The sequence below is a fragment of the Mytilus galloprovincialis genome, chromosome 11 (genome assembly GCF_965363235.1).
Source record: "Mytilus galloprovincialis chromosome 11, xbMytGall1.hap1.1, whole genome shotgun sequence".
In the NCBI taxonomy this organism is placed as follows: Eukaryota; Metazoa; Mollusca; class Bivalvia; order Mytilida; family Mytilidae; genus Mytilus; species Mytilus galloprovincialis.
The window spans coordinates 69,482,305-69,543,508 of NC_134848.1; the positions used below are offsets into that span (position 1 = coordinate 69,482,305).

A 61,204-nucleotide genomic window follows, 5' to 3' on the forward strand; every position below is an offset into this window, starting at 1 on the left:
ATGGGACACAGAATAATCCAGATGATGCCCCACATGAATATAATTTTTTAAAGTGGCATATTTGGAGAACAGTAAAAGTGATGCCACTTAAATTTGATCTAGATTTTAATTTTCTGGTAATTAGCATTGTATATAAGATTCATAACCTTTGGTAGAGGCAAACTAAACTACTACAGTACCAAATTTAATTTGGACCCTCTGGACCATAATCATTTGTTAATGACCACCAATCTGAAAATGGGAATCAAGATAAGGAATCTAAATTAACTGTGACAACAACTATGATGACACCATATTACATGTATAATTATAAGCCATTTTTTACTGATGTATAATAAAATTATTAAAAGAAAACCTGGTTAAAAAGTAGGTAAATTTGTTTTGGCTTCACATGGATGTGGTTGTATGCAGATCTAAGAGGATTCAGAACATCTGACTAAGTCAGGAATCTAACGTTCAGTAGTTGTCGTTTGTTGATGTGGTTCATGCGTGTTTCTCGTTTCTTGTTTTTTTTAAATAGATTAGACAGTTGGATTTCAGTTTGACTGGTTTTACACTAGTTATTTTTTGGGCTCATTATAGCTTGCTGTTCAGTGTGAGCCAAGGCCTAATATTGAAGACCATACTTTTATAAATTGTGAATTGGATGGAGAGTTGTCTCATTGGCACTCATACCACATCTTCTTATATCTTTGAGCACTCATCCTTAACAGATTGATGAGATTTAAGCATGATACCTCAGTCTTGCTTTTTGACTCCCTCTAGATGATAATTTTAACCATTTGCTTTAATTCCTAACTATTTTACACACCTATTCAAAATTTTATTAGGTCAAAAGGTCAATGATTAAAAGTCAATTAAAAAAGACAAAGTTACACCAAGTCAAAAGATTGATTTTTTCCTAAAGGTTTCACACACCTGTTCAAAATTTTATGGAGTCAAAAGGTCAATAATTAAAAATCCAGTCTAGAAAACCTAATCGATATAATGATTTACATTCATAAACATGTGACACAAACTTTGAAATATATAAACAATGTTTATAAAACAATGTAATCATGGTAATGCATTGTATAATTATCATTTTGTATTTGTTTGCTGAACATTTATTCATCTGGAAACTCACCAGGATATCCAGCATGTCCAGACTAACACTGTATTCTAATGCAATTTTTATGTAACAATTTTTTTCATTGGATAAAAGTTACTGTCAAAGCCATCTTGATAGTTGACCAGGCGTAACTAAGGAGGGACCCACCACTTTGAATTGATGTATCAACAATATTCGATTATTACAATATTATCGAAAAATAAATAACACCTACCTCGAATTCATGGTTTTTATGTAATTTAATCCAAAATTTGAATCGTAGAGGTAACGTATTAAACTCAAGTTTGTAAGTTTTCAATTGTATGACGTCATGTTTAGCCATAATGTATTTGTGTGCATAAATCATTTATGTAGTTTCATGGAATTTGTTTGTATGTCAATTTTATACATTTTTTCATTTCCTTTTGTAATGCATTAGAATCGGAATAATAGTAATGTAGTTGAAGAGTTGCCACCGTCAATTTTGATTTGACGGTCTCAAATATCTGTTTTACTGTCTCCCCTATATGTTGCCAGTAAAACTGCATTTGTGAACGTCAAATCAACAATTGACAGTGGCAACTCTTTAACTGCAGTACTGTCATTCCTTAAATATGGTTGAAATGTAAAACAGCAGTTGTGCAATAATGTTTTGTTTAATATTTTTTTCCTTTCTAAATTGATAATTATTGTATTGTTTTATTAGACAAGGGACTTTTAATAATCAATGAAAATCATTCCTAAAACAAATACAATCATACAGACTGAAAGACTGGTCAAAAACATTATACCCTACTGCACTTTGTTATGAAGGTATACACTGGTATAAGAATTCAAAATATACTAACCAATATCTCCATAACTTACAATTCAATAAGTATAGATTACAACATGCCCTTTTCCATATTGGCCCTGGTATCATCCTGAGACTCCCATATCGGTCACCAGGCTTTAGCCGAGGGCCGATATGGGTCGAGGGATGATACCAGTGCCAATATGGAAAAGACATGTTATAATCTTTTTATCCCATATTTAATTTCTGCAGAAAAGAGAAAAAAAGGTCAATTATAACAATTTAATGACAGATAAAAGGTAAAATCTTAAACATTTTATCACAAATGTGTCGTTAAGGACGCAGTGACGTCACATCATTTAGAATCAGGGCACAATATCAATATACTCTTTTTTGCCCCGGGCAATTTTGAGGTTATTGCATATATGCAAAATGATAATGAGAATTTTAGTAGTTTCATTTGATATTTTCCCCTAATCATTTCTAATACAAAAGTTTCAGTTAAACTCTTAGTAGATATAGGAAGATGTGGTGTGAGTGCCAAAAAGACAACTCTCCATCCAAATAACAATTTATAAAAGTAAACCATTAGGTCTATGTTTTTTTTTAAACAAACCTTTTTTAAATGCTGACTATCTTTTTCTTCTCCATTGAGACTTTTAAACATTGCACCAACCATTAATTACAACCTGCAAAAGATGATTAAACTGATCATGTAGATGTTTCAATAATTCTGTTTTCGCTGTAATATATACATATTTCAAATAACCTTCCATGGATATTAGATGTTTCAATAATTCTGTTTTCGCTGTAATATATACATATTACAAACAACCTTCGAAGGATATTAGATGTTTCGATATATATTCTATTTGCTGTACAGTATACATGGTATAAATTAAATAATAATAATACATACAACCTTCGAAGGATATTAGATGTATAAATTATTCTAAGTTCATTGCACAGAATAAATAACCTCAATGACTGCTAATACTGTTTCAGGGTGATTGTCACAGATGTCTACAACCTTGAACTTTCTATATATAATATTTGAACTCGGCTGACAATCTCTCAAGGTTGTAACAGATGGCTACAACCTTGAAGTTTCTATAAATAATATCATATTGGTTGTAATCTTATTTTGTTGCAAATGTCATGTACATCTCTATGTTAGGGACGACATCAAAATATCAATGTAAGATAAAAAACTTAATTCAAATAGTTTGGGGGTGGGGTTGAACTGATGCAAGATGTGGTTATCCGATTGATTTTTACATATATCTATATGGGTCAATCAATTTTTCCCAAATTAAGTAAAAAGGGGGGTGGGGGTCAGTGAAAAAACTATGTGAATTAAGTTTTTCATCCTTCATTGAACTTTTGATGTTGTTTCTTAAATTATGTAGAATTCATTTAAATGAAAATAAGAAAGTTTTTTTTTATTTTTAACTTCAATTAAATCAATGATCTCTAAAACTAATTTTCCTCATCTTAACTTGCTTTAAGATAAAACAGCCTATTGCCATGATTGCAGGGGCGGCGATTTTTTAAAGGGGTTTCCCAATCGAGGAAAAAGTTTGGGTTTCAACTACTGTAGATTCATTTAGATATTTAGTTTCATGGTTTTGCCGAAATCTATATACAATATCCTATAGGAAATTTGTCATTCGTTGAACATTTAATTTCATGGTTCTTCTATACACAGGAAAGCCAAGAAAATTGGTTTCCAATGAATAATAATGAATCCACAGGATATGTCCCAATTCAAATGCATTGATTGTAAAATAAACAGCTGAGCCATGAGCGCATATGATACGCCCGATGTCTTATGTGGAAGTTTTATGCAATAATCATAAATAGTTTCTGAGAAAGTTTTAAGCAATAACCATATATTGTTTTTGAGACACAGCGGGACATGTGAAACCCCTAACCCTGTTTTTTTTTTCTCGAAAAAACTTAACATCACTAAAATAAAATTTTGAATCAAAACCAAAAAGTATACAGATCTTTAGATTAATATAACAAAGAAATGTGTAAAGTTTTAAGCAATAATCATAAATTATTTTTGAGATATGGCGCGACATGTAAAACAAACCTCCCCTGTTTAACAAAATACTCAATAACTCCAAAATAAAGTTTTGAATCATCAACAAAAAGTATACAGATCTTTAGATTAATATAACAAAGAAGTGTGTAAAGTTTTAAGCAATAATCATAAATTGTTTTTGAGATACGGCACAACATGTAAAAAAAAACCTCCCCCTTTTTTACAAAATACTCAATAACTCAAAAATGAAATTTTGAATCATCACCAAAAAGTATACAGATCTTTAGATTTATTAAAGAAAGACATGTGTAAAGTTTTAAGCAATAATCATAAATCGTTTATGAGATATGGTGTGACATGTAAAAAACCCCTCCCCCTTTTTTACAAAATACTCAATAACTCAAAAATAAAATTTTGAATCATCACCAAAAAGTATACAGATATTAAGATTAATATAACTAAGAAGTGTTTAAAGTTTTAAGCCATAATCAAGAATCGTTTTTGAGATACGGTGCGACATGTGAAAAAAACACACCCCTGTTTTAGTTACAAAGTGCCGTAACTCAAATAGTTTTAATCTTATTTCCACCAAAAAGTATACAGATCATTTGACCATCATAAGAAACAACTATGTTAAGTTTCATGAAATTTGGATAAGTCGTTCTCAAGTTACGGTGCGACATGTTTACGCCAGACAGACAGACGGACAGACGGACAGACAGACAGACGGACACCGGACATTTGTATACCATAATACGTCCCGTCAAAATTTTGACTGGCGTATAAAAAAAGGGGGATAGGGTTCCAACAACCTGGGTCCACCACTGTCTTGCTTTATAACTTTATAACAACATGAAAGAGCTATTGATTAAAATAAAGCCGTGCACTATCCAGATTCTATTGATCAGCTAAGTCAAGAATTAATATTTTATTACAAAAAGGAATCAAGCTAATAACCTTATATTTTATTTCTTACCATAAAACTATTTAGGGTTCCATTAACATGATTAAAGTGTAGTAAATCATGCTGAGAGTGCCCTTTGAGAAATAATAACTCTTACCTTTTCAAAAGCTGCAGGAACACTTGTACATCTATCGTAGCATGTCTCCAAGTTTTTCTTTTAAAAAGCATGTTAAGATATTTTATATACACCCAACTGCCTAAGTTCATTAAATAGCTCATAAAAAAATTAATTAAAGGAAAGAAAACCTCCACGGTTGTATAAAAACACTGTAACACTATATTGTATGATGAACTTTTAAAAGGTGTTAAAATATATACATAAAGAACTTTACCTCAAATATTGTTCTTTTAAATCCTTTCTTTGTTGATTTTCTCTCACATTAATCATCCTGTCAATGAACTCAACCTGTGTTGGTAAATCTTCACATCTCCTGATCATCTGAAATTTAATTTTATCACATTATACACATGATACACTATACAATGTACAAAAAACTTTTCATTCATAATATTTTAATTGAATTCCGATAATCAGACAATTAGAGATGAAATACACCTATTATATTTTTTTAAAAACTACTATCATGTCTATATATCATTGTATATCATGTGTGCTACAAAAAAATCAATGGATTATTGTCATGATTGTCACAACATTAAAAAAAAGAAAGTTTAACTGTTATAAAAGAGCAAATATTTGCTCCTTCAGACAGTTAATAAGGCTTGCCGTTTTAGGTTCGGAGAATGAGCCGTGTGTTCCTGTTATATCTAAAATACCCATATATATATGATCTCAATACTCATATGGTTTGGCCATTTAAATTACCAAATGAGTATAACACTTACATGGTCCATATGAGCATATGAATATGGTCATGACATACTTGTATGGTCATGACATACTTGTATGGTCAAAATACTCACCTGGTCCGGAATATACTTTCATGTAAATGATGTATAAAGGTGGTACATATATAACACTACAGGGAGATAACTCTGTTAAAATCAGTTGCATCTTTTATTCATGTTCTATTGTCAAGGAAATATTAAGGTTCTCAATGATCTAAATAAGTCTTTGTCAAACTGCTATATATGCAACAAAATTTTTCCAATAAAGTGTGTGGTACAGTAAGGCCAATTAAATTTAATTGGTAGATTTTCATCCCCACCCGCCCCTCTGAAATCGTCCCGCCCCAATTTTTGTTATTTTGAAAATTTTTCGATTTCCGGATTTGTTCATCTCCGTTTCCGGTAACCGTCAAAAATTGTGTTTCCTTCCAAACTTCCTATTTCAAATTTTGAAATAAAAATTAAAAAATAAAATCCTCCTTTTTTACAAAAATTTGGATGAAAATCTACTAATTAATTTTAGTTGACCTTATTAGAATTTTTTATATTTTTCTCAAAGGGTCAAAGGGTCGAAGTAAATATTTTGTCAATTTTATCAAAATTAAACAAGCACAATAAAAAAAAATTCTTTGTTTGGTAACACCTTAATGTTTTAAATTATCATGATTATGTTACAAAATAATACAGTATTTATCAGAAAAACTTTAGTAGTCATATGCCAGAAAGCTTATTGTTATAGAGATATAAATTAATTCATTTTATACTATTACCATGATTACTCTGTTGACAATGGTTGAAACAAGAATGTGTCCTCAGTACACGAATGCCCCACTCGCACTATCATTTTCCATTTTCAGTGGACCGTGAAGTTGGGGTAAAAACTCTAATTTGGCATTAAAATTAGAAAGATCATATCATAGGGAACATGTGTACAAAGTGTGAAGTCGATTGGACTTCAACTTCATCAAAAACTACCTTGACCAAAAACTTTAACCTGGAGCGGGACAGACGGACGGACGAACGGACGGACGAACGGACGGATGAACGGACGCACAGACCAGAAAACATAATGCCCCTCTACTATTGTAGGTGGGGCATAAAATTGCTAACAGCATAAAAACATGCCTAATTAAAACATTGGAAAAGATGCTGTACACATGGTATATGACTGCTTAAGAAGTTATCATGTAGGTCACTGTTTGTCCTTTGACTGTGAACTTAACCCATACCAAACATTGTCCAGCAAGTTATACATGTAATAAACATGACAAAAGGCCCAACATGACAAGTGTCAAATAATTTTTTTTAAACAAGAAACTCAATAACTTTCTTAATGAAATTTTAGTCCTGAGCTGGTTGGTTGATTTTAAGACCATGAAGTGTGAATACTGCATATTGTAATACAAGATGAGACATTTAAACCATGTCACTGACTGACTGTGAGTCATCTTAAAGTCATACATTTTATTAAAAAAGTATGTCAAACAAATTTTAAATTTTTGAAAAAATTCTTCAATACTATGATGTTTAAAATTCATAAAATTGTTAAATAGCAGTGAAATTGGTAAATTATTTAAATCTTTAAAACATCTTTTGTACTAATATTGTATATTTAATGTATGAAACAGTACATTAAGCATGATTTCAAAAATGTTTCAATAACATTGACAATTATAATGCTACGTATAATGATCAGATGATACACCATGATAAACTACATTTAATTGCTTTAAAGAGAAATATTAAAGATTTAATTATTTGGTATGCACATTTAATAACTATATATATATAGCTACATGTATTATAATGCACATGATGCATTAAAATAAAGGAAGACAAATGTCAAAGTACAAATTTATGAATATAAAGCTAAAAAATTACCCCTGAGACTGCCCCTAATTGCAACATGTGCAGAGTCCATGATTTGGTACATGTACATGCATGTGGTACATTTATATGATTTAGTCAAACAACTTTACATTACAAATTGACTGGTTGCTTTATTTTTCCTACTCTTTCTTGTAAACCATTGAAGTAAATTGTTTGTATTCTTAAGTCTGCCTATTTATTGTACATGTATGTTACAGTGTAATTGCATGAATTGTTATTGTCCGGAAACCAAATGTGTCTACAGACAAGGAAGCAGACGACAACAACTTCAGAGCATTATACAACCCCCCTCCCCCCCCCCAAATAAAAAAAGGTTGTTGTATAAAAATACACAAGTAAATAATTAAGACTTTTTTGTATGTTTTGAAAGCATGAAAACAAAACTCTTAATTACTGAAAGTCATCAATAACACTATGCTTGTGATGATAGGTTCCAAGAATACTGCATTTTTTTTGTCAAAAATTACTTTTTTTTTAAATGTCACGATTTCAACTTTTATAGACCTCTTGCATGATTTTGTCTTGCAAATCTTTTGCAATTTTCATACTTCTCAAAATTACAATTATATATCCCCATCAGATACATTGATTGTCCAAAAAAGGGGGTTCCAACCCCCCCCCCCCCCCCCAATGAATATTGAATTCATGTATTTGGCAGCAAACGTGCTATTTTAACAATTTTTTTAAAAGGGGAATGGGGGTGATGGAATGGCACATCATGCATTTTTCAACAAAACAAAGATCACCGCCTGTTTATCATGTTTATTTTGAATCAATTTAGTCGTTACTCGTACAAGTCAGACATGTCAGATACAAAACAAAAGTCAAAAGAAAAAAAAAAACAGGCTGGAAACAACCTGCCGTATAGTTTTTCTGCACTTGTAGTCAGGTCAAGGTCCTGACTACTCGTGCAGAAAAACTATCAGGCAACGGTTGGTACTGGTCTGTTTCTTTGTTTCCTTTGTATTGTATCTAATACATGTTCTTATTGGATTATCAGTTGAATTCTACTCACTTTTGCTTACCAGTTAAATCATATGTACCCTTTTATTTCACTCCAAGATTTTTTTTCACACAGTGAACACTTAAAACTTAGAAAGGAAATAGTGAATGTGTCAAAGCGACAACAACCCGACCATAGAGCAGACAACTTACATGACTTAGTTCTTATAATATATTATTTTTCTAAATTAGTTGAAGCGTCAATCAACAATTCTTTGATAGTTTTGAGAACATTTTTCTTGAACTGTTGTGTATGAATCCATTTCATTAGCCTAATAAATTTTCTTATTGCATTGGTTGTTTCATGTTTTTGAAAGTAAATTGTTCTGAAACCTTATCATGCTTATATTTATGTCTTTAAAATAAGTACATGTCTTGTTGTTTAAGTAGTTACTAGTCCAATATCCAAGAACTTGAGTAGACAACAGAAAGACATCAAAATCAGGAGATTAAAACACTGTTACAAATTCACAATATACCGAAATTCAGAAATGTTCATGTAATGTATTAGTTCATGTTTCATTCCTGATCCTATGTCATTATATAATAAACATGATAAAACCAGATGGGTAGTCTGGGAAGGCCAATTTGGCTACTGTCCCCACATGCAGGGTTGTGCATAAACTGGTCCACAGTTCCATCTATAGCTTTTCATCAAAGGAACGGGTTGGAGCCATTGTTACATGACATTAATTGGATGAGTCTTAAAAATTTAACAATTTGCTAATAAAATAGACCAACTATAGTGATAGGTAATTGACCTCAACTGGTAATACTACGATGAAGAAAAATAAACAAGTAACAGTTTATTAACCCCATGTTGGTAGTGCAGATAAATGACCAACGAGCATGTTATCATGTTCTTGACAAAATGAGACGGCATCTTTCATTCCCTTAAGAACTCAGTAGGGTTATAAATGTGCTAATTTCTCGTTTGATTTCCTATCATTATAATCATGATAATACTATACATGCTATATTGATTAGTATGGCGTTCATTATCACTGGACTAGTATATATTTGTTTGGGGGCCAGCTGAGGGACGCCTCCGGGTGCGGGAATTTCTCGCTACATTGAAGACCTGTTGGTGACCCTCTGCTGTTGTTTTTTATTTGGTCGGGTTGTTGTCTCTTTGACACATTCCCCATTTCCATTCTCAATTTTATACAATACAACCTGATGACACAATATTTTTATTTTTCAAATCAACAGGGGTTTCATTATTTTTATACTGGAGGTACATGTACCTTTGAGATTATAGGGGGAACCAAACCCAAACAGTGAGGGGTCTGGGGGCCGTCTAAGGCTCCATTGGGTCCAGGGCTAGCCCTGGACGAAGGTCCATGGGTGTAAAGCCCCCCCGGAAGCTTCTGGTTTTTAGGGATTTCAGCCTTAATTTTTTACTTTAACAAATAGGGAAAAAAAGTCTGTAATATTTGCTTCAATTTTGGGTAAGTTAACATTGAATTGATTTTTTTTCTAGAGTAATTATCTGAAAATACATTGCTTATAATTATTATGGTATATGCTATTTAGCTAAGTGTTGTGATGATTGTTCTTGTCAGATAAAGAAATGTATTCAACTTTCACTTAACTTTAATAATTATATAAAGGGTTGATTGTGAAAAGAGGGGGGGGGGGCAATTAATCATAGGATTTTTAACTACATTAAGTAACTGTAAAACTGTTTTTTTTTTCTTCACTTCTTCGTGCTATTTTTAATTAATTAAAAATATATAATTGGCGACTAGAGATAAAAGAAATAGACTTTATACTGTTCGAATTATTTCAGTTCTTTACATACAGCTGATGATACAACTTGTTATGAATTTTATAACATAACAATGTATTCTGATTGGTTCCTTTATATACTTGTAATTTAAAGAATTTTAAGTTTTTCATTCTGCCGTCGATAGCCGAAAACTAACTGTCAGCTATTCATCATATTATATTTTGTAAACGTAATAAATTATACAGTCCGAGATATAACTCTATAACAATAGAGGGGGGATAGGAGGGGTCCTGATCCCGAAATCCCGGGCTTAAAAACACGAAATCCCGAGGTCCCGAATTTAAATAAAGTAAATCCTGACGTCCCGAAATCAGAAAAAAAGAATTCCCGGATCCCGAAAGGGTCAATCCCGAAATCCTGAGTCCCGATAAAGGTCCTATCCCCCCTCACAATAGGCCATTGAGAGCGTAACATTAATTACAACATGACATAAACATTACAGAGTGATTAAAGAAACATAAAATAATAGGTCTAATGTATGAGGAAAGGTCAGTAGTCAAGGGGAGATAATTTTGCTATCTATTAGAGTATTTAACTAATTTTCTGATTTTCTAAGTGATATCCTTGTTTTACTCATGGCATACACTATCATGACTATTTGGAAGGCTCTTTATACTCTTAGATGACTTCGGAATGTTGCCCAAGATGGATAAGCATTTGCACTTGAAGGTGGCACGATAAAGTACCATTGTCATGCCTAGTATCTTTGCCTAATATCTCTACACCGCGTCGGTCTCGAGAATTGAACCATGACATATATATACATGTATGATAGTTTTTACTTATTTTTAACCTTCTTACTTGACATGACAAGCATTTATAAATAAAAATAAGCATTGTTTGAAATAGTAACTGTAATTAAAACTTACATTTAAGGGCATTCTCCATGCTAGTCAAGTCAAATCGGTCAAATGCACCGTTTCTTCTCGATTTTTCGCGTGTAAATAAACAGATAAGGGAAATAACTCAAATTAAAAAAATAAATTAAAAAACAGTCCGGTGTATATTAGACTTTCCGGATACTAACATGTTTGAAATGTTTAATATAAAAAGCTAGAAAATAGAATATGCAAACTCTGCATAAATGTGGAAATACAAGATTAGATGAATGTTATTTTAACAAATAAAGCTGTGGTCATTCTAGAAATCCCTTTCTGAGTACATCTAAGGGAACTTTAATAATTAGAATTCCCCAGAAAATCTAGCCAAGGTGACAAAATTAAAGCACGCTTCCTGGTCTTATGTACTGCACAAGAATCTGAAAGTAAATCTTCTGAACTTAAAACGCGAGGAGTGTCTAAGATTGTTGGAACTTAGATTCGGACTTTTAAAACCCAGACATCATGTGGTACATTTGTATAATAACTTAAGGATGTACACCTCTGAGGAGCCAAAAATTTCTAGAATTAAACTTTTTTTCTTAACCTGATTTTTAGGTTTATAAGACTGTAACAAAACAATTGGTGAAGAAAAAATCATATGGTGGTGTGCTTCTTTTTTTGCTACGGCCCTTTGAAAATGTCCAATTTTGATGATTTTCTCACTTTTCATCGATTTTTACCTATTTTTGGGCTATTATCGTGAAAAAAATCACAGTTCCACAATTAAACTTTTTTTCATACTTTCCATAAAGATGAAGTGGACCAATCTGAATAAATTTAACTTACAAAAACTATAGGTAGGTGTTAATATAAGAAAGTTTTATCATATTTTGATGCTTTTTTGTGTAAAATTTACCATACTGCCAATTTTGTATTTTTATGATTTTTCTCATTTTAAAGAACAAAATGCATATTAATTCAACTTTTTTGTTATAGATGATTGAAAAAATACATATCTAAGAAATTTGAAAAGACCAAAATGAGATGGGATGTATATTATTGTTGTAAAATCATTTTTTGTATCCCTCACCCATTTTCTCAAAATTTTGACTAAAAATACTGACTTGAATGGTCGTAAAATTTGAAAACTGGATTATTCAAAAACTGTTCATGGTAAATACACAATTTTTTCACAGAGTTATGTTTGATTATAATATTTTTAAAATTCATTGATATTTTCCACTTCTATCATATGTTTTGGAAATAATTTAAGAACGAGATTTCAACGAGACTGAACGAGACTGAAAAGTCAGAAGAATACATCCTTAAACTAACAACCATGTGAATTAAACTGTACTTGCACTTAAACAAGAAACATGCATATATATATATCTATAAATGTCTATAATTTGCAATATGCCATCCCTAAATTGCTGGTAAACAAAAATACCAATGTTACAGCAGATTTCAGTCAGTATGTAGCTAATGGTAATATCTTTGGTTAGCTTGCTTGTTATAGCTGAATCGTGAAGTCATTGTTAGGTAAGGTAAACTTCTCTCCTTTGATAGTAGACTAGCCCAACAGATAAAAAACTACTTGTTTGATTTATAGTTTTAAGTATTTTGATTCGAGTATCAATAACGAGTCTTGTTAAAGACGAAATGTGCGTCTGGCATACGTAATTATAACACTTGTGCAATTATCGGCAATGTGTATTGTTTAGTTATTTATAACTGTCTATAGTATCGCCTTAAAGTAATGGTTTGGTAAATAATTGTATTAAAAAAAAATCAGCGATTAACATTAACGGACCTGTTAAGTATAAAAATCATAAAATTGGCAATTACATTTCTATTCATTGACTTAATAAGTATATAGATAAATCCAACATAGTATAAACAGTGATGTAATTTGTACGGAAATTTCTAAATGTGACAAAGCAAAAAGCTTTTGATTTAGTCTTAAATACGTATAGGCGCTAGTTTCGTTTAAATTATTTATCAATTTATTTTTCTTATTTCAAAAATACAATTCATATTGTCACCTTCTGATTATGAATGTCAGTGATAGTGATATTTCAGTTGAAAATAGTCAAATATGATAAATACTAAACGCCAAGGAAAATGCAAAACTGCAAGACGTCGCGTACGGTGTTGATGTTAGTTTTGGTAACGTTATTTTGACGTTATTTTTCATGCATTGTATAAATAACGTCGTACTTTTATTTTTATTTCGTGCAGCTCAATTATACAGCATAATTTATATGAGCGGTTTGCTTGACTTGCTACGTATAGAACCGAAATGCAAAAGCGGCACATATTTATTTTTAAGTACAGTTAAATTAAAACGGAAAAATTATATTCATTTACATTAGTATCCCCTTGGAGCAAAGATATTTTCTCTTTCTTTTGATTGAAACAGGATATTTAAAAACAAAGTTTAAACCACTGTCTTTTCTGCTGCTTTTTCTTTTAGTTTAAACATATTTATTTATAGTGGATTGGGAAACAAGTTATTACAACTTAGTAAAAATTGGTAGAGAAATTCACAATATTTGTTATATCAAATTGACAATTTGTTATTTCTAATTGATAATTTGTTATATCAAATTGATAATCTGTTATCTCAAATTGATAATTTGTTATATCAAATTGATAATAAGTTATATCAAATTTATAATTTGTTATATCAAATTCATAATTTGTTATATCAAATTCATAATCTGTTATATCAAATTCATAATTCGTTATATCAAATTGGAAAAAGTTAATTAGCATGGCACGTAAAGGCTTCCGCAATTTTCGACGTTAGGCACTACATGTCAAGTTTTACAGAACGTAACGTCAAAACAAGTAAAAAAGCATGGTGTGACATTATGACTAGACAAAAGTAGTCGCTGACTGTGTCGTTAATACTTCCGACATGTGATCGAAAATGGGTTCAAAAAAATCCCTGAACAGTAGATTTTAATGTTATATAGTATTTTTTGTGCTATTATAATTTCAAATTCCCCCCCTCCAAAACTGTATAATATGACTTATCATACTTGTAACAAAAATGTAAATAACGGCGTTTTGTGACATTTTGACTAGACAAAAACAAAAAGATCACGTTTATTTTTTTTTCAATATTTTCTCTTAAAACTTCGACACAATTTTTTTTTCATACACTTAAAAAAAAAGTTTTCACGTTTGAATAAAATTTCATATTGTAGAAAAGACTGCAACTGCCTATTACTTTTCATAATACACTTTACAAATACGCCAAAACGTCAGAAAACGGCGAGTGTGACATTTCAACGGATTTAATAAAATGAACAATTTAGGACATAATTTAAACAATACTTACTAATCGAAGACATAGAAAGTTGTATATTTATTGTATAATTTTGACACAGGAAGGGTGGATATGTAAATTGTGGTTTGGATCGGCAGCATTCGTTCGAATTTTGAAGAGCTCCAAAAATATGCGAGATTTGGGTTTTGTGACAGAAATACAAATTTCAAAAAATCATTAATTCTGCCACGATCTTTTGAAATGTTGTAACACAACTTTTTATTTATTTCCCTTATTATATACGGAATAAAAAGATATATCATTTTCGGAATAATCTATTTGAATTACCTTTAAAAATCACTCTTAACTTCACCCCTATCCATATTTTTTTTTCAATTTTCGGCTTGACCACAAAACAAAGTGAACTTTTCGTCCTGGTCAGACGAGTCCAGTTAACGATGACGTCATAAATAAAACATACACCATTAACACCAAAGACTACTCTTGCTAGGAGTACAACTTTTTTTAATAAGTTTAAAAATTGACAAGAATAACTTCAAAGCAAGTTGAACGCTGATCATATGTCGCGGTGTTACCTGTCTACACGCTCAAAATCAGTGTTATTAAATCATTTGAGTAACAAAATGAATACAAGTATTAATTTAAAGGCATATTCCATTTCTACTTTTCATTACGCACATTTTGATATATACATTTATATAGTTATCCATTCCGAAACTTCTAACAAATGCAATAAAGGCGAACTGGAAAGCAAAACCCGTATTATCACCAACACCGTACGCGACGTCCAAGTCTTTTTGAAATTGACACATTTAAAAAATCAAGCACATTAAACGAATGGAAATCATCTGTCATATCCCTGATTAGGTACAGGCATTTTCTGATGTAGAAAACCTAAATGTTTGGAACTGGTCTGAAACCTTAATAAATGTTTTGAAATGGTCTGAAACCTAAATGTTTAAAAATGGGGCTGAACCGAAATGTCTCAAACGGGCTGAAACCTAAATGTATAAACGGGACTGAACCTAAATGTATCAAACCGTGACTGAAACCTATCAAAAACGAATGTATGGAAACTATTCCAACTGTTGTAAATTTTTATTAAACTTGATTAAATAAACATGTCTATAACATGATAACTGTCTGAACAACAGGGCAACACTAAGGCATGGTATGTCAGCAAACACTCACTGCAATAATGAAAGATGTGAGACGCAAAACCTTAGCACCAGCCCTGTTTGGACAATCTGTACCGAGCCAACAGTCTCAGCCTTTCTATATTCTGTCCGCAGGTTCCAAGCACTACACTTCACTTAAACTTAACCGACTGCCTGCTATAAACTACTTCCTTTCCAACCTTTCTGATGTTCACTGTCTGCCGTCTTCTGTACAAATGACAACTTACACTGAATAGCTACCCATTATTTATACTTAGAACGCGGACCTCGAAGAGAGCACCCTAGCAACAACTGTACAGGTAAAGCATCTGATAGCAACCACGGATAAAGGGATGATTTTAGATACAGTTTTCAACGATAATAAGATTAAATGGGAAACTCATAGAGATATCGGAAAATATATAACTGTAGAAATATTATAATATTATTAAACTGTAAATTCGTAACAGGATGTATAGATATGAGACAAACTTTAAAACCGACGTGACGGTCATCTAGTTTAGTTTAGTTTGTCTGATTAAAACGATCTACACACAACAATCATCTTCACGAGGTAGTCATTCAGAACTAGAACATACCCAGACCGTGTCTTTGTTCAAATAAAGAGAAAGACAGTCTGAACATGGAAACATTAGAAGATAATTCATACAGTGATATCAGAATGAAACTACAGAGAATATAAAAGTTCATTTCTTCAATAGATTGCCCAGCCGTTTTTGTCTTTGAAATTAAATTATCATCAAACTCTGCGTGCATGTGTTACATGCAATGTAACAGTTGCTACTAATTTTGCACACTCCATGTCCAAACAATAGCATAAAAAATATTCAAAACGTTACTATTTTTAACATTATAAAATATCAAAATTCGTAAAATACACATTTTATCTAACATCAAGCTTTGATCTGCAATAATACTTCCAGATTTGTGGATAAAAACTTTAACACTGAAGTCTATGGACTATTTCAAAGACTGAAAGATGTGCTGAAAATAAACATAATACTTAAAGTTTATCCTAGACAGGAAAAATCACACCTGCATTTTTCACCTATAAAATTGTTACATACTTCCCAGTAAGATTAAATGACAACTGAAAAGTATCAAATAATGTCAGATATTCGGTTATCAGTTGTTTGTTTACATAATACAGAAATCGATACCAGCTGATCATATTGAAAAAAATAACACAAATCGCATTTTAAGATGTATTCATTAGTGTTGTTTGGTGTGACATTCTTTGGAATTGTACTAAATAGCGTGGACGTCTATTCACCAACAAGTTCGTATATATAAACTTAGCTATTGTTGAAATGGTTTACTTTTTGTGTTAAATCAAATGCTCACACAATATCATTTTCATTTGGACGTTTTCAGGACTTTATATAACTATAATGAGGAGATATAATGGCTAATAAGACAACTACATACATTCACCAAATTACAAATGAAGTGAATGTAAAACATAAAACAATTCAAAAGAGAAAACTTATAATCTGATTAAATGTGCAAAAGAATAATTACAATATAGGTATGTATGTGTTATCAAAATGCTTAATTTTGACTGGCTGACATCAAGCAAGTGACAATTCGATATCAATTTTTGTTTCCGTATAAAACATAAGGGCTCTATAACTGTAGGTGCTATCAGTCACAATAATTAAACGATGCATAGATAAAACATGCGAAGAACTTGATATTAATTTAATGACAGTTCATTCAATCATTTCAGAATGAACCGTCGCTTCATACAAAATGTGCTTCGGTAAACGCTTTTATTACCCCATTGTTATATAAACGAAAACAATATGGTATACAGCAACACATGACCACCATGAGCATACGGTCTCCATACTTGGGACATACACATGTACATGTTTGTATATGTGTCGGGGTTTAACGTGTTTGTTAGTGACAAACCTATATGGTAATTTTTCCATTTAAATTTATAAATGCTACTCACACAATGTAAAACTACTGAATGATTCTGAATCGACCCCTTTTTTACGTGCTGGTATTGAAGCTCGCGGAGAGCAGCATTATATATATATACATGATCGAATATCCAATATTGGGAGGATGAAAGTCTGTGTTAGAGATTGAGACGACATAGTGCATTTTTACAGATTTATTTTTTTGTTTTTTGATGCGTTTGGTTATTTAGACGGTAAAGTCGATTGGGATTATTAAGTGCTTTGCATTTGTTTATTTTTTGTTGATTACAATAGTGTATATTTGTATGTAACTGTAGGTGACATATTGATACTGATATGTGTCTTCCGAATATACAGTAATTATATCTCATATATCCTGCACAAATAACAAAAATCGTTTATGTAAAATTGAGAATGGAAATGGGAAATGTGCCAAAGAGACAACAACGCGACTATAGAGCAGACAACAGCAGAAGGTCACCAACAGGTGTTCAATGCAACGAGAAAATCTCGCACCCGGAGGCGTCCTTTAGCTGGCCCCTAAACAAATATATATACTAGTGACAATCAACCCCATACTAAACTCCAAATTGTACACAAGAAGCTAAAAGTTAAAATAATACAAGACTAACAAAGGCCAGAGGCTCCTGACTTGGGACAGGCGCAAAAATGCGGCGGGGTTAAACATGTTTGTGAGATCTCAACCCTCCCCGTATACCTCTAGCCAATGCAGAAAAGTAAACGCATAACAATACGCACATTAACATTCAGTTCAAGAGAAGTCCGAGTCTGATGTCAGAAGATGTAACCAAAGAAAATAAACAAAATGACAATAATACATAAATAACATCAGACTACTAGCAGTTAACTGACATGCCAGCTCCGGATTTCAATTAAAATGATTGAAAAATTATGTCTTCATCATATGAATATCAGGCACAATCCTTCCCTTTAGGGCTTTAGTATCATACCATCAAAACAAATATGAGACGAACATAACCCGTGTCATGCCAACAACTGGTTTATTGATAATAAATGTGTTTAGTTCCGATGCAAAAACCCTATAAGTGAATCAATATTAACGCCAAAATATGCAATCTTTAATGACCTGACAACAGTATCGTAACTACATTGTATATCCCTTCTTAATAAGTCTATTTAAAGGTTTTGTTAGCTTCTGAGGTGAATACTGACATTTTTGTGCTTTATAAAGAATGTTTCCATAAAATACTGGATATGAAATACCTGATCGTATAAGAAGTCTGCATGTTGAGCTATATTTACGAATGATGTCCTTATACCGATGATAAAATTTAGTAAATGTTTTGACTAGTTTGTGATATCGAAAACCCTGGTGTAATAATTTTTCTGTAATACATAAATTTCTCTCGTTAAAATCTAAAACATTGTTACATACACGAGCGAATCGTATAAGTTGAGATATATAAACACCGTAAGATGGTGACAAGGGAACGTCACCATCTAAAAATGGATAATTAACAATAGGAAATGAGAAATCATCTCTTTTATCATAAATTTTGGTATTAAGCTTTTCATTAATGATATATATATATATCAAGATCGAGGAAAGGGCAGTGGTCATTGTTAGTATTAGCTTTATTTAAAGTAAGTTCAACAGGATAAATTTCTTTAGTATACATACTGAAGACGTCATTATTGAGAGCTAAAATATCATCCAAATATCTAAAAGTATTATTAAATTTGTGTATCAGATGTTGTTTCGATGGGTCTTTGCTGATTTTTGTCATAAATTGTAACTCACAGCAATACAAAAACAGGTCCGCAATACGTTGTACACAGTTAGTCCCCATTGGAATTCCGATAACCTGACGATATACGGAATCTCCAAAGCGAACAAAAATGTTATCTAGTAAAAATTCAAGAGCAGATATAGTATCAAATCATGTCCAATTGACATAGTTTTTTTTGTTTATTGCTACTAAAAAATGACCTAAAAGAGTTTGAACATATATATTCACATTCTGACTTTTTAAATGCCCATTTAATTAGGTGTGTGAATTTTTTCTTAATGAGAATATGAGGCAATGTAGTATATAGGGTAGAAAAATCCAAACTTTGAACAGATTCAAAATCACCAATATAAGCATGCAATTTATCAAGTACTTCCAACGAGTTTTTGACACTCCAAAAGTAATTGATTCCACTATTTTCGAAGGCCTTATTTGAACAATTTATTGTTTACTGGTAAGAAGACTAGATAATTTAGTAGTGGAACAATGGCTTGAAGACGAAAGAAATCTATATTTGTAAGGTGTTTTGTGTAGTTTCGGAAGCCAATACATAGTTGGGACTTTCATTGTTTTTGGTTCTGCTTGTAAAGCAGTAGCTAAAAGTTTATGTTTGTTACAGATGTCGTTTTCTGAAAATGGAGTCAGTTAAAATGTTCATGAATTGGTGATTATTTTTTGTAACCTCAATGTAAAATTTACGTCAAACAATAATAATATTATTAGCAGCTTTATCGGCCGGGACAAAAACAAATTCCTTGGCTAGTTCTTTTAGTTTATGTTTGATACGAGAAATAGGTTTATTGTGGTTATTGTTAAAAGTAAAATGTTCTTTGAAATGTTGAATACGTATATCAACAATGTTTATTACTGAATTAAAAAAAGAGTCCAGCTTTTTCCCGTTTTATCCATTTCAAACAGTAAGAAAGGATTGAGTCGTGGATGATATATCACGACACTCATTCAAATTAATAGTTGAAGGGGGACATGTAGGAGTGCAACTTGCTATAACATAGATTTAATGCTCAATCTTGTATATCAAATACAACAATTTATAGAGGGATTAGAGGACAGAGAGAGAGAGAGAGAGAGAGAGAGAGAGAGAGAGAGAGAGAGAGAGATGTAAAACGATAATAATCATAATGTTATCTCTTTCAGAAAAATGTGTTCATATCGTTAATCATTCATTCGGTATAATAGAATGCAAACAAAATGAACACATCCACCTTGAAAAGATTTGGTTAGATAATGAAAACTGTTACATGTATCATAGACCACGAAGAGCAAGCAGTATAATAGCTAATATATCGGTCTTAGAATGTGAAAATATTTCAAAATGTAGTGTTCCGTTCAAATCTGGTAACTCAAAATACAAATCCATCAACATCCTGTATCAATGCACAGGTAAGACATTAAAACACATTTTTGGTTTAACAGTTCGAGAACTCTAGATTTACTGACGTCAGAATATATTTGTATAGTAATTTCTCAAACACAAGACCAATTTGGCCTAGTAAACTTGACCAATCGACTTAATGAACTACAGTGCATTGTGGGCTACATATATTGCAATGATTCCACGGCGTGAAACTGTTAAATTTCAGACGAAATTACCACTGTCCAGTATAGAAATGTTTTGAGCTCTTTTAAATCGGTATAATGTCATTCCAAAAACATTTATGCTTCGAAAACACACGAAGAACTGGCACTGAAACACCTCTTACTGTACTGGATATTTAAACGTTTTATCAGGACCTGCACTAAAAGTAACAACATCATAAATAATATTCTGTATGCTAAAATAAAGTGTTATTAAAGCGGAGACGGTAAATAGCTCAACACACATCTTTTCCTCTATTTAAATCCCTTTTTGAAGGTACAGTATCATTTTTGTGAAAAACTTGAAATTTTAATGACCCAATCAGATATTTGACACCCTCTACGTCTTTTCCGTTTTACACAAAATTCAAGGATTCCACATTTTTTTAACGATCTATATGAAAGTTGGTGCCCTCCTGAATATTAGCTACGGCTGTTATCGATGGCTAGCTTAACACTAGTGAGTTTGTCTTATCATGGGTAATTATGTCTTACATTGTTATTTCGTTGCTGTCTGGTGGAAGAATACCTGCAATCTTCGTGTCATTATCAAACATTTTTAATGGCTATATGTCGCGTAAATCAAACTCTTGTTTATTCGCATTGAAACAATTCTTCGTTAATCTGAGTATGGAAAGAATACTTTACATTGCGAACTATACATATGGATACAAGAAAATGAAAAACTAAGCGAAATTGTTAATCCCGCAACACATGAAAAATGTGTTGCATTTCAGTAAATAACACGTGTTCTTGTTTGATTTTTAAAAACAGTAGTAGTCCATCATGCATTATAACTCATTTATTGGATTGGTCAAAAACCCAGATAAAAATAAATTGCGTCGCCCGTAAATTAAAAATTACTTGTGCGAGGACATAAGTATGCTAATTCATGCAGATTCTTATAAGGTAGAGTTCCCGAACTGTTAGATTAACATGAGTTTGCTTCTCGAGTAAAGTGTTAAATATACACAAATAAATTAACGGCGATGCCCGTTTCATTAGATAACCATGTTAACTTTATTAAAGTTAAACGTTGGGACCAAGTTCAATGAGACCAACCTCGATGACCAAAAAATGGCTACACAATCTACAAAGACCAATACAGTCTCCAACAATAATCATGTTTTCCCAGCGTCTACAAAGGTCAATCAAAATATCAATAAAATATAGCATTATCACTGACAAAGTTCGTGACTTGGGTCAGACACAAGATGTATGTTGCGAAGTACTGTAAGACCTCAATCTAATCTCTTTTAAATCTTATTTTTTTTATTAATGGTATATACACATCAGTAACAATTAACATTATTTAGCGTTCAGGTCGTAAATAGCAACATGATGTAACTATTTGCTGAATGACGATAAAGCGAGGTCATTGTATTGTATAGCAACGTTAAAAATAGTTTATAATTTTACTGCATTATATAAGAAAATTTAAATCCTCCTGTCGTTTTAATGGTAAAAAAATGTAAGTATATCATCTGTGTTGCCATGAAATATCATTCATTAGGTAATATTGAAAAATTGACTGCTTACAAAACTGTTCTAAAAATACTTTGGATGTTCTACCCAAGGAATAGATAACCTTAGCGGTATTTAACATCCCCTTTGGAGTTTTTTGCATTCTTAATGTATTAAGCCTTTGGACATTTTTGGATTCCGGCGTCACTCATGAATATTTTGTAGACGAAACGAACGTCTAGTATACAAAACTACAAGCTTGAATTTTTTGATGAAATATTCAGAGTGTTTTATGACCGACCCTATCCGTTCTTATATTTAGCTTGCCTCTCAGTAACTCATGGTGCAAAACTACACATTGTTTGTGACAGAAACACATTGATAAGAATACAAGATGTGTGGGAGAACTATGTGTCGGCATGTCCAGCTTTTAGAAATACTCATCAAAACAGTAATACCACATATTACATTTCTTCAAAGTGTAATGGAAAACAAACCTGCGATATCACTACAAACAAAGGGACATTTAGTGTTTATTTCTACTGTGAAGGTGAGTCTGCCATATTAAACACACGTACGGACTAAGTTGTTGCAGAGAAATAACCGTTTGTTGTGCATACTTTTTTTGATATAGGCGAAACATTCAACTGATATTGATCAGTTTTGTTCTTCTACTAATATGATATCTGAGGAGATCGGTATATTGAATTTAGATATAAAAAAATGACTAATTTGGACGACGTTGTTATATTTATCAAAGATACATATAAAAAGACACAAAAAGAAAGTTTCAACACTAAAGAACTTATTGATTTATTTTTGCGAATAAGATTATTATTAAAACGCAATATTTCATTAACCCCTGCTTACAGTGGTGTGTTAATATATGGAATTAAGTAGTACATGATTTGTTGTTTTTGCTCTACCGTTATTGAGAACATTTTATCTTTAAGGACATTCAACAACAAACATTATCAATATGTACACCACTAAATCAGAACATTCTGTCAACACGAAACCTGTGATCTCGTCCATCTCCAGCACTACATCCTTACTTTCAACAGTTGATTCAACTGTGTTGTCCTTAATTACATCTAAGGAAATTTCGGGTAAGAGATATATTATTTACAGGAGAACATTTTTAAAGTCTATATTTGTCTAGTTACGCCATTGATGTTGGTGTCATACAGGTTAATCAACATACAATACAGAAACAACCGGTTTTATCTTTATTTCGTTTCTTTAACTCCTAAAGATGCACGAAATATTTGCATCTGGACCTAAGGGGAACTGCAGTCAAAATCATTGTAAAAATAAACCTTTCTTAAAGTTTCGTCTTACTTATATTTCTGCCAATCGAGTTCCCAACAACTCCAGTCCGCGATTTGAAAAATGTCTAACCATCCAGGAGGATAGTGATCAATCCATGAGAAGAATAAATTATAAATATTTCTAAAGCTTGGATAGGCAAAATAAACTGCAAACCATTAAGTATTGCGGGGAATGCTATATATAACTGTTTGCACATATTTTGGTTAGATTCTATCTTTACCTGACAAAAATAAAATAAAGACTACTAGTATGCTTATAAGACGAGTTTTTAAATCACTTTAAAACTTTAAGCAATCATTTAGACACATTGTAGAACCCTTTAATTCTATACCGGTTTGATCATTTACAATCATCACGATGTACTCGGATCCAGTAATTCAGGGGTTATCTTTGGGGACTATTTGTCATATATTAATTAATCATATATAAATAACTTAGTAGTCTGATTTTTTGTCCAGATGCGCGTTTCGTCTGCAAAGACTCATCAGCGACGCTTGGATTGAATACTTCAAAAATGTTAAATAAAGTACAGAGCAGATTGGAAGAGCACGGATGACAAAAAATGTCAATGAGACAGAAATTAAAGACATTGAAAAAATATAATATATATTGATAAAGTGAGGTATCGTACATTCGATACGGTCACAAACAATAGACAAGTGTACCAGAAAGATACCAGAGGGACACTCAAACTCATAAGTCGAAATTAAACTGTCAACGCCATGGCTTAAAAGTAGACCAACAACAAACAATAGTACACAAAACTTAAGCCTGAATATCACGAACCCCTTCACACGACTTCTTTCGAGATTCCTCACTTGTGCACATACAATGTTGCAGAGTTTAGACACCCAATCTGCTCTATATATGTATTTGTAGAATAAAAAAAGATACTAAAGAACAAACTATAAAACCCAGAAAAGTACAGAACAGACATTTTACTCTATGCTATTAGTATAATAGACAAAAATTAACCGGTAATACAAGTACTAGTATACATGAATCAGTTTGAAAGCGTGTTCAGAGATACGGGACTCAGGGTTGAATCGTCTTATTATGCTGTGTATAAAAGTATGCATTATTGCTTTAACATAATTAAACAATACAGAAGTTTATATGTATCTGATATCCAAATCTTTTATTTTAGATCAAATTAATTGTTTGCCTCTTCCATAACAACAACTTATTTGATTTCAATCATTTACATGTTAAAACATAATTAAATTATAATGATCAGTCAAAGCATTTGTAACAATATTGATATCAAATTTGATATATTTTTAGGTGGTTTAATAGCAGGAGGAGTAGTAGCTGGACTTTTTGTGTTATTACTTCCTTTAGGAATTATATTTTACAGGTATTGTTATTAATATTTGAGTTTTGTATATAAGCGTGCCTCCATACTTGGCTTGGTTAGAATTGAGAAGTATTCCTTTGCCAATATTTAAAAATTTCAAGAAAACAAACTCTTTTGCAATTGTTCGACCTGTCCTAAGTCAGAAATCGGATGAATAGTAGTTGTCGTTTGTTGATGTGGTTCATCGTTTTTCATTTTTTATATAGATTAGACCGTTGGTTTTCCCGTTCGAATGGCTTTACACTAGTATCTTTTTAGGCCCTTTATAGCTTGCTGTCCGGTGTGAGCTGAGGCTCTGTGTTGAAGACCGTACTTTTGACCTATAATGGTTTACTTTTATAGATTGTGATTTGGATGGAGATTTTTTTCATTGGCACTCATTACACATCTTCTTATATCTCTTTATAAATTAATGTGTTGACTGACTTAAAATTTACAAAATCTGAGTTTTAAAAATACCAAAATTTCGTTTAATTGTTACCAACCCTAGTGAAAATTGGTGCTTATAAAGTGATAAAATTTAGCGACATATATTGAAAATTTGTCCATGTTACTGCTTTTACTGAAGCCATCAAATTCTGAGGTACGATTTGTCACAGTGGTTTCATTTTATGAGGAATTGAATTGAAAAAAGGAATTTAGTTTAACACATTTTTTGTTGCATAAACGCAAATTGGATGAGACTCCAGTCAAACAGACTTATGATGTCTTGTTCATTTTACCTATATAACAATACAATGAATATGAGCATGCATATATTACAACCTTTTGTACATCTTTATATCTTGGACAGAAAAAAGGATGGATTGACTATACACGAGATATACACAATCAAACACAACAAATGCGAAAATGCATAAAATTAACAACAAAACAAACTAACAGTCGTAAACAATAAAGAACCATCAAATTTTATATCTCACTAATACAATTTCATACGGTTTAACGTATAGTGAATTAAAGTGAAATTATTTTCTCTTGTCTTTTCATGATGTATAGGTGTCGTACCTATCGTGTGGTCAGTTTCCCGCCGAAACGGGTGTTTCGTCATTCAGCACGACAGCACAAAAACGAGCGGTTCTAATTAAATCACTTGATAAATTTTAATTACTCAATAAGCCCCCTCCCTTTTGATTATTTATAATATTTAAGATTGATTGGACTTAAGGGGTTTTTTTTGGCATTATGTTGTGTGAAGTATATACATACATATACATATATGTGTTTTTGAATGTTCATGTGTATCATATTTAATAAACATAGTGGTGGCGTTATCGTGTAGCTTTGCACTTTAATTATGAGGTTTTGTATTCTTTATACTCAAACAAAACAGTATGCAATTTCCTTAAAATGGTTTTCAAATGCATACATTATCATGAGGTGACGTACATGAGAGTAGTATTATGTAGCGAAGTTTAATACAGAATGAAGGTAGTCACAATTTCATGGTTTGTAATAGATGCATTAGAGTAGAAGTTTTACGCAACTTGTATTACATCATTTAGTTTTGTCGATTATCTAAGCAATGTTTGTATGTATACGCTTATTAAGATACAAGTTTACTGTAATACTGTCTAAGAATATCTTAAAACCTGATAGTTTGGCATCAACTATCTTTCAATTTTCAGACGACGATGTAGTAATACCACCAAAAGCCCACGAAAAAAGTTTGTCACACGGTCTAACCCAGCAAATGAATCCGAAATAGATGTAGGAACAGATGGTAACCCCTATAAAAACAAGGACAGTTCATTATATCATCATTATTTTGAAGTAGAAAAAGATCCGGATATTGTAACACCAACACATAATTATATTAATACAGATACCATGACGTATGACTATGCAAGTGGAAACGGTTCCTTAAAAGATGACACATATGACTTAAAAGATGACACCTATGACAACATGAAGCAAGGAATAAATGTCAAACAGCATTCAGAGGGGATTGACTTAAATATGTATTCTCATTTACAAGACACGTTTATCGATTCCGATGAGAATACGTACAATCATACAATACATGACAGAGTTCCAAGCATGCCGGAGAACGATTACTCCATGTCACGAGGTCAAATATCAGACGATGACTATGATGTGTCTGGAAATCATTATCGTGGTCATCACGTAGATGGATCTGAGGCTGTATATAACTAAATTGTATAGGAAATTTTCAGAAAAAAACAATTTTTACTGATTGCCATTTGTATTCAACAATAATTTAAGCATTAATGAACCGAAAAACCATTTTGTTATGCGGATGGTGCTTTTGTATGATAAAATATCCTTTTATGATAATGTTGTGCTCAAATCGTAAAAAAGACAAGGACATAGAGTATCTGAAAGGGGAATTTATACATCATTATCAGATTATATGCCTAGTAATTTATCACAAACGTTTGTTATGAAATATTTATATTATCTCGTTTATAAGATATTTGTCAGATATGATATAAAACTTCCGTCTATATTGCATTATCATTATAGGATCACATGGATATTTAGCTATTTTTTTCTAAATATATCTTTTTTCATCGGACAGTCAAGATTTAATCGTGATATTTGACATAAACGTATTTATTGTGTTATCTCTATATTAAATCGACTATATTCTACTACAATGTTAACAATTGTATCCAACTACTATATAGGGTTTTGTACATTAATCAGGATTGTAAGTTCAAGATATAAGGAATGTCAACTCCGTAAAAGAATAGTGTTACTGACTGATACTCGAAAACTCGTACGGTTACATATATACAAAAATTCAAGCTATTTTTTTTTACATTTTACATATTTTACCTGATACTTTTTTTGTCAAATGGACGTTAATAAAAGGCTACAACATTAAGGTAGATAGGGTGTCTTCCTCCATTTTGGATTTTGAAATACTAGAAAACAAGGTCTAGATCTTTGATGAAATGTGCAAATTTTTATAGTAGTAGGTAATTCATGTGTAAGAATTTTCATTATAATGTAGAAAATGCCATGTTTGATCATATTTATGATTGTATTTTACAAAAATAAGAATTCTTTTGTTTGATTCATTTTTTCCCAACTTTGTCAAATAAGGGGAGGCAACTCAAATGCAAGGGCAGATGATTCAGATAGTTTTACTTTTACAATAGAATGTGTTAGGAATTTACCCATTTTTACACGTAGCAAGAAAACGAGTCCGGTGACCCCATTTTTTCTTTTTCTTATCTGAAAGCATAATATTGGAGCTATCTTCTCAAATTTTATCTCAAAATTCTATGGTGTGGTTTGCGTTTTATGGCGGAAAAATGAGTTTTCCATGCATAATCTATACAAAATCTTTACAATTTTGCACAACCTGTAGTGTGAAAATAAGTCCGGTGACCCATTCTTTTTATTAATGTTTTTAAACAAGCAGGATATGAACTACATTTTGGCAAATTATTAAAAGATTCTATGGATTATAATTTAGACACCCCATCTACCTTAAACCGCTATTCAAAAGTCATAAATGGATAACAAGAAGACAAATCTTGGTTACAAAACTAAAACCGGGGAAAAACATCATTTTTTGGTGGAAAACAGCGCATGTACACAAATACTCTTTTAATTGATAATCTAATAAACTAATTTTGAAAGAGGATTTCAAATCTAAATAACATCAGGCAACAGTATTTGATCATCGTAAAGAAACCACATCTTAACAAAAGAATGCGTGACACGAATTGATACTTATGTAGAAATATTATCTTGTCCACTTGTTCTGAACTGATTTGGTTTCTCAGTTTTGTTACGTAACTAACAGTTCAGCTGAATATGATTGATCTTCATACATTTGGAATCAGATATAAATAGAAGAAGTCAGAATAAAACAAGAATCACATTTAAACACATTACATTACAAACCACATATCCTGTGTAAAAAAATATATAACAAGGATGACACATATGACTATTTGAAACAACTAAATTGATGCAAACGGGAATACAAGGCGAAACATACTAATTAACGTTTGTGATGTCATTCCGATGGTGAACGTGTGATCATGAAAGGTTTGACAGAAATCAAGGCATGTCAGGTGTAAACCATTTTTTTTCAAAATGCCAAAGCACAGACATTGATCATGAATCATCTGATTGTTCTAATAAAATATACAGACTTACACTGTTCACTAAGTCTCATACGTGTTATTGCCAGAACAGTGGAAATTCAATATTCTGGAAAAAAGATTTTTCAATGGCCTATATTTATAATATAATAAATAGTATAATTGACCCATTGTCAATTTATTTGATCTTCCTGAATTCGAATGTAGTATATTTAAAAAGGAAGTGTCAATAAACAATTTCAATCATAATTTTTCCGGGTTTTTTGTTTTTATAATTTCATATTTATTTAGTTGATTATTAATTCATAAAATGATAAAAAAATATCCTGTCCACCAGATAAAAGGTTCAATTGGATTGAATTATAATTTCGAAAGTATAAGAGTTGAAATAAAATTGAGAATGGAAATGTGGAATGCGTTAAAGAGACAACAACTCGACCATAGAAAAAACAACAGCAGAAGGTCACCAACAGGCGAGAACTCCCGCACACGGAGGCGTCCGTCAGCTGGCCCCTACACAAATATATACTAGTTCAGTGATAAAGAATGCCATACTTATTTCCAAATTGTACACCAGAAACTAAAATTAAAATAGTACAAGACTAACAAAGGCCAAAGTATACAAATACTTAGCAATAAATAAATATTTCATTTGTTTTGTTTCATTTAATATTTCTAAACAATTTATTATTTTTAATTCTTATTTATGTTAATATGAAAGGACAGCGTCTTTGCTCCTGTGCTCCTATCGATCCACTGGATGTCAACAACAAATGTTCATTTACAGGTTCATCCCTTAATTATTGACATTAATAGGAAAGATCGATGACTGTTTGACTCAAGGTCCATATAAAGTGTTCAGATAGGTTGTCATACCAGTTGGTTGGTTCTATGAGAACTATCATCCAATAGAATCCGACTTACAGTGTAAGTCTACTACAAAGTAAGGTCTATTCTGTCCCTTTTCTTCTTACTTATTTTTGTTTGTTTGTCCTTTATGATGAGACATCTCATTTTCCACTGATTATTATAGTTTGTTCTCACGTTGTGCTGTTACACTACTTTCCTATGTTATGATTTTTTTTTAATTTATTTTGAATACTGTTTGTGGTAGTTAGGAGTCTTTAATTCTTTGGCTTTCTGTGGTTGCAGTGTCGTGTTTGATTTTCGCATAGTGATTTGTCAATAATCAGGACCTTGTTTTTTTAATTTATTTGTTTCCAATGTAGTCATGTATTAAAAAGATTTTATGCTTGATAATAAACTGATGGGTATTGACGAAGACCGTACAAAAACCAGAACTTGCATAAATCCGATTCGTTTTTACTCTGGGATAGTCGTCTCGTTTTGACTAGTGCAATCAAGTTACATATTGTTTTATATATGTTCAAGTTATATACATATACAGTAAAACCTTCTTAAGAGATCACCTGTATTAATTAAAAACATGTGTTTTCAATGCCTCTGTAGTACATTTCATATACATTGAACCTGTGTTAAAATACCACCTGTCTTAAGAGAGCTCTTCCTTAAGTGGTCTTTCAAACGGGTTTGACCTGTAGCATGTTTTTGAATATTTCTTAAATCCATTATCTCATTCCAGTTAACTCTTGTGAAATATACAAGTGAACTTGAGAAAAAAATGCTAATATCATAATTGGTACCAAAATCAAAGCCTAAGATAACCGTATGCACTGCCATAATAATGAATAAGTCTTTAGTTATTACGAGGTTAACAAAGTGTTCGTTACCTCTTGTATAAGATAAGGGCAAAAGATACCAGAAGGACTTTCAAACTCATAGATCGAAAACAAACTGACAATGCCATGGCTAAAAACAAAAAAGACAGACAAATAATAGTGAAAAAGACAAAGCAACACGTACACGACCAAAAACTTGGGATGATATCAGGTGCTCCGAAGGGGTAAGACGTTTGAGGATGTTAGCTATCATAAAACACATATTAGGACCGTTTAATCGACATTTGCATACAGTGACCCAATGACACAGACACATATATTTTAGTATTTTTATTTTTAAAACAGATAAGTAGTCATAAAAGTTTGCGTGTTGCATAACGTCATTATATTATCTTTGTCAAGAAGGCATATTAATTACTGTAAAAATCGTCACTTTCTGTTTTATCTTTGTTATCATTTAATGTTTCACAAATGATTTATGAAATTTACTGTTTGCAAAAGTATAAATTGTTCTAAATAATAGGGATGTTCTGGTAACTAACAGAAAATCCTGGCCGTTTTTGGCACATATTTTTGATCTTTTGGTCCTCGGTGCTGTTCAACTTTGTACTTGTTTCGGCTTTCAAACTTTTGTATCTGGGCGTCACTAGTAGGTCTTGTGTGGACAAAATGCACTTCTGGCGTATTAAAATTTTGAACTTGTTGCCTTTTGTTGGCTGTTGGATATTCAACCGTACCAGTTTGAGCCGTTACTTGTTGAAAATGATCAAGTAAAAGATATAAATTCGTCATCCGACATTGACGATCTTTCAAGCAATGCAGATATAATATATCAATAATTAATTTCACCAAAAATAAAGAGATATTTCTTAAAAATGTTTACGTTTAACAGATAATTGAATTACATTTAATAATACAAAAAGACAGGTCATAAATAATGTAGGACAGAAAGTCACAGGACAAAAAGTCACAGCCAAAAAGTCACGGACAAAAATTCACAGGACAAAAAGTCACAATTTATTTTCGAAATTATTTTTCATATAACAAGAAAAAAATAATTTAAAAAAATACAAAATTCTTGATCTATTATATATTAAGTAACTTTGTTACTAAAATATATTCAAAATAGATATCAATAGTGATCAAATAATTGTTATAAAAACAACATGTCAATGTGGCTTGGTATCTATAAATGGCTTCATTGTGGCATGAATTATATTCTTTGCATGATTTAAATTTAATTTTTCTTTCATTAATCAAGCTTCATGAAAAATTTCCTAAACTCGAAAATGGGGGGGGGGGGGGGTATTATAAGTAAGATTTAAAGAAGTTTTAAAACAGTAATATATATTCATATGTCTTTTTCTCCTTCATAATAATCCCATTGAAAATGTTCTATGAGTACTGGCTTATTTTTTGTGATATTTTTCCCGTGTGGTATATCCTCAGTCTATAAATTGTTTTGTATTTTGTGACTTCTCTTCAACTTCGACAAAGTTTGGCATAGTGGCCTTATATGTAAAATGAAAGCTTATGGTATTGACGGAAACTTATTGAATTGGTTTCAGGATTATCTACACGACAGAAAACAGAGAGTAGTAATGCATAACAGAAAGAATTAAAAAAACGATAGGCCATTATGTAAAATTGAAACGTTTCATTTGTATGGCCCAAGGAAATTGAATATCATCTAACGCAATTGAGATGTTCCCCTTCATTCTTAAACAATGATCTAATTAGAGCTAATATTATAAATTTATAAATGATCCTTCTTGTCATTGTGAGTCGGATATTGATGATGTCTACCATTACTTCTTTGTTTGTCCAAAATACACATTATGTAGAAAAACCTTATTCAATAATCTCAACTAACTATCCGAAAACATTGTTTTAGATCAGAACTATTAATTTGCGGACACATGGAACTTTCGAATGAACAAAATATTCAAATTTTCAAACATGTTCAAAATTTCATATATGGTCAAACAGATTTTTTATGCCTTGATAGAGGTTATTGTTACTGGCACGGAAAATCATTGTCATCATCAGTACACACGTCACCGTCACAGAATCATATGACTTTTCAAACTTTCTTTTTCTCTTTTTTACATATGAAAGCTAGTATTATTCTATAAACTGTTTTCCTTATATGCATGTCCATTATATCATACTATTATTGTAATTTTATATTGTATTATGGAGAAGACTTCATAAGTATGATTTACTTGTGTCTAATCCTTTTTGCTTTAATTCAGCAAGTAAAATATGTTTTAACTAACTCAGTCTATACTTATACATTATCTACTACTCCCAGGTCTGTATCAATTGGATTTATCTGCATTATTTAAGTTAAAACTATGTTATTCATCTCCATGTCTTATGCAATATAAAGACTTGCATTCATTCACTAGCCAAAATATTTGTTTCTCATTCAAGTCACCTTTTGCTTATAATTTTTCACCACGATAGCCTTGCATCAATGGTCTGTCATTTTAAAAGCATCACTTGATATCTCTTCACAATTTATTTTTTATTAAGAAATAAAATGATTTTTAATAAATAAATAGAATAGGTAAGTACTAATAACTTATTGCAATACACCTTTCATACCTGCCTAATTTTTATTAGAAAACTCAGAAGGAAATTTATGTACCCACTACAGGTTATGTATTAGTTATGGGGACTGACAGGCTTTTTTTTTTTATTAATTTTTTACTTTAGAAGCATTTCTTCTTAATTCTCTATTTATTTTGCTTATCTTATATTATTATACTCCATTCTTTACTAAGTAAATTCACAAACACATTATTTTGTATCCGCCCCCTTTTTTAAGCTGCACTGTCAGTCCTCTTTTCTCTATTCTGTAAACCCCAATATCCGACAGTAAGGTATTGACTATTGTTTATTCAAACAGGTTAAACAGATATGCATTACGTAACGTATATCTGTAACCATTGCTCTAGTATATTTTCCAACCTCACCTGTGCACCCAGCAGGTGATCATGGATGTACACAAGATTCGACGCATGTTACGCAATAGTGCGTATTGCCGATGTCATATATATATATATATATCACCACCCGGGGGCATGACACCTGTAGCTTTCAACTTCAAAGGTAACCCAGCACTGCAGAGAAAGTGTGCCGCATACCTGTAACTTCTGATCGATGTTGATGACTTTTTAATTTATTATGTCCAATTTCAGTGTACACACCTGCACACGTGAACAGGTAGTGAGGTACACGCAGGAGGTACACAATACCAAATTTTAAACATTGAGATATATTTGGCTATAAAATTATACACAAATATGACTAAACTATTAAAAAAATTATTAATAAGGGACGCAAAAAATATTTGCGAAGAAAAAGATTTTTTTCTCACTCAGCCATTCTCCGCTTCTCACAAGCTCCCCGCTTAGGTGGGGCTCAGCTGTTGTTGGTTGTGTCAATTGAATGTCAGGTACCGCATTTAGACGAAGTTTTGGCTTCATGGTAGGACATCCCTCGATATTTTTCATAACTTCTGGGTCACGATCGTAACATGCATTTGTCAAGTGGGCGGAACAAAGTCTATGACTAGTGCTTGGTAGGAAGTCCTATCTCTTCCTGGGACTAGTCTGCGGGTTACTCAGAAAACGGATTTTTTTTTTATCAAATTGTCCTTATGCCTATTGTTGCATCTACTGGCAGAACACAGAACCATTTTTAATCACTGTCATGGGTTTTGTTGGAAGATATTCGAATATGAAATTGCGCTTATTATGCCTTTACACCCGTCAGTCAAATATGATTGATGTAACCACTGACGTGACAGCCTCGTTCTGAGTGACTTCCGGGATTGAAATATGCATAATTAGTATGTCGACAGATCGATACATTTAAATTAATTTTTTATCCATTTAAACGATAATTATATTGTTATCGATGTTTTTTGGGGGTAATTATGTATAAATAAATATTTATTTAAAAAAAAAAAAAAAAAAAAAAATCATGTCACATCTCCTTTAAATACATTTATTTGTAAATAAAGACAATTTGCCTAAAACATTCTCTCATATATTTAAACAATTGTAAAATAATTAATTCAACGACTTTCTTTTACTTTTTACTTTTCTTCTTCAGTTTTCTTTTACCCATTGCTCTTCAATTACTGATTACGGATGCTTTTTATCCTATTTTCGTATCGAACTTACATGTTAGCAGTTGAACGGAATTAAGTACATTTTTCAGGAATTTACAACTTAAATTTTCAACAACAAAATTCCACACTTTTTTACTGGGATTTTTTTTTCTGTTTTGAAGGCGCCACCAGTGACCCCGTAGCACACATAACCAACACCTCACATGGCGTATTCACGATGTTGAGGTATTGACCTACAATCACATTTATCAATATACAGCAAGTAGGTAATTTGGTGTTGAATGCCAGTAGGTCAGAATTTGTTAATTGAATTTTACCTGTAAAAGGGTCACTAGCTGTCAAATTCATGTTCATCGATTTTAATCAAATTCACATAACTTGTTTCTTAAAATTCCACGCACAATCTTGGCTGATATGCATAAAACCATTATTTCATGAACCTGCATGAAATATTGACTTATCACAGAACTAAAAAAATAAACCACCGAAAGTCCACATAAGAGATCATAAGAGGGTATTATAGAGAATAACGGGCAAAGAAAAAAAGGAATAAAGAATAGTGAAAGAAAGAGAATAATGGTAAAAAGTGTAAGTCATTAAAAATATAGCTTAAAAAAAAGAAGCCTCTTGCATCAATTTGAGGAATTAACCCAAGATTAATTTTACGGCGGCTTATTTTATTTTGGATTAAAAATAAACACAATTGACAAGTTTCCTTCCCCTGCATTTTCGATCGCACATGTAAATAGCACGTTGGTCTCAAATAAGACACTGATACATTACAACACTTGCCGTCAGTATTTGAAAATATTAAGAAGGTATAGAAAATTAATGCACGCACACTATTATCCACCACAGGCCTAAATCGTTAGTCCGCAAACAACGAGGGTGACAAAAAACCCAGCACTTTGAACACAGCCACCGGCATGCTATGAATTTGAAAGCTTCCCAAATTAGTAACTATCAAGTTCTATTAACCATAGAAAACTGTTGTCCTTCTTTATCAAATCAATTTATTCATATATTTGACCAACTAGAATTAATTGTGGAATTTAAACCAATTCCTATTGTAAGTGATAAAACTATCAGATCATAATATCAGGGTGATTGAAATGAGGAAAGGGGTGGGTGGGGGGGGGGGGGGTGGCGATCAGGTATTTTGGGGGGATGGGAGGGTGAGATCACCCCCTTCAATTTGATAATATGCTATTATCTTGTAAACGGTTTAGATCCCCACCCCTAAACCATATATATTCTTGAATGGGACAATAAAATGAATCAATTAAAATTAAAGGGAAGTCCCTGGGGGGTCACCCCACCCCATTCAATTTGAGAATGTGCTATTATCTTGTAAACGGTTTAGATCCCCACCCCTAAACAATATATATTCTTGAATGGGACTATAAAACAAATCAATTAAAATTAAAGGTTAGTCCCTGGGGTCACCCATCCCCGTTCAATTTGAGAATGTGCTATTATCTTGTAAACGGTCCAGATCCCCACCCCTAAACCATATATATTCTTTAATGGGACGATAAAACAAATCAATTAAAATTAAAAGGAAGTCCCTTGGGGTCACCCCGTCCCGTTCAATTTGAGAATGTGCTATTATCTTGTAAACGGTCAAGATCCCCACCCCTAAACCATATATATTCTTGTATGGAACAATAAAACACATCAAATGAAATATAGGGAGAGTCCATGGGGGGTCACCCCCACCCTCACATGTTTGAAAAACTTTTAAATGATTGAGATCCCCAGTGGTTAAGTGAAAAAAAATTCCGGATCACAGAGGGAGGATTCTAGGGGTTGGTAGTTCAACTTGGAACCCCTCCTTTTTTTTGGACACTCAATGCATTTGAATGGGAACATATAGTTGGAACCACCCCTCCTAAATCTTGGGTTGGGAACAGGGAACCCCCTTTATAAAATGGTTGGATCCATCCAGGCATACCATCTAGCTAGCTATTAAGGCTTTAAAAATATGAAATAAATCAAACAAATTAACGGTGTAGGCAACTGTTTTGAAATTTAAAAAAAAGCCTTTATTAACAATTGATGTTAAATTTTGTGTGCATTTATTTTTGCTTATTTTCAATAACAAATAAATAATGGACAGAATTGCGTGATTGATTATTGTAATTTACGAAAAATCTGCATACATGTTATAAAATGGGAAGTAGAAACTGGGAATTTGTCAAAGAGACAACAACACAAGTGACAACCAAAGAGCAGACAACGACCGAAGGTCACCTATGGGTCTTCAATGCAGTGAGGAAATTTTGGCACTGGTCTTCAACTCATAAATATGTCTCAGAAATGAGAATGATATACAGCTCTCATTTGCATTAATAAAAACCTCACAATATGTTCTGAATATCAGAATATACAGTATTGCAAGATACTCTCATATTGTACACATGGAGCTGAGAAACTGTAAAATTAATCATGCTAATTTAACATTTAAGTCCTCGGAATCAATCTTAATATGCATACTGTTGTACAAAGGAATATAAGTATGCAAAAGACATATATATATATATGGTCTTCAAAAATAAGAGTATCAATGCTATTAATTTATGACAAGCTCTTAATCAAGTAATTATTTTGGTTTGTTTGAATATTTAGGAGGTTAGTATGACCTCCTTTTTTGTGATGATGTTTTCCTTTTAAGCTGGGAAAAATTGTTTGTATCAACAAAAATAAAAACACAAAGTTAATCTAGAATTATGTTTTTATCATTTTTTTATGTTTAGATCATGTAGATTGTCAGCAAGATGAAAAGAAAAAAAAATGTGCAGCTCAAAAGTCAAAATGTGGATAAGCTGAGGTTCAAGGTCCTACTTTTGCAGATTTTCATATTTTGCATGAATGAATTTAAAGTTTATACCATGGACAGCAGAGAAAGAAAAAAAAAACTTTCAATTTTCCTGCTTCTGAAGGATAAATGTAAAACATCTTGTTTTTGGTAAGTTTTATGCTCTGTTTTAATAGTGTTGGTGCATTCATCTGTCCAGTCCTTCCTCTAAATTGTATCCTCTTTAATTTCAGTAAGTAGCCTGTGGATATACATATATATACTCAAAATTTAGTACTAATATTAAGGGATTTTAGCATGACATCCTGTCGAATGCTTGTTAATCATGTTTATGTTCCAGAACATATGAGTATTTAGACTACGCGTACAGTCTGCCCAATTTTAAGAAGTTGGTCAAGTTTATTAGAAACAAATATACATTACAGATCAACATAACTGAAATCTTTAATAGATTAATACAAAAAGTTTAATTGCAGTAGAAATAAAAATACATGTTTGGTTGAGCTCTGGTATTAGACAGTACAAGTACCGGGTATACTCAAATTGTCGGATTGTATGCATATGGTCGGACTGTAAGAGTATACTTATATGTTTCGGACCATAAACGTACGGTCCAAATACTTATATGGTCTGAAACATTTATACATGTCTTAAAATAAGTATCTGACAAACACATTGGTGTTTGTGAACTTGGTAATAAGTTATTCGATAGAAATATAATGTTTTCAGATTATAAAAATAAAAATATCCCCAATCTAATTAAAAACCGATCTCTCATCGCTCCTGTTTCTGATATGTCGCGTGGGAGATCTAACGAAACCGGCTTTGAGGTCACATGTGAGTGAACTAAAAGTTATGAATTTATAAAGATATGCAAATGAGTTGACGACCTATTAATAAGCCAATCAAAAAAGTTTATGAATTATTTTGACTGACGATTTCGTCGTAAATAAAATGAGTTACATCCCTTTGCCTTACGTTAAACTTCCAAGATCGTGGAAGACTCAATTTCATTGGTCGAAAAAGACACACCTACGAGGTCACTCACATGTGACCTCAAAGCGGGTTTCGTTAGATCTCCCACGCGACATATCAGAAACAGGAGCGATGAGAGATCGGTTTTTAATTAGATTGAAATATCCCATATTTACTTTTAATAAAGAAGAAGATTATTGATGTATGTATAACTGTAAAATGAGACAGCAAGCCAACAACACAAAAAATAAGTATGAAACAATATATTTTTTTGTATCAATGTTATAATCATGATAATTTCCAATATGTCCGAAGATTTCAAGGTATTTTTACATTGAAATAAAACACAAATTGAACTCTGTCAGAACTTCAAAAGCTTAAAGATATATTGTTTCTGTTGTCTGCATTTTGTATAATATATTGAAATTCTAGTGAATAATGGAATATGTTATTATAATTGCCTAAAGTTTTAACATTGATCTTTATATATGATATAAATAACTTGGGAAAATACCCAAACGTTATAAAGAAGAATAAATTAATTGATTATTATATACCGGTAGTATTAGAATAGGAAGATGTGGTATATTGCTAATTTGACAACTCTCCATCAGAGACCAAAGGATGTAAGAGGTTAGAAAGTGATGACATTGGAAAACCTTTAACAATCAGTAAAATCCATACCGCATAGCTATTTTTATTAAAAATCATATTATTGCTACATGTATGCAAAAATTTTTATATAATACTTCAGATTTTATTGGTTCTTTTTCAGAAGGATTGAAATTCATCATCTAGAATAAATGGAGAAAACATAGAAACAAGACCAGAATAAATTCAAAGACAAAAGTTGGATCAGCTATTATTTTTATCACTCAGTCAATGATTTGAAGTTCTTTTAAATACCAAAGATATTGAAACCACAATAATGTCAATGTTCTGTGCGCTGAATGACCAAAAAGTGGACTATAAGATCACACAATGCTGGATGATAAGAAACTATTAATGTTTTGTGTGGAGGGATATTGTGAAAAAAATAGATTTACTTAAATAGCTACTGTAAATTCAAGAATTGTTGTGAGGGTTTATATTTGCAAAAATTGCAACACAGATGTAAACGCAATAATTTAAACTCCCATTTAGAAATATTTTATATGAATTAAACTGATCTCAAAATCGTAAAAAATTAAAATCTCATATTAGTCTTAAATGACAAAAATCCAATAATAAATGCACGCAATAATTTCTGAATTTACAGTACTAGTATGTTCAGCCTTATATTAGAGTTTTTCATTGATTTCAAATGGTAAATAATAGTGTTTCAAGAAAGTATTCTATAATTCATAAATAAACATATATTGATACTTACATTATCTACTTTGTTGTTTAAAAGTTTAGTTTTGAACAGTTATAGAACAATATGTTGAATTAACATTTCCAAAGAAAAAAGATATTCAATTAAAAAGATTCATCTTATAACAATTTACTACCAAATAGAATACATTGTAACATACACATTACTGTATATTTATATCTATATATTTATAATTTGAATCCCATAGGATTTTATTTTGTCCCATGGGATATTAAAAATCCCATGGGATAATAATAATCCCATGGGACAACAAATATCCCATGGGACTACAATTATCCCATGGGACCAAAAAAAATCCCATGGGATTTAACCAAAATCCCATGGGATAATGGTAAATCCCATGGGATTTTGCCCTGTTCCATGGGATATTGAAAATCCCATGTTTTTATAAATCAAATAGAAAAATAAATATAATAGTAACAGTAGAAAACCAATGAAATTATTGAATCCCATGTAATTCTGCACATTTTGGTTATATTCATGACATTGTAGCTCTTATTTGAGGCGGCGGCGGATTTGCAAACGAGTGTTTTGCAAATTTAAAGTGTCCAGTGTTAATAGATTTTCCAGCCATTTTTGTCTTTGAAATCAAATTATCATCAAAATAGTTCGTGCATGTGTTACATGCAATGTAACAGTTGCTACTAATTTTGCTCTCTCCATGTCCAAACAATAACATAAAAAATATTCAAAACGTTACTATTTTTAACATTAAAAAATATCGAAATTCGTAAAATACACATTTTATCTAGCTTCAAGCTTTGATCTGCAATAATAGATCCAGATTTGTGGATAAAAACTTAAACACTAAAGTCTATGGAGAATTTCAAAGATTGAAAGCTGTGCTGAAAATAAACATTATACTTAAAGTTTATCCTAGACAGGAAAAATCACGACTGCATTTTTCACCTATAAAATTGTTACATACTTCCTAGTAAGATTAAAGGACAACTGAAAGTATTAAATAATGTCAAATATTCGGTTATCAGTTGTTTGTTTACATAATGCAGAAATCGATACCAGTTGATCATATATTGACAAAAATAACATAAACCGTATTTTAAAATGCATTCATTAGTTTTGTTTGGTGTGACATTCTTTGGAATTGTACTATATAGCGTGGACGTCTCTTCACCAACAAGTTCGTATATTTATCTTAGCTATCGGTCTTTTATTGTTTAAATGGTTTACCTTTTGTGTTAAATAAAATGCTCACACAATAACATTTTCATTTGGACGTTTTCAGGACTTGATATAACTATAATAAGGAGATGTGGTATAATGGCTAATAAGACAACTACATACATCCACCAAATCACAATGAAATGAAATCAATGTAAAACATAAAACAATTCAAAAAAGAAAACTTACAATCTGATTAATGTACAAAAGCATAATTACAATATAGGTACGTATGTGTTATCAAAATGGTTAATTTCGACTGGCTGACATCAAGCAAGTGACAATTCGATATCAATTTTTGTTTCCGTATAAAACATACGGGCTATATGACTGTAGGTGCCATCAGTCACAATAATAAAACGATGCATAGATAAAACATGCAAAGAACTTGATATTAATTCAATGACAGTTTATACAATCATTTGGGAATGAACCACCGCTTCATACAAAATGTGCTTCGGTAAACGCTTTTATTACCCCATTGTTATATAATCGAAACAAATATGGTATATGTAAGTGATAAATTTGTCATGGTAAAATATATCTTGGCGGAAAAATATTACTAGTATAAAAAGTCCATGGTTACAGAATTTACTAGTATATTTACTCCGATGTTAGTAATCTATGTCCCCAGACTAATTTTCCTAGGAAATCATGTCCTATAAAATCCTATAATAAATTCAATGACATTTAAACAATAAAAATTTATGTTTTAATATTGTTAACAAATAAGTCAAACATGACCAAAACGGTAAATTGACCCCCTAAGGAGTTATTGCCCTATTTTTTCAATTTTTAACAATTTTCATAAAATTTGTAAATTTTTACTAACTTTTTCCACTGTAACTACTTGGCCAAGTTTATTATAGATAGAGATAATTGTAAGCAGCACCAAAACACAATTTTGTCATGACTCCATCTGTGTCCTAATATTCAAATAGACTAAAGTGAGCGACACAGGCTCTTTAGAGCCTCAGTTTTAATAGGAAAAATAATCAAACTTTTCAATCTTTACTGAGAAAATATTTGTATTTCATTTGAATAATTTTATGATATAATACGAACTAATAGAAAAAAAAGTCTTGGGACAATTTTTCCTAGGAAATTAAGTGCCAGGACTGAGAGAGAGAGAGAGAGAGAGAGAGAGAGAGAGAGAGAGAGAGAGAGAGAGAGAGTTATTTTAATCATAATGTTATTTCTTTCAGAAAAATGTGTTCATATCGTCAATTATACATTCGGTATAATAGAATGCAAACAAAATGAACACATCCACCTTGAAGAGATTTGGTTAAATGATGAAAACTGTTATCATAGACCACCAAGAGCAAGCAATATAATAGCTAACATATCGGTCTTAGAATGTGAAAATATTTCAAAATGTAGTGTTCCGTTCAAATCTTTGGTTTAACAGTTCGAGAACTCTAGATTTACTGACGTCAGAATATATTTGCAAAGTAATTTCTCAAACACAAGACCAATTTGGCCTTGAAAACCTGACCAATCGACTTAATGAACTGCAATGCATTGTGGGCTACTACGAATTTACTAACACTTGAAAACACGTGGAATTAGTGTGAAAACTGTCAACTATTATTATAGTGTCTGGGACTCTCATAATTAATGTTTTTGTTCTGCGAATATGTTTAATGTGAAATATATAACATAATCTTTTGCATGCTCAGATTAAAAAAGTATTGTTTACAGGCTTCACGATTCGATTTTCTTAGAACCGGGTTTTCCATTGTTATACATATATTGCAATGATTCCACGGCGTGAAACAGTTAAATTTCAGCAGAAATTACAACTGTTCAGTATAAAAATGTTTTGAGCTCTTTTAAACCGGTATAATGTCATTCCAAAAACATTTATGCTTCGAAAAAAACCCACGAAGAACTGGCACTGAAACATTTCGTACTGTACTGGATATTTAAACGTTTTATCAGGACCTGAACTAAAAGTAAGAACATCATAATTAATATTCAGTATGCTAAAATAAAGTGCTATTAAAGCGAAGACGGTAAATAGCTTAACACACATTCATTTCCTCTATTTAAATCCCTTTTTAATCATAAAAGAAGGTATACGTACAGTATCATTTTTTGTGAAAAACTTGAAATTTTAGTAACCCAATCAGATATTTGACACTCTCTACGTATTTTCCTTTTTACACAAAATTCAAGGATATCCCACATTTTTTAACTATCTATATGAAAGTCGGTGCCCTCATGAATATTAGCTACGGCTGTTATCGACGGCTAGCTTAACACTAGTGACTTTGTCCATGTTGTCTGATCATGGGTAATTATGCCTTACATTGTTATTTCGTTGCTGTCTGGTGGATGAATACCTGCAATATCCGTGTCATTATCAAACATTTTTAATGGCTATATATGTTGGGTAACTCAAACTCTTGTTTCTTCGCATTGAAACAATTCTTCGTTAATCTGAGTATGGAACGAATACTTTATATTGCGAACTATAAATATGGATACAAGAAAATGAAAAACTAAGCGAAATTGTTAATCCCGCAACACATGAAAAAATGTGTTTCATTTAAGTAAATAACACGTGTTCTCGTTTGATTGTAAACAGTAGTAGTCCATCATGCATTATTACTCATTTATTGGATTGGTCAAAAACCCAGGTAAAAATAAATTACGTCGCCCGTAAATTAACAATTACTTGTGCGAGGACATATTAAGTATGCTAATTCATTCATATCCATATAAGGTAGAGTTCCCGAACTGTTCAACTAACATGAGTTTTCTTCTCAAGTTAAGTGTTAAATATACACAAAAAATTCAACGGCGATGCCCGTTTCATTAGATAACCATGTTAACTTAATGAAAGGTAAACGTTGGGACCAAGTTCAATGAGACTAACCTCTATGACCAAAAAATGGATACACAATTTACCAAGACCAATACAGTCTCCAACGATAATCATGTTTTCCCCGAGTCTACAAAGGTCAATCAAAATATCAATAAAATATAACATTATCACTGACAAAGTTCATGACTTGGGTCAGACACCAGGATACATGTATGTTGCGAAGTAAGATCTCAATCTAATCTCTTTTTAATCTTATTGTTTTTATTAATGGTACATTGTATATACACATCAGTAACAATTAACATTATTTAGCGTTCAGGTCGTAAGTAACAACATGATGTAATTATTTGCTGAATGACGATAAAGCGAGGTCATTGTATTGTATAGCAACGTTAAAAATGGTTCATAATTTTACTGCATTATATAAGAAATTTAAATCCTCCTGTCGTGTTAATGGTAAACAAATTTAAGTATATCATCTGTGTTGCCATGAAATATCATTGATTAGGTAAATATATTGAAAAATGACTGCTTACAAAACTGTTCTAAAAATACTTTGGATGTTCTACCCAAGGAATAGATAACCTTAGCGGTATTTAGCACCCCCTTTGGATTTTTTTGCATTCTTAATGTATTAAGCCTTTGAACATTTTTGGATTCCGGCGTCACTCATGCATATTTTGTAGACGAAACGAACGTCTAGTATACAAAACTATAAGCTTGAATTTTTAGATGAATTATTCAGAGTGTTTTATGACCGACCCTATCCTTTCTTATATTTAGCTTGCCTCTCAGTAACTCATGGTAAAGAGCTACAAATTGTTTGTGAACGAAACACATTGATAAGAATACAAGATGTGGGGGAGAACGATGTGTCGGCATGTCCAGCTTTTAGAAATACTCATCAAAACAGTAATGCCACATATTACATTTCTTCAAAGTGTAATGGAAAACAAACCTGCAATATTCCTACAAACATAGGATTTGGGACATTTAGTGTTTATTTCTACTGTGAAGGTGAGTCTGCCATTTAAGGTAGCACGGTAGTATTTGCATTCCAGATTTTAGGTTGCTCTTTTGTGTACCCTACTTAGGTCAATGTATCTGAACAGTGTGATTGGACTAAAAATACAGTATTAGCTGAACATACCTTCCCAAACTGAGGGAAGAATCAGGTGTAGAAAAATATGAAATAATTTTACATACAGGTGAAAATGAATTTTTGAGAATTTTTTTAAATCTTGTATTCACTGCATGATAAAAGACATAAAAGCACTAGTGGCCTTAGGATTTTAAAAATAGCAAAAAAAGTAAACGGTCATGATACATATTCAAATTTATTTCTGATTAGTATAATGAAAGTACTTCAGTTAACTGTGTATGTAGATTTTTTTGCAGTGCTAGAAAGTGGTGAAAATCCTAAAAGGCTATCATTATCCCTTATGGGCCAGGAAATACTACCGTGCTCCCTTAATACACGTACGGACTAGGTTGTTGTAGAGAGATAACCGTTTGTTGTACATACTTTTTTTTGATATAGGCGAAACATTCAACTGATATTGATCAGTTTTGTTCCTCTACTATTATGATATCTGAGGAGATCGGTATATTGAATTTAGATATAAAACATGACTAATTTGGACGACGTTGTTATATTTATCAAAGATACATATAAAAAGACACAAAAGGAAATAAAAGTTTGAACACTAAAGAACTTATTGATTTATTTTTGCAAATAAGAGTATTATTAAAACGCAATATTTCATAATCCCCTGCTCACAGTGGTGTGTTAATATATGGAATTAAGTAGTACATGATTTGTTGTTTTTGCTCTACCGTTATTGATATTGAGAACATTTTATCTTTAAGGACATTCAACAACAAACATTATCAATATGTACACCACTAAATCAGCACAGTCTGTCAACACGAAACCAGTGATCTAGTCAATCTCAAGCACTACATCCTTACTTTCAACAGTTGATTCAACTGTGTTGTCCTTAATTACATCTAAGGAAATTTCGGGTAAGAGATATATTATTTACAGGAGAACATTTTAAAGTCTATACTTGTCTAGTTACGCCATTGATGTTGGTGTCATACAGGTTAATCAACATACAATACAGAAACAACCGGTTTTATCTTTATTTTGTTTCTTTTACTCCTAAAGATGCACGAAATATTTGCATCTGGACCTAAGGGGAACTGCAGTCAAAATCATTGTAAAAATAAACCTTTCTTAAAGTTTCGTCTTACTTATATTTCTGCCAATCGAGCTCCCAACAACTCCAGTCCGCGATTTTAAAAATGTCTTACCATCCCGGAGGATAGTGATCAATCCATTCACCATGGGAAGAACAAATTATAAATATTTCTAAAGCTTTGATAGGCAAAATAAACTGCAAAACATTAAGTATTGCGGGGAATGCTATACATAACTGTTTGCACATTTTTTGGTTAGATTCTATCTATACCTGACAAAAATAGAATAAAGACTACTAGTATGCTTATAAGACGTGTTTTTAAATCACTTTAAAACTTTAAGCAATCATTTAGACACATTGTAGAACCCTTTAATATTCTATACCGGTTTGATCATTTACAATCATCACGATGTACTCGGATCCAGTAATTCAGGGGTTATCTTTGGGGACTATTTGCCATATATTAACTAATCATATATATAACTTAGTAGTCTGATTTTTTGTCCAGACGCGCGTTTCGTCTGCAAAAGACTCATCAGCGACGCTTGGATTGAACACGTCAAAAATGCTAAATAAAGTACAGAGCGGATTGGAAGAGCACGGATGACAAAAAATGTCAATGAGACAGAAATTAAAGACATTGAAAAAATATAATATATATTGATCAAGTGAGGTATCGTACATTCGATACGGTCACAAACAATAGACAAGTGTACCAGAAAGATACCAGAGGGACACTCAAACTCATAAGTCGAAATTAAACTGTCAACGCCATGGCTTAAAAGTAGACCAACAACAAACAATAGTACACAAAACTTAAGCCTGAATATCACGAACCCCTTCACACGACTTCTTTCGAGATTCCTCACTTGTGTACATACTATGTTGCAGAGTTTAGCCACCCAATCTGCTCTATATATGTATTTGTAGAATAAAAAAAGATTCTAAAGAATAAACTATAAAACCCAGAAAAGTACAGAACAGACATTTTACTCTATGCTATTAGTATAATAGACAAAAATTAATCTGTAATACAAGTATTAGTACACATGAATCAGTTTGAAAGCGTGTTCAGAGTTATGGGACTCAGGGTTAAATCGTCTTATTATGCTGTGTATAAAAGTATGCATTATTGCTTTAACATAATTAAACAATACAGAAGTTTATATGTATCTGATATCCAAATCTTTTATTTTAGATCAAATTAATTGTTTGCCTCTTCCATAACAACAACTTATTTGATTTCAATCATTTACATGGTAACACATAATTAAATTATAATGATCAGTCAAAGCATTTGTAACAATATTGTTATCAATTTTGATTTATTTTTAGGTGGTTTAATAGCAGGAGGAGTAGTAGCTGGACTTTTGGTGTTATTACTTCCTTTAGGAATTATATTTTACAGGTATTGTTATTAATCTTTGAGTTTTGTATATAAGCGTTCCTCCATACTTGGCTTGGTTAGAATTGAGAAGTATTCCTTTGCCAATATTTAAAAATTTCAAGAAAACAAACTCTTTTGCAATTGTTCGACATGTCCTAAGTCAGAAATCGGATGAATAGTAGTTGTCGTTTGTTGATGTGGTTCATCGTTTTTCATTTTTTATATAGATTAGACCGTTGGTTTTCCCGTTCGAATGGCTTTACACTAGTATCTTTTTAGGGCCCTTTATATCTTGCTGTCCGGTGTGAGCTGAGGCTCTGTGTTGAAGACCGTACTTTTCACCTATAATGGTTTACTTTTATAGATTGTGATTTGGATGGAGATTTTTTTCATTGGCACTCATTACACATCTTCTTATATCTCTTTATAAATTAATGTGTTGACTGACTTCAAATTTACAAAATCTGATTTTTAAAAATACCAAAATTTCGTTTAATTGTCACCAACCCTAGTAAAAATTGGTGCTTATAAAGTGATAACATTTAGCGACATATATTGAAAATTTGTCCATGTTACTGCTTTTACTGAAGCAATCAAATTCTGAGGTAGGATTTGTCACAGTGGTTTCATGTTATGAGGAATTGAATTGAAAAAAGGAATTTAGTTTAAACACATTTTATTTGCATAAACGCAAATTGGATGAGACTCCAGTCAAACAGACTTATGATGTCTTGTTCATTTTACCTATATAACAATACAATGAATATGAGCATGCATATATTACAACCTTTTGAACATCTTTATATCTTGGACAGAAAAAGGGATGGATTGACTATACACGAGATATACACAATCAAACACAACAAATGCGAAAATGCATAAAAATAACAACAAAACAAACTAACAGTCGTAAACAATAAAGAACTATCAAATTTTATATCTCACTAATACAATTTCATACGGTTTAACGTATAGTGAATTAAAGTGAAATTATTTTCTCTTGTCTTTTCATGATGTATAGGTGTCGTACCTATCGTGTGGTCAGTTTCCCGCCGAAACGGGTGTTTTGTCATTCAGCATACATACATATACATATATGTGTTTTTGAATGTTCATGTGTAACATAGTTAATAAACATAGTGGCGGCGTTATCGTGTAGCTTTGCACTTTAATTATGAGGTTTTGTATTCTTTATACTTAAACAAAACAGTCTGCAATTTCCTTAAAATGGTTTTCAAATGCATACATTATCATGAAGTGACGTACATGAGAGTAGTATTATGTAGCGAAGTTTAATACAGAATCAAGGTAGTCACAATTTCATGGTTTGTAATAGATGCATTAGAGTAGAAGTTTTACGCAACTTGTATTACATCATTTAGTTTTGTCGATTATCTAAGCAATGTTTGTATGTATACGTTTATTAATATAAAAGTTTACTGTAATACTGTCTAAGAATATCTTAAAACCTGGCATCAACTATCTTTCAATTTTCAGACGACGATGCAGTAATACCACCAAAATCCCACGAAACAAGTTTGTCACACGGTCTAACCCAGCATATGAATCCGAAATAGATGTAGGAACAGATGGTAACCCCTATAAAAACAAGGACAGTTCATTATATCATCATTATTTTGAAGTAGAAAATGATCCGGATATTGTAACACCAACACATAATTATATTAATACAGATACCATGACGTATGACTATGCAAGTGGAAACGGTTCCTTAAAAGATGACACATATGACTTAAAAGATGACACCTATGACAACATGAAGCAAGGAATAAATGTCAAACAGAATTCAGAGGGGATTGACTTAAATACATATTCTCATTTGCAAGACACTTTTATCGATTCCGATGAGAATACGTACAATCATACAATACATGACAGAGTTCCAAGCATGCCAGAGAACGATTACTCCATTTCACGAGGTCAAATATCAGACGATGATTATGATGTGTCTGGAAATCATTATCGTGGTCATCACATAGATGGATCTGAGGCTGTATATAACTAAACTATATAGGAAATTTTTCAGAAAAAAAAACAATTTTTACTGATTGCCATTTGTATTCAATAATAATTTAAGCATTAATGAACCTAGAAACCATTTTGTTATGCGGATGGTGCTTTTGTATAATAAAATATCCTTTTATGATAATGTTGTGCTCAAATCGTAAAAAAGACAAGGACATAGAGTATCTGAAAGATGAATTGATACATCATTATCAGATTATATGCCTTGTAATTTATCATAACGTTTGTTATGAAATATTTATATTATCTCGTTTATATGTTATATGTCAGATATGATATAAAACTTCCGTCTATATTGCATTATCATTATAGGATCACATAGATATTTAGCTATTTTTTTTTCTAAATATATCTTTGTCATCGGACAGTCAAGATTTGTTCGTGATATTTGATATATTTATTGTATAATTCCTATCTTAAATCGACTATATTCTACTACAATCTCAAAAATTGTTTTCAACTTCTTTAACAATGTTTAAAGGGCTTTGTACATTTATCATACAAATTCAATATATTAGGAATGTCAACTCCATAAAAGACATGAAAGAATAGTGTTACTAACTGATACTCGAGAACTCGTACGGTTACATATCTACAAAAATACAAGCCTTTTTATTTTTTTTTACATTTTACATATTTTATCTTATACTTTTTTTTAGTAAAATGGACGTAAAAAAAAGGCTACAGTATTATACCGCTATTCAAAACTCATAAATCGATAACAAGAAAACAAATCTTGGTTACAAAACTAAAACCGAAGAAAAAACATAATTTTTTGGTGGAAAACAGCGCATGTACACAAAAACTCTTTTTATTGATAATATAATAAACTAATTTTGAAAGAGGATTTCAAATTTAAATCAGATCAGGCAACAGTAATTGATCATCGTAAAGAAAACACATTTTAGATAAGAATGAGAGACACGAATATATAGCATACTTATGTAGATATATTATCTTGTCCACTTGTCTGAACTGATTTGGTTTCTCTGTTTTGTTACGTAACTATCATTTCCGCAGACGAATATGTTTGATCTTCATATATTTGGAATCAGATATAAATAGAAGAAGTCAGAATAAAACAATAATCACATTTACACACATTACATTACAAACCACATATCCTGTGTAAAAAATATATAACAAGGATGTCACATATAACTATTTGAAACTACTAAATTAATGCTAACGGGAATACAAGGCGAAACATACTAATTAGCGTTTGTGATGTCATTCCGATGGTTATACATGTGATCATGGAAAGTTTGACAGAAATCAAGGCATGGGAGGTGTTAGCTATTTTTTTTTAAAAATATCAAAGAACAGACATTGATCATGAATCATCTGATTGTTCTAATAAACGAAACAGATCTTACACTGTTCACTAAGTCTCACACGTGTTATTGCCAGAAAAGTGGAAAATTAATATTCTGGAAAATAGATTTTTCAATGGCCTATATTTATAATATAATAAGAACTTTAAGTGACCCATTGTCAATTTATTTGCTCTTCCTGAATTCGAATGTAATATATTCAAAAAGGATGTGACAATAAACAATTTCAATCATAATTTTTCCGGGTGTTTTGTTCATTGTTGTTTTTATAATTTCATATGAGTTGATTTATCAATAAATTTATAAAATGATAAAACATTCTTTCAACAAAAAAAAAAGGTTCAATTTGATTGAATTCTATCTCGAAAGTATGAAAGTTGGAAGTCTACAAATACTTAGATATAAATAAATGTTTAATTCAATATTGCAAAATAATTTATCATTTGTATGCCCCATTTATTGGCATTATGTTTTCTGGCTGTCCGTCCGTCCGTTCGTCAGTCTGTTCTTCCGTCTGTTCGTCCCGATTCAGGTTAAAGTGTTTGGTCGAGTTAGTTTTTGATTAGGTTGAAGTCCAATCAACTTGAAACTTAGTATACATTTTCCCTATGATACAATTTTTTTAAATCTTAATGCCAAATAAGAGATTTTCCACCATTTTCAAGGTCCACCGAACATAGAAAATGATAGTGCGGATGGAACATCCGTGTACTGGGGAAACATTCTTGTTAATTCTTATTTCTGTTAATATAAGAGGACAGCGTCTTTACTCATCTGCTCCTATCAATCCACTGCATGTCACTGCATGTATACAAAAGACTATTTACAGGTTCATCCTTTAATACTTGTCATTAATGGGAATGACTGGTTGGTTCTATGAGAACTAACGTACAATGGAGTCAGACTTACAGTGTCAGTCTACTACAAAGCAAGGTCTATTCTGTCCTTTTTTTCTTAGTTTTTTTTTTTATTTGTCCTTTATGATGAGACATCTCATTTTCCACTGATTTTTTTTAGTTTGTTCTCACCTTGTGCTGTTACAACACTTTCCTATGCTTTGAAATTTTGAAATTATTTTGAATACCTCAATTTTTTGTTTGTGGCAGTCATAATTCAGGAGTCTTTAATTCTTTGGCAGTCTGTGGTTGCAGTGTCATGTTTGATTTTTGCATACTGACTTGTCAATAGTCAGGACCTTTTTTCACTTTATATGTTTCCAATTTAGTCATGTATTATAGATTTTATGATTGATAATAAACTAATGGGTATTGACGAAAACCGTACGAAAACAAGAAATTGCATAAACCCGATTCATTTTTACTCTGGGATAGTCGTCTCGTTTTGACTCGTGCAATCAAATTACATATTATTATATATTTATTTTCAAGTCATATGCATTACCAGTTAAACCATCTTAAGAGAAAAGTGTATTAAACAAAAACCTGTGTTAAAAGACCATCAATTTTCATTACCAACTGGCTTAAGAGACCTCTTTTTTTGCCGACCAAAAACTGGGTATGATCTCAGGTGCTTCTTGATAAGTTGAGTGTTTTCAACTTAATATTTGTGTACAACTATAATTATATACATTGGATATCTGAATCTGGATGTAAATTTTTTATGTGCAGCGAACCTAAGTTTGACAATTTAAGACAACAGTAGTTCACCAATGTCCAAAACTCGTTTATTGATAAAGTAGAGACAAAGTAACACTAAAATCACACGAACTACAAGAAGAGCGAAACTGGGTGTAAGACCCTCCTGCTATGAATGCATCACTCGCGATGATTTTTTTTTTATAATAAAACACAAACTTTTATCGTGCATACTCTCTAATGAAATCATCACTTGTCAATAGAAAATACATTACTATAAACCAAATGTCGGTAGAATACCATATTGTTTAAAAGCTGTATGAAACGTCATTATAATTAACCCGTTTCAAATCTATTTTAATGGGATTTTTTGAGCGACTGTGACTTCGCATCGCGAGTGATGTATTCATAGCAGGAGGGTCTTATAAATAAATTCAATAATAAAAAGCTTAACACAACGTCATTGTCTGATTTATTTCCTTGAATGCATATAATTTTTATTATGTTATTGAATGCGACCTAAATTAACAGTTCCGGCCTGTAAATTGTCGTTTATATTGTTCTAATTGAAATAATTACATATGGTTTTGATGTATTGTATATTGGTGCAGAATGTATATAATACTAACTGTTTTATGTCTCATTAAAATTAGGATTATATATGCATTTGCTGTTGAAGGTCTGTATACAGGTATCTATATCATCATTTGTTCAACGATGCTTGAAATATTTGAGTATAATGCAGTTTCTTTTGGGGGGAAAAACGATCTCCTGAAACCAATATATAAGTAGCCATTTTCGTTGTTGTTAGCATCTTTAAATACACAAAATATTTCACTTCGACCCGTGTTATATCATTATTTTAACATTTGTAGTCTGAATGTTTTTGGTTGTTAAAATACTGAATTTCTCCCGATTTTTCCTTTTCACAACAGGGTATGTATTTATATGAATTAAGGTGGATTGTGAGTATTTACGTTGCCTTTTATTTTAGAAGAAACCCGTTATTATTTTGGACAAAACAAGGCTAATCAACAGTTACGGACAAGAACACATATTGAGAAACCGCACACATGTGAATATCATAGATATTCAACACCTTTTCGAGAAGGACCATATCCAAAAACATGGTCTGAAGATTCCAAGTGCTATGTGATCTACCAGTCATATAACAAATACGATAAAGGTTCGTTTAGTGTTGATATATTGTATGTCCTTGTATGGATAAAAAGTACAATTCTACAGAAACTACACTTTTTGAACTATTTAAGAATCAGTATTTGTTTAAGTTAATTTGAAATATGTACAAACAGTTCAGACAGGAAACAATGCAACTTAATTAAATTCTAAACTAATTTGTCGTAACACGTTTGTATGAAAATGATAGAAAACAAGAAAGAATCCCCTACAATTTTTCCTTTTTGTTAGAATAGTTAAAACATAAAATTATTATGGCTCTCATATTTCTGTTAAAATACCCCGGTCAACATATCGTATACATAAATGTTTTGTTACTATAGTAATATTAGGAAGGCAAAAAAAATACTCATTTAGAAAATCGAGAAATGTTAAAATTCAGGTTATGTTGAATTAACATTAGAGATTCTACTCTCACTTTCGGTTGATAATTGGGGATATAAAATGGAATTTTGGCACTGAAACCGACCCTCGATAAATATGGTATTCAACGTATTGATTACTATTATGATTAATCAAACTCATGAAAGATACCAGGCTAATAATTTGGTTTGATAATTTGTTGGATACAGACATTACTCATTGTTACTATATATTTTAAAAAGCTGGATACGTTTCAGAATTTTGAAATCATTATTTGTAGGCTGTCTGTTAACAGATGCCGGTGAACAAGCTGTAATTACGTGTCCATCTGATACATTTGTTATTATTTATAATGTGATGTACAACTATAGCAGATGTCAACATTACCAAATGTATTATTCTGAAAGACATTACAAAAAAAATTGTATGCAAAATTCGTTCGAATGCCACATTCCAACCACACCTGTAGGTTATCAGAAGAAAGCAAGCATTTATTTCCGTTGCGGAGGTTTGTATAATCTAGAAACGATATATCGAAAGAAGTACTTTTTATGTAGCTAACTATTATAAAAAAACAAGTACCTCTTGAATTTGTATAAAACATATGATGTAGATTTGAAATAACTCTTCACAAAATGTATACGTCCGACGCAAATGATTTACCCTTACCAGGATAAGGGAAACCTTAATATTTTAAAGCCATAGATTTATAATTAGGTAAACATGTCAGTTACTCTATAACCATAAGATCCTAGAAGGTAATGCAAAATTCATGTAAGGTAAACGTTACCTAAATTTTAGGTAGAGCGGCGAAATCAGAATTGGACGTAAAGTAAGTGAGTTTAAAGAACAAAAAAAAACCTGCAAAAGAGGTGCGATGACTACGAGAAGGACGATAAATCGAAAATAAACTGACAATACAATACCTGAAAAACCCGAAAAACAGTAGTACAAGCACACAACATATAACAAATGGGAGACTAAGGGACACCAAATTCAACTAGGAATGGTGTCAGGTACTCAGGAATGGTAAGCAGATCCGTGGTGTTGCTCATGTAAATATAAACCCGTGTTACACCTCCATGTGAATTAAAAAGACAACATCGAGTTCTTATACAATATTTATATATTGCAAACATGTAACCAACTTTTCACATCAAGCAACAACCTTAACACTGACCAGCCAATACATTAACTCTGTCTTTATCTTTATTTTAAAGACAAAAAAATGTTAAAGACATTATAATAACCAGAAACCTTTAATGTTCTTCAGTGGCAACTTTTTTACCATAGATGAATAGCACTAATTAATTGCGACAGTTCTAGAGAGTTCATTCAGATGCTAAGAAAATATTACTATTTAACGGCTAACAGGTGTCACAGTTAAAGTTCTTGTAATGTCTATTACACAAATAATACTAAAATCAGCCTTTTAACATCTTCCTTTTCAGTAGAAAACACTGTTTTCGAAAATTAACTTTAAAAATGAAACAAAAGGCGTTGCTCCAATTTACATAGCTGTTACAAAAACAATAAAGCATATGGCTTACAGGCAATCTTTGTTATATTCTTGATAAAGCATCGGCATTGTTCCTTGAACCTCGACGATAAGAGATATAACGAAATCATATGGTTGTAGAGCTAGTGACCATGGAAATAACCTTAGACTTTTTGTCTTCACTTGATTTAACCAGACTAATGGGTTGTGGTCTGTTTCGACGGTAAATCTTACGTTGAACTAATAATATCGGTACGATTCGATAGCCCAAATGATTGCCAGACATTCCTTTTCAATAGTCGCGTAATGCTGTTCTCTCGGTAATAGTTTTCTGTTTATATACAAAATCGGATGTTCATTTCCATCAAATTCTGATTCAATACAGCACCTAATGCTGCATCACTTGTATCGGTTTTCAAAATAAATGGTTTGCTAAAATCTGGAGTCGTAGGTATGGGTGCTTCTGTGAGTTTTACGCCTATTTCAGTCCAATCTAACTTATTCGGTTTAGTCGTCTTGGTCATATCTATTAAAGGGACGGTAATTTCGGCAAAGTGTTTAATGAATTTACGGAAGTAACCAATCATTCCAAGGAAAGATCTAACTCCTTTCTTATCTATAGGGAGTGGAAATTCTAACATGGCTTTCACTTCGGATCTGTCTGTAGTTATTTGTCCATCTCCAACAATATGTCCTAAACTTTTTATTGTTTTTGATCCAACGTAACACTTTGACGGTCTAACGGTCAACCCTTTTTCGCGTAAACGCTCAAACAGTTGTCTCAAATGACATAAGTGTTCTTCCCACGAATCACTGTACACAAGTAAAAAGTCTAATACGGTAGGTGACATACGTGAGAGGGGACGGGATTATAGGTTAGACATGGGGAACATATATCAGCTATAAACTGTGGAACAGATATTCTATAACCGTGATAACGTTCAACCGACTCGTAATGGCATCCTTTGTTACCAAGGGATTTTTTTAACTTCACCATTTGGAAATCTTAAATATGTTCCTTGTGAGCAACTCTCTCTCTCTCTCTCTCTCTCATCGAGTTCCCCTACATCTGTTGTATCCTTTATCTGTAGTAAGATTGGTTAGATGCAGTCAACATAAGCACCAAATTTACAATTATTTAGTAAGATAAAAGTGAAGCGAAAGGATACTGCATAGGTTTTTTTCTTCTTCTTAAAAAGTTCAAGGAACAAATCAAGGAGAAGAGAGGCTCAGATTGTTCCCAAGGAATGTAGAAAGTATGTTGAAAAACACGTCCTCCAAATATGTTGTCAATCAAGAAATGAAGCATCTTGATTTTATCCATGTTATCAGTTACAGAGAATATTTTGTTTGAAGCAGGGTGATTTTTTACAAAGATGTATTCTCATCTAAGACAGGATACGTGTATCTATGTTGGCCATTCTTCTTTATTAAACAATACAATACCCTTTAAATTTCTCTTTAAGTTTGGAATGGGGAATTTAAAAAAAAACATTTTTATTTTATAACAGTTGTTGTTGCTAATACGATATTTACTTTTTCACGTTGATAATCAGACGATAATTATTCGATTCACTTTAGATTTTTCTTTAACATCTTGATATACCTTGAAACTTATATAATACAATACTATTTTATTTGAAATCTGGTCTGTTCAGTTTTCCAGAAATTTATAATTTGAATCAGTTATAAACAAGAACAGTATAGTGAGAACGAGAGAAAAAAATTTACATGATGCAAATATATCTAGAATTTATCCGATTTAACTGGTATTCCTGCATATTGTGTGTGAACAATAGAAAAGACACAAAACGATAAACTGTTGAATGAGAAAAAAGTGAAAAAAAGCATAAAGGCAACTAGAAATAAATAATGATATTGAGTCTTAAAATACTATCCATAATCATTCGCGTTATATAAATAAAAAACCACTGTAAACTTCAAATTAATTTAAAACAGGAAACTTTTTGAGGTGTTCCGTCGGTGTCAAAATCTAATTGGGAAATAATTGGGAACACAATTCAATTAACGAAAGATTCATAATGTTTGTGTCTCTTTGATTTTTGAACAGTCCTTATTATTAAAAAAAAAATATGTGTTATTTCATAATTGTATTTAAAGAGATAACTTAAAATGGAACTGCAAGATTTCAAGGTGTGTAAAGTACAATATCTACAATTAAACAGAAGCCGGTTTGCATATGACGGAAAACATTATCTAAGGAGTATATTTTTTAATATTTTGTCTGACAATTGGAGTATACAAAATAAAATCAGGAGTCCATTTGTAAGCCGTCATTGACTGCTCTGGGTTTATGTATAGCTGGTGCTTGGAATTAAAAGGTATAATTCATGACGAAAACTTATATGATTAAGTATGAGGGCTTCGTGTCGACATTACTTTAAAACCTCTGTTGGTTGCTTCCAAAAAAAGTTTGATGATAAATAAGCAAATTCAAAATTAAAAAATAGTTTCTTGCATTGAACGATTCAAAAAACAAGACCATGATTAATCTTGCATCTTACACCATTTGGGTGACGTCCGCCTATTCATTTATCGTACATTTTTTTTCTAGAATCAACGCTTCCTAAATACGATGCTGAAATTATTTCTTTGTGTGCCTAATTTCATTAAGTTTGAATTGGCTAATTTACTGATTGATTTCTGTTCACTAATGGGATATCTTAAAAACTTACCTTATTCTTTGTAATCTTTATATGCCTTCACTGGGAATCGAACTCGTCCATGCATTCTATGTACGTCTTACTGACATCAACATATCGACAAAACCTTTCGACTACCAATGGGTTGGGATTTTGATGTCTATTTCATATTTATCAATGAATATATGATATGCCTCGGTACACAGACACACATTGATAAATACATAAAAGGTAAATGTACAGTATGAGATGGAAGCCGCGAGGTTTTATGGTTAAGATCAATGAGTTAAATGCTATGACTTAACGGTTTATGTTCGAATCGCTGTATTCACTTTGTTGTCTCTATTCTCTAGTTTTCCTGGTTATTTTCTTGTTGTGTATGTTATTGTGGATATTTTGTGTAATAACAATCAATGAGTTTGATCCTTTAGTATTGGATTATTTTGTCGGCAATTCCACATGTTTGAAACGAAAATGATTACATGCTATTTTTCAATTTTTGTTTTATGAATTAATATAAGTATGATTGCAGGTGTTGAACTACACATTTTTACAAATGTTAACTCGCATATTAAATGTACTATGTAACTCACTTACAATACCTTCTAATGAAGAGTAGACTTTAATTTTGAACTGACATTAACACAATAGTTTAAGTTCTAGATACAATGGATAAGCGTTGATTCATGAAAAACAACCATTCGCGCTCATGGTTTCTTTTTGAAAAATCAACGCTTATCTATTGTATCTATATCACATACATATCACATCTGATGCAGTAAAACTGGTATTGAAAATTAAATTACTAGCACTTGGTCTATGTCTCTGCTGGTCTATCATTACACCCTGATGTTTCATCAGTGCCATACATCAGGCCAGAGGCCAAACCCGGACTAGTCATTAGGTCGCTTCTACAATTTGGTCACAAAGATAGAAAGATCGATCTTGAACCGTTTTTGTTTGAAGTCAGCTGACCTCCATCAAAATTTCACATTGGTACTTTAAAGTTTGTTTGATTGTTTCTTTATTTTTTTTATTTTTTTAAGCAATAGCCCTTTGTGATTTTCATAATGCTGTATTGCACATTAATCTCTTCAAGATTTGTTTTTTTCTATATTTTAAAGTTTTTTGTGATGATTTCGCACTTTTTGCCACAGTTTGCATATGTTGCGGCTATAAACGATTACATGGGTTTTTAACGATTCGTTTTTTACCTACACATCGTGCACATGGGAAGGCTTAAAGTTTTTGTTATGACTTATATACTTTGATTTTGACAAGATTGAAATAAAAAAAAAATTATCAGGAAATTTGTGAGGGGTTCCGTGCAATTTCTTGTGTCGCAGTCAGTTATTCATTTTAATGTTGACTTAAAAAAAAACTTAATCAATACAGGATTTAAAAAAATTAAAATGTTTCTTAAGATGAGATTTTAAGTCTTGAAGATTAGCCTCTGTCGAAGTTTCATTACCATTCTTGAAAGTTTAAAAATGTATCATATCAACAAAATTTATTCCAGACTATCTGTTATGTTATAAGTCTATCCATAAAAAAAAAAATGGAATATGGAAAACACTTATTTTCAAATATTTTTACAAAGTGATTGTAGTTTAATAATACTCATCCTTAAGACGAAGCTACAAAACATGGTTGTAATTAGAAATCTAATACTCTTGTCTGTCGTTTGATACCTATTTGAATTTACTACACTTTTTACAAATTGATATGTGCATGGTGTTGCATTTCAATATGCAATACAGTAGTTCGGCCATTTTCAGTTATACATGAAAATCGTCATTTATATCATGTATATGATAACTACTACATGCCCAATGTTTCATGCTTTAATCATACTTTGATTTAAATTATGACAACAACAAAAAAAAAAAAACACTTAGTTGCAGAATTTATAGTAAGTGAATAATTACAATAAAATTGCTGCGCAATTTATGTTACTTCGGTACTGGCATGAAAATACGGATTTTTTTGTGTTATTAAAATTTACTGTTACAAAATGATAGAAATTATTATAAATTTAGGAATGTATCTCCCTCATGCATAGCTCTAATTCCTTTCACGGATTTGGCTATACTTTTTGGACCTTTTGGGTCATAGCTCTTCATCTTTTATATAAGCTTTGGATTTCAAATATTTTGGCCACGAGCATCACTGAAGAGACATGTATTGTCGAAATGCGCATCTGGTGCAAGAAAATTGGTACCGTTAATTTTATTATGTTACCAGTTATATATTGTATTATCTGTTCTATGTTGATAGATTAAATAGATGCATAACTATCAATTACAATATCACATTATTATTTTTACGCTTTGCTAACATTATTGTATCACTTTTGTACTGTACAATATATTGGGAATTATGTCTAGGGTTATGTCTAGGACAGTGAAACTGATTTACTACTACGGCGTTTAATTTCGGTAATACCCTTTCGAAGAACAGTTTCAAAACTATCAATTATTCTGTCTCTTAAGCAGTAGGAACATGCATATCACCAAGGAAAAAACATTATATACGTTTTTATGTCAATTTCAGGTGGCATACCAGCTGATGACAAAAGTACGAAATCTCATGGTATTTCCTTTTTTTTTAATTTGTTTATTCTTGC

At 31.6% G+C, this 61,204-nt stretch overlaps 1 protein-coding gene across 1 annotated transcript; it reads left to right on the forward strand.

The window, feature by feature from the left end:
- Window positions 1-22,103: 22,103 nt before the first annotated feature.
- Window positions 22,104-50,052, forward strand: LOC143050881 (uncharacterized). Its single transcript, XM_076223986.1, has 6 exons — window positions 22,104-22,172; window positions 22,971-23,040; window positions 25,107-25,179; window positions 46,249-46,316; window positions 47,831-47,903; window positions 49,380-50,052. Exons 1-6 carry the CDS (start codon window positions 22,104-22,106, stop codon window positions 49,906-49,908), a joined length of 882 nt encoding a protein of 293 aa, XP_076080101.1. The 3' UTR covers window positions 49,909-50,052.
- Window positions 50,053-61,204: the final 11,152 nt, after the last annotated feature.

What these genes read in the sequence shown, in the direction of transcription:
- LOC143050881 (XM_076223986.1), top strand. Translation starts at nt 22,104, where the DNA reads ATGGCTACACAATCTACAAAGACCAATACAGTCTCCAACAATAATCAT. An exon ending in TTTTCCCAGCGTCTACAAAG is followed by an intron (nt 22,173 to 22,970) that starts GTCAATCAAAAT and finishes ATTTCTTCAAAG; the next exon opens with TGTAATGGAAAACAAACCTG. An exon ending in TTAGGAATTATATTTTACAG is followed by an intron (nt 47,904 to 49,379) that starts GTATTGTTATTA and finishes TTCAATTTTCAG; the next exon opens with ACGACGATGCAGTAATACCA.